The sequence below is a fragment of the Pollicipes pollicipes genome, unplaced genomic scaffold (assembly GCF_011947565.3).
Source record: "Pollicipes pollicipes isolate AB1234 unplaced genomic scaffold, Ppol_2.1 Scaffold_1600;HRSCAF=1878_pilon_pilon_pilon, whole genome shotgun sequence".
Lineage (NCBI taxonomy): Eukaryota > Metazoa > Arthropoda > Thecostraca > Pollicipedomorpha > Pollicipedidae > Pollicipes > Pollicipes pollicipes.
The window spans coordinates 3,468,956-3,539,080 of NW_023595962.1; the positions used below are offsets into that span (position 1 = coordinate 3,468,956).

Consider the following 70,125-nt stretch of genomic DNA (forward strand, 5'->3'; position numbering starts at 1 on the left):
CATATTGACTGGTGGTTTGTGAGGGCTCACCCCGGTCTGCGACAGGTAAACGAAGAAGAATAGATCCTCACAGCGTGTGCTCGGAAGGCACCGTTTCGGAGCGTACGGCAGTGTAACCCGACAAACGGCCGGGATGAACATAAGCTGGGACGCATTTTAGCATGGTGTGCTGGAGCCTGAAGCTGTGACAGGTCAATGACCTGTCGCAGAATTTCAGGGACAGGGTCGAGTGGATGACCTCGGCGGCGCATGAACAGTTAGGTTCACACCCACGTGACGATTTGCAATGATTGTCGGACTGTCCAGGTACGTACCTACGTATTACTGAACTGAGCGATATTGAACTACTTTACTTTCAGCTTGGACCTTCATGTTTAGGTCTGAATTGCTAGTCATGAATACCCAATTCCATGGGCGAATCCAGAGGGGAGAACCATGTGCGGCCGCCGTAAACAATTAAGTTAAATGAAAAATGATCGATAAAATGATAATTAAGCATAGGAAACTACATCCCTGGTTAAGAGGTACAGTCACCCTTTGCCAAGTGAGTAGGAAACTACACGCCGCCTAGGCTTATTGTTGTTAAAGGAAGTGTTCCACATCTATATGGGGTTTTAAATGAAATAGCCATTTTGAAGTCCTTTCGGTGCTTTTCAAAATCCCGCTCTTCTTAAGACCTAAGCACCTCCAGTTTCTGAGCTTGACGCCCGCGACAATGTGCAAAGGTACACCGGGGAGAGTATTTCAGTCACCTTGGTATTCACGACGTCATAATAACGTCATTAAAATCCTGATATTTCATAAGCCATGCAGTAATCAACGCTAAGGAAAACCATTGTCGAGGTGTTAATATCTGACGTTGGTGAGTGCTTTTTCAAGATGTAACGGCCATTCATTGGCCCTCATTCGTCCTGTTTCACAAGGTACCATGACGTAATCCAACCATGGCGCACTGAGAAGCCTATTCACTAAACAGAAAACTGTGTTGTCTAGAACAGTTTTTCACATAAAAATATTCCAATGCCTGCAAGTCATCTTGTCAAAAATTTGCACTTAGCTGATGTCAGACCAAGTCTAGAGCATTGTGTACAGGCGAGACCTCAATGCTTTCAAAAATATATACATCGAATGGAAAGAGTGCTGCGAAAGGCAACTGGGCTGAAAATGGGACTGGCCACTTAGAACATAAGAGTAGGCTTGGGACCTTGGAGTTGTATTCACTGAAATACCATAAACTTACAGGGGATCTGATAAAGGTATGCAGATAGACAAGATAGATTTACATTGGGCACTGGAAATTTAGCCAAGAAATGGAGGAATGAGTTTCACTTATAAAAAGGTGGGAGTAGAACTATGAAGACGGAGATGCCATTTAGTCAAAGAGTAGTGAAGCGACGGAATGGGTTGACAAACGAAGTTGTAGGAAGTCCCTCTCCAGCAACATTAAAAAACCGTTTAGTGAAGCTCTATCGGTCTAAAGATCTCATTTACATCTAAATTCATGCTGGTCAGGTGTTAGATCAGTTTTAAGAGTGCGTGCGGAACCTGAGGAAGGCCAACCTTGATGAGTCCTTGTGTCTATTGGCCAGATTTCGTTATGCCTTGATCTTTTGTTTCATCATATATGATGTTTGCTTGAATATCTTAAAATGTGAAACATTCCCTTTAATAGATTCTGGGAGTTGTATGGACCAATCTGGAACCATTCAAAAGCTATTTAAAAACTCGGGGTTTAACCTTTTATCTTCCCAACTCTTGCTCGACCCAGGCGGGAGTAGGTTCGTCCGTCTTTTCGGGCGTTCAAGACAAATGCAAAACTAGGAGGGCCAATGCAGACACAAAGGACCTTTTTATCGTCGGTACAACTTGGCATTTAGTTCCTCGGAACGCATAACTCCACGCAAACAGAGAGCTGTAACAAGCTATTTAGGTAGTCAGTGTGTTCATGGGGTCGCAGCTGCAGAAATATGCAATGTGAGGAAAATTCAAACGCAAGATGGTCATTGCCACCCTCTCCAGAACAGATGAAACGATACCTAACTCCCGTATCTCTCATATTTGAACGCAATTTGGTTGCCAAGTGGTGAGTAATGGCGGTGAACAGTGTCTGTGACATTATCATATCGGTAGCAACTTCATCTACTGTGACGAGCGCAATCCAGGCACAAATTTCATAAACACCTTTGCATACCTACTTATCTTAAAAATACCCGTTCCAATGCTTGCATTTTCACACACTGCCTGGTATCCGTTGGTCACATTAGGTAAATTTGCCGTCGGAAACACACCTATAGCGACGTGACACAGAACTGTCGGAGGCTAAATATCGGACACATTTGAACAAGGCGAAATTAGCACATTTTGGCTCGCCAAAGAACGGACTACTGCGCTGACAAAAGCCCTGGTTATTGCATACGCACGGCCCAGGTGCGATCGCTAAAAAAACACGGGCAAGGCATTCCCGGGAATTTTAAAGGATTAAAGTCAGATATTGGCAGACCATGGACATCACGCTATGAGACCAACTGCATGGTGCAGGCGCATGCACCGTGTACAAACCTCCCATGCTGCCCAACATTGTCCGATCCATAGAGACGTCAGCAATTGATCGTGCGGCGACCAACGTCGTGCTTTTTGAGACCTATCTCGAACTGACCACAAATCGCAAATTTGTAAATTTTGCCGGTGGAAAAGGCCGAGCCCGCTCACCGCACTGCCGCTGACGATGAATTGGCTGAATAATCGTGGGTTTCTGCTGAAGGTCCTCCGCGCAGGGGATCTACTCCGCAAGCGCGTGCCTGCTCGCTCGGTGCGTTTCCGCTGAAGGTCCTCCGCGCAGGAGATCTATTCCGCAAGCTCGTGGCTGCTCGCTCGGTGCGTTTCCACTGAAAGTCCTACGCGCGGGAGATCTACTCAGCAAGCGCACGCCTGCTCCCTCGGTGTGTTTCCGCTGAAGATCCTCCGAGCAGGAGATCTACTCCGCAAGTGTGCGCCTGCTCGCTCGGCGGCCGAAGGCCGTGATAGCACGGGTCAGAAGAAATTCGGCTGAGACGGCGGCATGCGGACGCACGGGCGTTCGGATGCGTCCTACTCACCTGAACACATATGGGTTCAGGCGTGCAGAGGCGTGCGCTGTGAAAAGAAATGGCTAAATTTTCCACTTGCTGCGCCTAATGCGTGACATGTCAGTAACGGTTTAATCCCTAAGCTTAAAACGTGCAGCGAATCAAGGCACGAAGCAACTCCTTGCTCCTTGAATTCAAGGAGGGCATATCCGGCGATGTTGTGGGCGACGAGAGAGAGGGAGGGGGGGGGGGGGGGCATTTAACCATCAGCGGGGCTTGACCAGCCGTGCCCCCCTCCCGTTCGTTATCAAGACCGGCTACGCCTGTGTTTGGGTAATTTGGAGACAATACATGCACCTGCTCGGTGCGGTTGGTTTCACGTCGTTATCTGCTCGGTGCGGTTGGTTTCACGTCGTTATCTGCTCGGTGCGGTTGGTTTCACGTCGTTATCTGCTCGGGTCGCCGAGAAACGACATCAGTCCTGAACAAGCTCCGGAGCTGTAGAATCTCCTGTCAGCGCATGAGTGCGCGCACACCCCGCGGCGCATTGATTGACACTTGCGTGTACAAGCGTCCGTTCTGATCTGCATCAAAATATTCCCTGCGACACACAGTTTCCCGCCACGCGTTTTCAAAGAGGTATATCTCTTAATACTTCATCGCACAACTTTTGTCTGCGTCAAATGTTATTGTTCAAACTTGCTACAGAAATAGATAATAATAGTGGCCACAGTTTGTATCTCTCAGACTTTTCGGAAACTGCAAGAGCGCTGAGCTGGTGTAAAACCAATTTTTGCTAGCTTTCATAAATAATGTAAATCCGTATGTATTGTACGTAGTTTTTGTGACAGTATATGAGAGAAAGGACTACTAACTCACATGCACGATCATGTGACCGCACATCACATGCCCTCGGCCCAGTTCATGACCTACCCCTATGGGTACCTTCTGCAAAAACATGAACTCAAAATAGGCAGTTATATTCGGTACTTGTGGACACAAGATTTGATTTCTCCGCTGGAAGCAGATATCATTTTAAGACACAATAAGGTCACAATAGGTCACGTTAGGACATGCAAGGTCATATAGCGTCGTGAAAGATCAATGACCCATGTTTTCAGTAGCGGAGAGGCTAGATGAACGAGTGCGACGCGTGTAACCACCTCCTTATTATGTTTCTGAAACGGATGACGTAGGTGTTAACATAGATTTTAACTGCATCTATCAAAACGACCGTTTTTTGCCTTTCGTAGTCTCCAGTAACCTCAAATTTAACCTAAAATCGAAGAGTTTGTGAGCATTTTTTCACGATTTGGCAAGATCTTCACAAAAGTGTCTTTAGTTTTTTAAACAGCGTCTGGAAGTTGGAGATCCTGGGGGAAGAAGTGAACTTGCCTCCCGGGTCGACCGCATGTTTTAATCAATGGGACGCCTTTGTATGCACTGACGCCGCTCCACCGGTCGGCTCCGTCATAAATGTATTGCCGTGATCCAAATTTGCTGTTCTAACCGCTAGCCGAATTTCACGTAACCAGGTGGCATCGTCTGTGAGCCGCATTCACATCTGTGCACGATAAACGGACGGATGGACGTGCACTTCGCAAGGTATTGATATCGCGATGCTCCACGGAAAAAGATGGAAATAACAGTTCCAATTGTAACGATTGCTTGCCGAAGCCGCTTCCAATACCCGCCTCCTATCAAAGTTACCGCTAAAGGTCATTTGGTGGAGGCTAAATAACAGTTCTAGTGGAAGAGCTTAATATGTTATTCAAAATAAATATGTTTCCGGCAGAACGAATCTTTTTGAATACGGGTGCTTCAACTTAAGTGAGCGATTATTCAAGTAACCCGCACTTATCGAGCCGAGCGACGCGACTGCGGCGCAGTTTGTCCGCCGCCACTGCCGCACCACGCGCTCGAGCCACCCGGCCGGGGGCACGCGGGTCAGACGCAAGGCGCGCGCTTAGTTCGCAGGTGGTACCTCCGCGACGGCAGATCCGAGCGTCAACAACACAGCAGATCACGAGCAAGGTAAGGACCCGCGCGTGTTCACAGTGAGCTGAGAGACACGGGCTCTTTGGTGAGTGTGGCAGACTTTGCGAGGGTTAAGTCTAACGCGCGTTACAAATGCAGTGTAACTTTTACTTGAGTTGGGTGATGCGCGGTCACAGTCAAGTGAGTGTTGCCGCGTCACATAGGATGTCTCTGATATGAACATATGATGTGTTAACCGAGTTTTGTGCGATTTTGAGATAATCAGATTCCTGTTGTCAGTTCTGGCATTCGCCTGATCTTCCAGCCAAACTCTTCGATACTCAGGCAATGTTGGTATTTAAATTTGGCAAGTGGCCAATACACCATTAAACTGACCTAGGACTGCGACCGCTAATTTTTTCTATGCCGTTTCCCAAGAACAGGCAACCAGGAGTGTCTCTCCCGCGATCCCAGCGACGCATAAAACCGTACGTTAACACCAGAAAACATAAAATCAAGTCGCGGCACTCCCAGCTAGGAAGATGAAACAAAACGTAAAAAAACAGGCGAAGAGGTGGTACAGACCCGGCAGGAATTGTGTTATGCCATAGGCAAGGAAAAATCATACATGAGGAGGCTTAAAGAAGTCATTAGCCAAAGTCAGCTAATGACAGCCCGCTATAACCGCCCAACAAGCTACAACCACGGTGTTAGTAAGGGTTGTACAGTCACAAGTCGGAGGGGGCAATTACCTGGTTATTTTCGTGCTGGGTTTTGAGCTGGATGTTCAGGGAGTCCACCGAGCCAAGTGGAGCTTGTTGCTGGGAGAATTGCAGGAGCCAGCGCCGTGAATTTGGGTGCATGTTCCTGACTTTAACTACATCAGAACTTGATTATGGAACATGAAGGAGGTCAAATATGAAGCGCGTTGGGTATGTGCAGCGCAAAGGATTGCAATATCTTAAAATATGTTGGTGACGTTAATATGTATTCGCGAAATGCTTACGGATGATGTTCTTGGCGATGGCTTTTGATGCAGATATATCAGTTATTCCTGGAAAAAATGAAACCATAATGTCCCTCCATAGCTTAGGGCCAAGGCAAGATGCTGTAAATAGTCTATAATTACGATTAGAGAAAGGCTGGTCCAAATGTTTTAATCGCCTCATATCCATGTCATTTGATTTGTAGAGCTTGTATATTAAATCGACTGATGCAGGGAGCTGTAAAGTTACAAATTTGTGCATCACAATTAACATTTTGGATTTAGCGATTTCCGATAGCTTCAAAATTTTGTATCATTTAAAGATTGGCTCTGAGCTTTGTGGAGGATACACATTTTCTATAAGACGTACGGCCTTTTTTGCAAAATTACTAGCCGATCTGGTTGAGAAGCATAATTTATACCCCAAATCAAGCAGCAGTGATTTAGATAAGGAAGAATCAAAGAGTTGTGCGTAGATGTGACGTTTTTTATCAATGAAGTACCTAACCATACTTATTATTCCAATATTTGTACTTACTATGCTTGCAACAACATTAATGTGGCTCGTAAATTTAAGAGATTTGTAAATGATTACACTAAGGTATTTGATTTTTTCTTCAGTAGGCGAATTATTCATTTGAACATTTAGTTCGAAATGCGAAAAAGAGTAGTGTAACGCTGTGTAAATGTTTTTGATACGTTCAGGGAAAGAAAATTAGCAGAAAACCAGGAAGTCATTAGAAGCAAAAGCGTATTGACATTGTATTGAAGTTCAACAATACTTATATTTTTTAAGTAATCGCAGTATCATCAGCGTAATACAGACTAATTATGTTACTGCTTGATTTAGGCAGGTCATTTATGTACATTAAGAAGATAATTTGACCGAGAATGGATCCTTGGGTACCCCCATTGTTACGTTTTTGATTCTTGATAGATAAGTCCTAATGTTTACACATTGAGTTCTGCCAGACAAATAAGAAGATATGATTTCATGAGATTTTCGTCCAGTACCATGTTTAGAAAGTTTATGTAGAAGAAGATTTATGTTTACGGTGTCAAAGGCTTTTTTCAAATCTAAATACAAACCTAACACTTATTCTTCGTTTTCAAAAGCCTTAGTGATAGTTTCCTGGAGAAGAAGAATTGACATGTAAGTTGTTTTGTTCTTCTGAAATCCGAACTGATTTTGATGAATTAGGTGGTTTTGGTTTAGATGAAGGACGAGTCTATTGTGTATAAGTTTCTTGAGAATTTCGGACACAAACGGCAATATACTGACAGGTCTGTAATTATTTACAAATTGCGAGTCCCCATTTTTATAGATGGGCTTAATCACGGATTTTTTAAAGATGCCTGGAAATATCCCCGAGAACAAACAGCTGTTGAAAAGGAGAATTGCCTTGGGTATTACCCCATAAGATAACTTGAATATATTTGAATTAATATTGTCCACTCCAGCTCCGATGTTGTTTAGCCATTGTTGACAAGAATTAGTTCCTGTTCATTCGTGGGGGGCAGATCCCTTCCATTTCCTACATTTGTGATGAGCTGAAGGGGTTCGAATGATGATTTAGGAATCTTGTCTTTTAACTGTTGTCCAATCTCAATGAAGGCGCGGTTAAATGATTCTGCGATATCCGGATCGTCTGTGATAATTTTATCATTAGCCTCAATAATCCCGGTTGGATCTGCATCCTTTTTTTGTTTTGAATTGTTAGGAGTGTGTAATGTTTTCCATGTTTTCTTGGAGTTGCCAGAATGTTTAATGAATTCATCACTGTAGTATTTCTTTTTGGCTAGTCTAAGAGATGTAGTTAGAATGTTTCGGTAAGAAGTGTATTTTGCATGTTTTTGGGGCTGGGGTGCTCCAATTTCTGTTCGAATAGCTTACTTTTATGTATAATTGATAGAAGAAGTGCAGGTGACACCCATGGTTTGAGTAAGCTGGTTTTTCGAGAAATGTGCCTTGTGTGAGAAAACCTGGTGATCCCCGCATTGCAAACATACACAATTTGATTTACAATAGCATCAGGTTCTGGCTCATTTTCAATACCAACAAGGTGATCAACAAGGAATTGTTTAAATTCTTCCAGCCCTAACAGCTCGGTTGTAATGAATATTGACTGACATGCCTTACCCAACTCAGCCTGACCCAGGTGAAAATACCCAACTCAGGCTGACCCAGGTGAAAATACCCAACTCAGGCTGACCCAGGGGAAAATACCCAACTCAGGCTGACCCAGGTGAAAATGTCACACAAATGGAAGCGTCCTAATCCTATATGGCAGGAACAGGTGATCGCGTTCGCAATGTGAACTGGAGCTAACCTGCCATGGACCGCTGGAGAGGCAGAGTCGCGCTGGTAATTGGTGCCGGCGCCGGCTTCGGTGCTGCCATCTGTCGAGAGCTTGTGAATCACGGAATGACGGTGGTCAGATGCACCAGGAATAAAAAAAACGGATCGAGATGGGTCATGCCTGGAAAAACTATGCATATACTTAGAACAGACCGTTAATGAGTGAAACCCACGTAATGGTTATAGGGATCAGAGTAACCAAATATTAGTTGAATTGATGTGCGTAAAAGGATAACGGCTTCTACGTTTCAATCACTTCATACTTTTTTCAGCGATTTGTGCTGAACAAAATTATCCGGGAATTGTCGCGGCGTAACATGTACTTCATTAAAGACTCACATCAGCAGCATGCAACCGCATTACGACATATCTTCAGTCACAGGGTTGATGTGTCGTGAGTAGACGAAAGGCCACGCCGATAGCTTTATTTCCGTTGTTCGGGAGCTCTGCGGGATCTAACGCTGATTGTCAAACGCATTTTTGAATATTAAACATGTTGAATGCAATGATGAAGCTTGAAAATTGCGCGTGATATTTAATGAAAGCCGGCCCACCCCGCTTTTAATGTCATTATCTTGTTTTTGGTGTCATTTTCTCGTTTTTGATGTCATTGCCTCGTTTTTGATGCCATTATCTCGCCTTTGATGTCATTTTTTTGACCGAACATTTTCAGGAGCTGGCTGCTGGGGTGAAAGATTGCTCCGGCTCCCTGACAGCGATGCACTGTGACCTGACCAAGTCGGAGGAGATTGAGGTCATGTTCCGTGCTATCGCCAAGCAGTTCGGCGGCGCCGACGTCTGCGTTAACAACGCTGACCTCAATTTTGCAGGCGGCCTCCTTGATGGCGCCATTGACAAGTAGCGCACTATACTGGACGTCAACGTCTTGGCGCTGGTACGCTGCACTCAGCTGGCTGTTAGCACGCCGCCGTTGACTTCGGGCTGCGATATGGTTCGATGCACTGCCGTTTTTTATGGAATAGTTCTGACTCAAAGCTTTATCCGACAATTTAGTAAAGCAACGACCCAGACCGCAGTCAACCTAAACGGACGCTGGGAAGATTTGGACACGACTTGACAGCGAGCGCTCCATCGCAGGTCACAGGTCATGCCACATGAAGCACGGCATTTCATGCAATAATATGGTGTGACATGTTTCTGGCAAACAGCAAATGGGGGTTGAATTTCGAACCGAACAAAACATTTCAACAGCCTGCAGCATATAAACGAAACTGGAATAATATCATAGTAAGAAAACCACCAAACGTGGTGGGCTCATGTGGTTTCCTAACAGCAGTATGAATGCCGCGTATGCACAACACACTGGCAACCAAACGAACGACACGCTTATAGCTTTCCGCAACTTCTACAGAAGCGCCATAGCCAAGCCAATAGGCAGAATGAATAGTTCAGATAGCCGAGGTAAAGGAAATGGAAAGGCTCGTTGCGACGTAAGGATCACAGAAAAAATAAAAATTGAGAATATTACACTATACAATGCACAGAAATTGAATATATGCACTGTGCCCTAGGCGCACAACAAAATTAGTCAGGACAAAACCAAAAATTCACTTAAAAAAACATTTAATAGCGCATCATACCGGACAACGATGTAACGGCAGCGATCGTGAAACGATGTGACACACAGCTCAACAGTAGCAATGTGGCAAGCGTAACCGCAATTAGTATGAAGGGTACAATATACAATCTCAACAATAGGCCTTCATTGTACGATACACTGGTGCAGTCTGAATAACGTGGCGCCTACTAGAACCCGTGATTCTTGTCCTTTTCAAGTCTGCACGTGTTCTGGCAACACAGATCGGGACCACCTGTAGCGGTGCTTCAGCCCGAATCCTCACTCGGCCAGAGGATGCTGGGAAACACCACCGCAGCCAGCTCAATTCCTGGCTTCACTGAAGCCACCAGTCCTATCGGATGCAGCGCAGCTACCGGTCCCAAAAGAGACGGTGCAACGATGCGTCATACATATTAGTCGACATTTACCAAAATACATTCATTGCAAAAGTGCACTCAACGCCTGTAATATTTGTTGGAAACGTCCTCTCGGAGGTCATGCTGATGGACAGGTCAGCTCGCACCACACGACGGTGTTCAAAATGGGCGCCGGCGTGCCACAGCAAGAACGCGAGGTGGGTATGAGTGATCGCAGCAGCGCAGATCCTATGCACCGTCACGTGCTTGGCCGTTTTTGTCTTCAACAACTCCTACGTTTTAACGGTATGCAAATGGGTAAAATCTCTTCGCTGATTATTGTCTTGGCCATGACAGCTTTAAACACGTTCAAATATTTCAGCAATTTTTAGCGTCACCTTTGGCTGGTGACGTCACCTCCACTTGACTTGACGGATGACGTCACCTTGGCTGGTGATCGTTACTTACTTACTGGTGGCGGTCCGACGTCTCATAAGTAATGAAGTGCGACGTGACATGTGCATAGCGCGTCAGTGCGGACACCGACCTCGACTATCCATGGCACTGCGAGTTTACTAGGGAGGAGCGCCTACGACTCCCATGCCGTCACGGCTAGGGATGGAATGACTTCAGGTGCTGCTGGGTTAATGACGTTATGCGCTGCACAATCAGATCCGTCAGACAGTAAGTGGATTTAGTCAAGATTACTGTCAGGACGTTTAAAGATATTTGACGAGTTAAGCAATCTGTCAAAAAATCTGACACAGCATTTGCCTAAAAGAGATGCTCATCACAGACCACCGCGTCTCAAACCTGGTGGTCCTGGCTAAACTGCTCTTGACATACCACGATATGTGAGATAATTGGCGAACTGCTGGCCACCATTTTTGCCGGCCAATTAGCCGCCGGTGATATAGCATACGACACGCGAGACAGCTAGCGCATTTATGTGCGCTCGACAGCCCATGGGCACCGGCGCACAGGAACGGATATGTATGCCGGTGCGATTGTATGCCGGTGTCTCAATCGAATCAAGCTGCTGAAAACGCAGTCACATGCTTGAAAACCTATGTACAGTGATAGACACAGTAATGACACCTACAATGGTACAGGAATCTATAATGATACAATAATACGACAAGTTTACAATAATGAATAACATCCGCTGCGGGAAGCACCGGTAGATACCCACGGCTACAAAGCTAATAGTTCTTTAGCATGATTTCCTGCACCGACGACATGGCCAAGCTGAGCAAACTTAGCAGCTCATGCTTGAATCTTTGTAACTAAAGAATTGCGAAGCACGCACATTTTCTACGTGCGTCCCGCGCACGGAGGACCGACGATGTTATCACATTACTATTGTTAAGCATTGTACGCAAAATTATTCAAACCATGGCGCAGGCCGTCTGATTAATGCAAAATTTCGGGACCCAAAGCAATAAAAGGGTGGACACCTCCCAGCCATTGTTGCACACAGTAAGACCAATCAAGGTTCTCCCTATTTTGGTGATTGTGTTGTGAATTTGCTCGGAGGGGTGTCACTAGATCTGGAGTCATTACCGGTCAGGTGGACGACGGCAGCATATTCTTCTTGTAAACGAGAATTTCAGTACATAGAATGGTTTGCACATCTCTAGCACACGTGTCACGTTTAGAACCACTTGAGTAGTATTACAGCTGCTCTGTACGGAGGTGCGTTACCAGACCTGAGGCGGCTCTCGACCGGATGGCCACCTGTCGCTCAGACCGCTTTGAGGATGGAAATTTCACAATTTCAGTCCCGAAAGCAATAACGCGGTCAATGCATGTACCTTATTTCCACATGCGTGCATACGCGTCACGGTTCACGAGTTTGGGCGATTTTGCCTGTAACCTGCGCGGATGTCCCTTATTATGCTTAGGGAAATTATGGACTGGGCGGCCACCAGCCGCCCAGACCGGTTGTAAAACGGTGCATACGAACCCCAGAGCGATAGAATAGCCGGCACATGTCTACAGCTTTCACAAACGTGCACGCTCGCCACGTTTGTGCCAATTTGTATGATCTTGCATCTGACCTGAAGAGAGGACCATTCTTGAACTTGGGGTAATTGTCGAACAGCCTGCCGCCAGCCGCCGATACTTCTTGTACATAGCTCAGAATATCGGTGTGCCGTGCAAAAGTTGCTCTTGCATCATGCATGTAAGCTTTGACCTACTTTAAAAGATCCAGTCACGTTCAATCCATTCAAGCCTCCAGCCATGCAAACAGCCTCTACAGGCTCCTAAATTGAATGGAGGCAGTTGGAGTCTGGAATGCTTGTGCATGGAAGACTGTCATACTAAAACAGCTATGAGTTGTGAGAATATTGATGGCGCCATTCAACAAAGAGATTAATAGTGACACTGTTATTTCCGTCTAGCATTGGGGAAAGTAGACAGCTGACGCTCGATTCCAATCGGCGTCTAGAAAAACCGTGACCAGACGCACGGCAGTGGGAAATACATCAAACGTACACTGGAATTTGTGTTGTCGAGTTTGACAGCGTTCGGTACGTGGGAACGAGATTTTGAGTGTTAATTATGATAACGTAATAATAGATATCTAGTTGACCACCAGGCCCTTGATGGAAAATGAGGCTTCCTAATGTTGAATCTGCGCTCTAAATGCTGGTGGTAAATGTCCCGTGATGTGCCACACTTATGGAGTGTTCCACATTTATATGCAATTTGGAACTGAATTAGCCATGTTGAAGATCATTTAGTGCAGCCCACAGGCCTACCTTTTCAAACACCTGGACTTAATTTCCAAGCTTCATGCCTGCGAACATGCACAGATAATTCTGACTATTTCAGGGTCACCCAGGTATTCATAACAACATTAGCAAATGACAACCATATTAACATCATTCAAATTTTGCTCTCACATTGACCATTTGGTGAGCAGGCCCAGAAAATATGATGTTTGGCTCACGCATATCCATCAACTTATTTGATCATATCTGATGCTTCAGCATTTGAAGATATGGAGTGCTCCCTTTAAGATAGTTAATTATGAGGGACCCCAGTCACCCATTGTTGGATTGTCAGAGATATGACATACATGTGTCTCTGCTGACTGTCTCACAGATTTCAATGAGGCTTGAAAATTTAGGAAGCAAGCAACAGTTCTTCAGCTAAAGGCGGAGCAACTCATTTTGGGACCGGCCCTAGAGGAGGGCTAAGGCAAGAATTTATGTATGAGGCAGGTTATAGACATTTTGAGGCAGGAATTCCCCTAAAAGCATGGGTCACCTTATTTTGGGGGCTGCTGAAGGTACCTTGATGCAGGTATTGCATTATTGAAAGATTAGGCAAGTCCTGGAAGCTCATTGTGGTGCATAAAAAAGGAATAACACTAATCAAGCAGTTCAAGAGCTGAATGTGCCACATCTGTCTTAGCTACATGTTAGTTGTTTTTGTTGCTATTGCCATCATATCCTGGCCAGCCATGGATATGAATGCTTATACAGTAATCCTGCAGCCAGAGATCCACCAATTAAATCGAAGCTCTCAAATCTTGCACAAGAATAAAACCTTTTGTTCACACCGGCTTCCTGTGCATTTACTAACCACTGAAAAGCACAGTTCACAGCAGCTGAAAAAGCGGCTCAGATCCTGACGGGCCAGCATTAGTGAGGGGCTCTGCAATTGGGGTATTTTATTGCTGCATTGTAAAATGCTCTATGCATTTTGGAATGCTCTTAACTTGGTAATGTAAAGGGGCAATCCTAAATGTTGCATATTTAACTTAATATGGTTCTGGCCATCTCAGGTAAAGCAGTGGGGGTGATAAGTAGTTGTTGGTGCAAGGTCATGAGGAAAATCCTGGAGACCCACTGGTCACCACAATTATCACCTCCTGCCGCAAGCAAAATAGTTGGCTGCCCCATCTAGGGCAGCATGTGACCTGTCCCAAATATCTTGTCAAATGGTCTGCCACCTTTTGCAGACTAGATGCTTCCCCTTGTAATCTAGTTGTGTGTTATTTTGCCTGTAAAAATTTACACAGGCAGTATGCACCAGCTACATTAAGTTTTTTTTGCTGGATAGTGTTAACTGCTTATGGTTTTCTCCTCTTTGTGGTAACTAGTCTAATAGGTGAAGGACCATGGCTTTCCAACACACTGGATGATCTATCACTATTGATGACAGCTGTCCAGAGAGCTTGGGTGCTGCAAATGTGTAACTATGCCTCCCCACCATCAAGTGGGCTTTCCAAGATCTTGATTATCACAACCTGACAGAATTTTCAGATATCAAATTGTTTGGTATGTTATCTTGTCAGTTATCCTGGCATATTTTATCCCAGGAACAGTGAACAAATTGAGACTAAGTGCCCAATAATTATTTGTGTTTTGTAGTTCTTGATCAGTCCTCTAGTTGTATTTTAGTTTTGCTTCTCCTGTTATGTCCCACTCCATATGAATATCTAAAATGAAGTGCTCATGACAACAATCTCAGCATATGTCAAGCCAAAGGAGTTTTCCCAATAATGCGGGGTATGAAAATAGGCTTCTTTGAAACCTGTGGAAGTTGGCAGTCAACAGACCGGTGGTCAGTTTGGCAGTGGTCAGACCAGAGGCAGTTTGGCCAAAAATATCACAAGATTGTGGCACAGGTTATGGTTTCGCGTCAGAGAGGTAGCAGGTCACCAACTTTTTCCCAGGCCAGTGTGTTGAAGCTCATGCAGTGTTGGCTAATTCCTGCCAACTTTTATGTGTTGGTTTCATGGATACCATTTCAAATGACAAAGGGTCTCAATGCCAAAGTTCTTTTTACAGTGGCATAGGGTCCAAGTGAAATCTACTGATGGTGAGACACTCAGCTGATTAGACCCCATGGCTCAACACTTAGAAACTGTGCAGGCTGTTGTGCATTCATGGAAAATGTGCAAACAGATGCTAATCAGCACAGGTAATACAGTAAAGTCCCTACTCCACTTAAGCATTCATAATTGAAAAAAAACAACAACAACAGACTGCAAAAGTACAGAGATCTTGCATATGCTGCCTACAATGTGCTGGATGCTGACTAGCATGAAGCCTATGAAGATAGGGGTCATATGTCACATGACATCCATCAGGCACTGGGAAAATCTGAAAATGTCTGAGTGAGGCCTAACACACAATGTGAGGCAGTTCCTGGCTGGTTGTTTTTGTCTGCCTGATGTTGCTCATAGGTGAAGTACCCAAGCTTGAATTTTCTGCCATAACACAATTGATAGCTGTGGTCATACTGGATATGATATACTTTCCTGGCAGACACCAGCATATAGTGATATTGAGTGGATAAGTTTGGGTTTTTCTGTGTACTGGCCTTCTGGCTGGGTGATGGTCATATGGTTGTGGCTGCGTTTTGTGCAGGCAATGATATTTAGCAGTTCGCACATAACTACAGCATGAAATGGCGGCGGCAGCTGAAGCGCTGGTCAATTCCAAATAATCACCGTCTGCTGTGCGATCGTCACAGTGTGCTCTCCCTCGGCAGGTGAGCGGCAGCCATGTCACAGTATGGAGGCAACAAGAGCGGACCGCCGCCCTGGGCTCAGACGCCCGGCATGCTGCAGAGGCCAGGTAGGCATGCTCACACTGGCACTGCTGGTCAGTGATCAGGTGGTTCCATCAGTAGTGAGTCATGCAGCTACCTCTGCAGCTGGTCAGTGATCAGGTGGTACCATCAGTAGTAAGTCAGGCAGCTACCTCTGCAGTTGATCAGTGATCAGGTGGTACCATCAGTAGTAAGTCAGGCAGCTACCTCTGCAGCTGATCAGTGATCAGGTGGTACCATCAGTAGTGAGTCAGGCAGCTACCTCTGCAGCTGATCAGTGATCAGGTGGTATCATCAGTAGTGAGTCAGGCAGCTACCTCTGCAGCTGGTCAGTGATCAGGTCGTATCATCAGTAGTGAGTCATGCAGCTACCTCTGCAGCTGGTCAGTGATCAGGTGGTACCATCAGTAGTAAGTCAGGCAGCTACCTCTGCAATTGATCAGTGATCAGGTGGTACCATCAGTAGTAAGTCAGGCAGCTACCTCTGCAGCTGATCAGTGATCAGGCAGTACCATCAGTAGTGAGTCAGGCAGCTACCTCTGCAGTTGATCAGTGATCAGGTGGTACCATCAACAGTGAGTCATGCAGCTACCTCTGCAGCTGATCAGTGATCAGGTGGTATCATCAGTAGTGAGTCAGGCAGCTACCTCTGCAGCTGATCAGTGATCAGGTGGTATCATCAGTAGTGAGTCAGGCAGCTACCTCTGCAGCTGATCAGTGATCAGGTGGTATCATCAGTAGTGAGTCAGGCAGCTACCTCTGCAGCTGGTCAGTGATCAGGTGGTATCATCAGTAGGGAGTCAGGCAGCTACCTCTGCAGTTGATCAGTAATCAGGCAGTACCATCAGTAGTGAGTCAGGCAGCTACCTCTGCAGTTGATCAGTGATCAGGTGGTACCATCAGTAGTGAGTCAGGCAACTTCCTGTGCAGCTGTGGGAGGTGTTGACAGGAGGGTGAGAACCTGTGATGGTTGTGGGAGCTGCGCTATCCATTTTGGGCTCTGTGGTGCATGGCCCACAATATTTTTAATAGCTGTTGGATGGCTGGTGCATAGACCTTAACCACATTGCTTGGTGGGTTGGGTGTGCATGCAGTCATTGCAAGTATATATATATATATATATATATATATATATATATATATATATATATATATATATATATATGTATGTATACGCACATGCGGCAACCCGACAGCGACTATTCCTGCCGTCGCCGTCCTCGAGTGTGTGTGCTGGCTGAGCTAACGGGGCGACGTGTGGCCGTGTTTCAGCAGGCTGGCAGGACCGCGTGTGGCCGTGTTTCAGCGGGCTAACAGGGCGGCATATGGCCATGTTTCAGCGGGCTGACAGGATGGGATGTGGCCGTGTTCCAACGGGCTAACAGAGCGGCGTGTGGCCGTGTTTCAGCGGGCTAACAGGGCGTCGTGTGGCCGTGTTTCAGCGGGCTGACAGGATGGGGTATGGCCGTGTTTCAGTGTACTCGGAGGCCGGTAATTCATCCATCCGGGCATCCCCCATCACCTACCAAAGTGAGTCTCGCGCTAGCTGAGCACTCTCCATGGCCCACCGGGCCTCCTCGGGCCTTTTCCCGAGCGGGGCCTTTCCCGGCCATCACCCTAAATGTCCCATGTTCGACTGGCCTCTCCAGATGATGCCCTGGATGTACCCCTGACCTTTCACAGGAGGGATTTCTGATCCATCTCGGGAACCCGTCGGCGGTACCCATCTCCGACGCCCATCCCGGACACCATCACTGACGCCCATCCCTGACGCCCATCCCTGACGCCCATCCCCGACGCCCATCCCTGACTCCCATCCCCGACGCCCATCCCCGTCGCCCATCCCTGACGCCCATCCCTGACGCCCATTACTGACGCCCATCCCTGACACTATCGTTGACGCACATCCCTGACCCCATCCCTGACGCCCATCCGTGACGTCCATCTCTGACACCCATCCCCGACGCCCATCCCTGACTCCCATCCCCGACGCCCATCCCCGACGCCCATCCCCGACGCCCATCCCCGACGCCCATCCCTGACGCCCATTACTGACGCCCACCCCTGACGCAATCGCTGACGCACATCCCTGACCCCATCCCTGACGCCCATCCGTGACGTCCATCTCTGACACCAATGCCTGACACCACTTTTCCGTGCACGTCCGCTGCTCGTCAATCGTCTTCCTCGGAGGCGGGACCGCCGCCCCTTCCCTCCCGCTCCCGCTCCCGCTCCCGCTCCCGCTCCCGCTCCCGCCCCCGCCCCCGCCCGGCCCTGCACACCCATGCCGTCGGTAGGGCGGCGCGCCTGGCGCCTGTGTCTCGACATCACTGACCGGGCGGCCGTTCTGACCTGGCGCTCTCCGGCCGCCCGCAGCGCCGCAGCAGCTGGGCCAGCAGACGCTGCTGCAGCAGCCCGGGCTGGCGCCAGCCATGCTGGTGCAGCAGCAGATCCAGCAGCCGGGAGCGGTGAGTCGGCGCCGGCCGGGCGGGGGTTCGAGTCGCGGCGCGGCCGGGAAACGGACGCCGCGCCCTGCGCCGCGCGGTCGCGACGCGTGCGGTCTTGTGCGCGCGTTGTTTTGCAGGCGACTGGATTGTGGAAGCTGTCGCGTTGTTGCGTTGGCAATGTAGCGTTCGGGGCGTGCGCGGGTTGTGTCGCGGCAGTGAGGCTGACAACGCTAGTCGTTGTCAGTTGTCAGTCAGCTGTTGATGCCGCTTTTATTCTTGGGTGAGCGTGCTCAGCTGAGCAATGGACGCAGCTCAAATCGTTCTTTTCAAACTTGCGGGCTGACTCATACTTTTCTCATACTCTTCGTGATACAGCGTTTGATCGTACTCTTCTCGATACAGCGCTTGACATTTTATCTGTGCTCACCCTGACGGGCTCTGCCCGTGTCCGCCGTCAGGTACGGTCCCTGACAGTGTGTCTGCGTCAGGATAGGTCAGCTCCCCCGCGTCGGAGCCACGCCTACAGTGTCTGACAGTGTGTCTGCGTCAGGATAGGTCAGCTCCCCCGCGTCGGAGCCACGCCTACAGTGTCTGACAGTGTGTCTGCGTCAGGATAGGTCAGCTCCCCCGCGTCGGAGCCACGCGCACAGTGTCTGACAGTGTGTCCGTGCCCGCTCTAACGGCCGGTGCCGGCGTACTGCGCTGCCAGGTGCCGTACGGGCTGCAGTTCCAGGCGGCGCAGCAGCAGGCGCTGCTCTCGCAGGCGGGCTCGGTGAGCCTCGGCGCCCCCGGCATCGCGCTGCCCACCACGCTGGCCACCACGCAGGTGAGGGGGTCGCCGCCGCCGCCGCCGCGCCGCGCCGCCGCGCCGCGCCGCGCCACAGGCCATGGGGTGATGAGGATGGGCACCGATGGGCCGGGTCCTCATCTGGTCTGGGAGCTGGGAGCATTCGTCGGCTGGGGCAGTACAGATGATGTGGTGGGGTGGTATGGATGATGCGGTGGGGTGGTGCAGATGATGGGGGAGATGACTCAGATGATGGAGTGGAGTAATGCAGATGATTTAAAGGGGATGAAGCAGACGATGCAGCGGGATGATGGGGAGGATGCCGGCTATGTCGGGGACCGCTCGACCACTCCGTGTGGCGTCCGTCCCCTGACGCGGGCGTCGGCGGCACACTCGCCCGCGTTGGCTGGCGGTGGCTGTGATGACGGCACGCGGCGCCCCCAGGGATATGCGGCGGTAACGCCACCCTTCCGTCACATCAGGTGATGACTGGTGATGTTCTCCGCCCTCTGCGCGCCAGCCGGTGACGACTGTGCCGCTCGGTGACAGCGGATAATGACTAGTGATGCTCTCCGCCCTCTGCGTGCCAGCCGGTGACGACTGCGCCGCTCGGTGACAGCGGGTGATGATGATGTGCGGTGGGACGTACGGTGATGACTGTGATCCTGTTTCAACCTCCCGTGATGATGTTGTCTGCGTGACTCTCGCCGATGTTGTTGTTCCTCGCTATGGTGGCCGGCGTAGTCGCAGTGCCACGGGAGTGCTGAAGGCTAATCGGACGTTTGTGTCTGTGCGACAGTCGGTGATGACGCCGCTGTCTGTGCGACAGTCGGTGATGACGCCGCTGTCTGTGCGACAGTCGGCGATGACGCCGCCCTCTGTGCGACAGCCGGTGATGACGCCGCTCTCTGTGCGATAGCCGGTGATGACGGTCGGCTCCGGAGTGGCGTACCCGACCGCCCGGAACCTGGGTCCGCCAGCCTCCGCCTACCCCGGCCAGCAGCTGATGCAGGCGCAGCAGGTGTGTGCCGACCTGGCGGCCGAGAGGCGGCGACGGCGTGGTAGCCCTGTGGTCATGGCGCCTGGATGGGGATCCGGAAGGCTGGGTTCGATTCTGTGCGTTGGCAGCTGTCATTGTCCGCGGTCGTTACCGGTGGCGGCGATGGCTGATGACGTCAGACCATGCGTGCATCGGTGCATGCCAAGCCATCGGCCAAATTCTTGTTTGTGCGAGGGTATCCCTACGAAAGTTATCGTCTTTTTGACAACTTGAATTTCGGTATATTCTGTTTTATATAGGTGCTGTGCAGGTCAGTGACAGCACGTACATTGCTACGGTGTCATCGACGACGGCGAATGCTGGGCCCCGGGCGCTTGATTCCGAGCGTGTGACGTATTATGCGCCTGCCGCCGACACTGTTGGTCATTGCGGCATCCGGCAGCAGCAGCAGCAACAACAACAGCAGCAACAGCAGCAACAGCAGCAGCAGCAGCAGCAGCAGCCGAAGCAGCGAGTGTTCACGGGTACCATCACCAAGCTGCACGACAACTTCGGCTTCGTGGACGAGGACGTCTTCTTCCAGACCAAGTGGGTTGCGGTGGCCTCCCTTTTGCCAGTAGCTTGAAAGCGGGTTGTGTTGGTCAGCAGGATGTGGGGGGGGGGGGGGGGGAGGAGGAGATAGGAAGCCTTAAATCGCCAAGGAAATTGCAGGATACGGCATCAGATGCATTACATGGTAAAGCATAGATACAAGACCAGCCGTCTATGGAGATGCTCTGTTCCCGCTCTCAACGAGCACTGGCGTCCCAAACAGGACGGGTCGCAGCAGGGATGACAGGGAAAAAAGGGGAGACTTCAGCCCTGCACAGGGCGGAGGGGACGGCCAGTAGGCGGAAGCCGTGTCTCGCGCAGCTGTGGTGATCTTCCCGTAACGCGCGTGATGTGATGACGTCCTTACTCTGTGTGTCGCGCCGTGACCTGACCCGACCTGCTCGGACCTGACCTGACCTGGCATTGCCTGAAATCTGCTGTGGATGCGTGGTGACTCGGTCTGTCCTTGAGTCTCATCATATGTGCAGTGACCTGACCTGATCTGACACCAAATCTGCTTGCCTGACCTGGCGCTGAATCATGTGTGATGGTTTGGTCTGACCCCTGCCCTGCCCTGCTCTGCCGTGCACTGCCTGCCCTGCCCTGCCCTGCCCTGCCCTGCCCTGTCCTGCCCTGCCCTGCCATGCCCTGCCCTGTCCTGCCCTGTCCTGTCCTGCCCTGCCGTGCTCTGCCGTGCCCTGCCCTGTCATCTGCCCTTCCCTTCCCTGCCCTGCCCTGCCCTGCCCTGCCCTGCCCTGCCCTGCCCTGACCTGGCCTGCGCCCGTCTTCCGGCAGCTGCATCCGCGGCACGCTGCCCAAGGTGGGCGAGCGCGTGCTGGTCGAGGCCCAGTACAACGCCAACATGCCGTTCAAGTGGAACGCTACCCGCATCCAGCTGCTGCCGAACCAGGGCGGCGCCGGCGGCGGCGGCGGCGGCGGCGCGATGGGCGCCGTGCGCAGCCAGGCGGTGCTGACCCGCGGCCCACCCCAGGTCATGGCCGCCAAGAGCGCCGGCCCGGCCTACAGCGCCGTGCCCCCGCCCAGTGAGTGGCTTGTCAGCCGGCGGCGCGCTCCGGGGTCTGGTGGGCTTCGTGCTTCGATGGGCTTCGTGCTCGGGTGGGTTCCATGCTCCGGTGGGTTCCGTGCTCTTGTGGATTCCGTGCTCCGGTGGGTTTCGTGCTCTTGTGGTTTCCGTGCTCTGGCGGGCTCCTTTCTCCGGTGGGCTCCGTGCTCCTGTGGACTTCGTGCTCCGGTTGGCCCGTGCTCGACTACCAGGTGTGAGATGGGTTCCGGTGTGGCTGAACACAAGGTGCGTCTTTTCTGAAGAAGCGCTGGCGTCTGATTTCAGTGGCGCTAAATGCCACGGTGTGGAGTGTGCAGTTACCCGTGAAACTTACTCGCCCTTTTGGCGTGGTGCGCTGCGCGCCCGTGGGATCCGGCGGCGCGGACCCGGGCCGCTCTGTTGACCTCCCTCTGTTGACCTCCCTCTGTTGACCTCCCTCTGTTGACCTCCCTCTGTTGGCCTCCCTCTGTTGACCTCCCTCTGTTGACCTCCCTGGGCATCCGCTGGTGTGGCCGCCGGCTGACTGGTGGCCGGCCAGCCGCTGACCCCGGCGCACGCGCGCGTGACCCGCGCCACGTGGCCCCGCAGGTGAGCAGATGCCGCAGCAGGCGGGCGGCCTGTACTCGGGCCGGCTGCCGCACAGCGGCCGGCCCCGCTCGCCGCTGCGCCGCGTGCGCGGCTCCAGCCGCGACAAGGACCGGCGCCGCAGCAGGTGGGCTCCGCTCGCCGGCGCCGCCGGAGCGTTGCGTGCTTGTGCCTCGCGGTCGCTGGCTCGCCACCGGTCACGGAGTGTGTGCTCATGCAGCAGGGTGGCACACAGGGTCTCTGGTGCTGCAGTGAGGCGTGCCGTTGGTTCACGTGCCACGGGAACGAGGCTCCGGACACGCGTTACATGTCACTGACGCATAGGCCACACGCCACTGACACACACAAGTCACGTGTCACCGACACACAGGTCACATGTCGCTGACATGCGGATCACACGTCACTGACACACATGCCACATACCACTGATACACACAATTCACATGTCACTGACGCAGAGGTCACATGCCAGCGGTATCACAGGACGACCACACGGGTGCACACGGCCCCCATAAGGAGGACGTGTTACCTTTGCACCCGCACCGCTGTGTGTAACTGGAGGTTCTGAGGCTGCTCACTGTGCGCTTCTGTGGTAAGCCGGCCGCGTTAGCCCTGCATTCGTCTCCGACCCGTCGCGTCTGTCCTCGACTCGCGGCATCTGTCCCCGATCCATCGCAGCATCCGCGCTTCTGCTCCTCCGCTTCGACCCCCGGCCGACCCTCTGACGTCCGGCCGTGACCTGACGTGACCCCGCCCCCGCTGACCTGACCCCGCCCCTGCTGACCTGACCCCGCCGGCGCCGGCGCCGGCAGGGAGCGGGACGACTCGAGCGGGCGGCGCCGCAGCCGCAGTCCGCGCCGCTCCAGGTCGCCGCGCCGCCGCGGCCGCGCCACGCCCAGATACTCGGTCCACGTGCCCAAGGTCACCATGGACATGTGAGTACGCGCCGCCGCCGCCGGGCGGGCAGCCGCGCCGGCGCGTCAGGGTGGCGGGCTGGGGACAGTGTTAGTGAGGTAGCTTTTGGTGTTAGGGTGTGGGAATTGCGCGGGTATCTGCGCGCTGGAGTGCAAACTTCGTGAAGTGTAACGGCCCTAGTAAAAGCGGGTGGACGTCTTTCAGTATCTTATAAATAAGTGTTCATGTATTCTCAACAACAATGGTTGATTCATGGCACTGCGTTTTCCATTCCTGAGATGTTTCCATCGATGCTGAGTTAACATGACGTTAGCCTAGCATGTCATGTCTGTCACGACATGATACAATATACGCCTACGATGTGTCAGTGCGTTTCGAACTGCAGTCGTGCCGTCTCACGCCATATGAAGTGTTGATGCGGCTCTGCTGGTGCGGCCGCGTCTCGTGCGTCGCCGCCCGGTGCCCGCCCGTCTGACCTCCCGCCCCCTCCCCTCCCCCCCCCCCTCTCCCCTCAGGTCGGAGGCGGCTGTGCTCACCCTGAGGAAGCGCTACACTAACCTGTACGTGCCATCCGACTTCTTCCTGTCGCGCTTCCTCTGCGCAGAGACGTTTCCGCTGCACCGTCCATTCCAGGTGAGCGATCGTCGATTGGACTGGTGTTGGGCGCCTGATCGACAGGTGAGGGGTTCGATTCCCGCCGAGGGACAACGTTTTTAATCCGTTTTTCATGAGTGGTGGTTAGGGCTGTGACCATTAGCGTTGCTTGCGACAGAAGACGAGTGCTGCGGTCGGGGTGCCTGCCTTGCCTTTAAAAGGCGCGATGTGTTCATGAACGCAAACCACGCGATGCCCAAGTATCGTCCTTGGCAACGTGACTCGTCGGAGCGGGTCTGTGATAGTTTGGCAGAGATTGACGCGGTAGGGAGAAGGATCACAACATACGGACAAGTCTCCATGCCAGTCGTGGTATTGCACACACGCCGCGCGCCGGTCGGTACACCGTATGCCGCGGTGCGGGACCGCGACCGCCTGTCCGCCGCCGCTCACGCCGTCGCTGACGTCACGCCCGCGTCCTCCCGTCGCCATGGCGACGTCAGCTGGCCTCGCCGGTGTCGTACCACGTGATGAGCAAGGACGTGGACCCGGTGGCCGAGAACACCGCCGTGTACGAGCCGCCCGACGTGGACTACCGCTTCTGCGCCAAGGTAGGCGGCGGCGGCGGCGGGCGCGGGCTGTGGCTCGCGCCGCGCCGGCCGGCGCCGGCTGGGCGATACGTGAGGGGGCTGCAGGGGTGATGCTGTTTTGTGTCCGGAGGCGGGTTGGTGCTCTCTGATCACGTCTTTAAAAGTGAAGTGGATTATGAATGGTTGGCAAGAAGGAGCCTCCACTTGGGTGGCTGGATGCGTGTACACTACTCAGCTCTGTCCTAGAGGGCACAGTGTAGCCGTTTGATCGTCCGAGGCTGGCTCTTGTCCCAGCCTCTAGCCGCCCATTTTCTCTGACGGTCCCTGCTTGTTTCTAAATGGTCCCTCTTCCATCCTCTGTAATGGCCCTTACACGCCATAATTCGACCCTCTTGCCCCCCCCCCCCCCTCCGTCGCGCCCTCTGCCGCCTCTCACCCGTGCCCGGTCCCGCCCCGCCCGCTGCCCCCCCCCCCCCCGTCGCACTCCTCTGCCGCCTCTGGCCCGTGCCCGGCCCCGCCCCGCCCGCTGCCCCCCCCCCCCGTCGCGTTCCCCTGCCGTCCCTGACCCGTGCCCGGTCCCGTCCACTGACCCCCGCCACCCCGTGCGTCAGGTGATGCTGCTGACCACGCCCACGTGGGAGGATATCTGCCGCAAGACCTGCAACCTGGCCGAGGAGGACGTGGACGAGGACAGCCTGGTGCACCCCTCGCGCGTTATCAGCTTCCTTGTCGGACTGCGCGGTCAGTGTCGCGTGGCATCAGTGGGCGTCATTTTACACCCACGGGCGTCACAGTGCATCGCGAAGCGTCATGGTACACCGAAAGGTGTCAAAGCGGGCGGGCGAGTGTCGTGCGGGCGTCGCAGTACACTGACGGGTGTCGAAGTGCACTTACGGGTGCACCACTACTCCAGGGACCTGCTTCAATGATCGCTGGCTTGGTACGTTGACAGGCGCCGCACTACACTGGGTAGGCGCGTCATCATACCAACCTGTGTCAAAGTGCACCAAACTTGTGTTTCATTGTCCGTTAAGTCATGCCTGACGATCTCCATACCAAGTCATCACAGCCTTGCGTGACCAGTGCCGCGCCTACCTTTGTGCCTTTGCCGTCCAAAAACCTGGTTGTCAAGGCAAAAGGCTTCAGTGCTATGCTAACTAACGGCTCTCAGGCCTTTTTGCCTTTGGCCGTGTCTTTCAGACCATCTCTGCCCAATCATCTCTCGCCCTCAGTGTGTTCACTGTGTGACCACCTCCACGCCTTTTGACATCCGCCGGACGTTCTCTGCGCCTTGTCATTGGGCTGACCTTGTCGTGGCATGATAACCTTTGGGCTGACCTTGTCGTGACCGGCCCTCGGCAGGCAAGAACGAGACGATGGCCATCGGTGGCCCGTGGTCGCCGAGCCGCGACGGCGCCGACCCGGAGGGCGACCCGCAGGTGCTGATCCGCACGGCCGTGCGCACGTGCCGCGCGCTCACCGGCGTCGATCTGTCGCAGTGCACCAAGTGGTACGTGACGCCGCCCGGCCGGCCGCCGGCACGCGCTGGCGCGCTGGGGCGTCGCCGTGTGTGGACGCTGGCTGGTCGGTGTACGGTGGTGGTGGATGTGACGGGCGGAGGAGGGAAGGCGGTGTGCAGCGGTGGAGGGGGAGAGGGGAGGATGGGGGTCCGGCGAGGGGCGCAGGCCCCGGGTGGAGGAAGAGGCAGGCTGACTTCTGCTCGGGTGTCCTCGTCTTCAGCGACCCCGAGGACCGGCTGTGGATTTTGTAGTGGCTGTCGCGTAGGTGCAGCAGCGGACACCGTGATTCGCTTCTCCAGAGGGTGGCTCCGCCCCCGGGAGAGCCCCACCTCCGCGACCTCGCCTCCTGATTGGCGCAGCCGTGTCCGATGGGCGGGCCGTCCCGGCGCCCGCTGCTGATTGGCCGACCGTCGTCGTCGCTGGCTGCCGATTGGTTCGCGCACGCGTCGTGATTGGCTGGCCGTCGCTGTCACTGGCGGCTGATTGGTTCGCGCTCGCGTCACTGACTGCTGATTGGCTGACGGGCTGTGTGAGTGGCCGGGCGCCCCAATCGCGTGTCGACAGTGTCGGTGATGTCCACAGGTACCGGTTGGCCGAGATATTCTATCGCCGGGGGGACAAGTCCACAGAAACGGTGGTTCTGTTCCTGCCGGACACCGCGGCGCTGGTGCCCTCTCGCGTCGACTGGGAGAAGCAGCAGGCCACCTATCAGCGTCATTTGGAAGCCAAACTTAACCCGTCGGCCGCCGCACAGGATGAGAAGGCACTGCCCCGTCTCCGCTCTCTCGTGTCTGTGGCCGATGGCGCTGCGTGCCGCTCGATGACTGTCCTGTATTGCAGCGGGATGAGGCACCGCCGGCCGCGGCCGCCGCGCCGGAACTGGGCACTTCCGGTCCGGTCGGCCGGGGCCGCGCCCCCGCTAACAGGCCAGCCTCGCGTCTGTTTACAGAGCGGCCACGTGGCGGCCACCTCACGACGGGGGTGACGTCATGGCCCGACGACATCATGTGCCGGTGACGTCACGGTTCCGGGGCGCGGTGCTGGCGCCGGAAGTGCGCCAGTTCCGGTCGCGGGCGGGCCGCGGTGGCCGCCGCGCGACTTCGCTTCGAGGGCGATACAGAGGGCCCGACTGCAGCGGCCGCTCCCGCTGGCGCGTCCGGCGCGTCTGGTGTTGGCGTTCGGCGTCTGTATGCGTCTGTGTGTCCGTATGTGTCCGGTGCGTGTGCATGCGCGGGATTGCGTGAGTGCCCAGCAGTGGACCGCTAGCTCGGCGGGGAGAGGGAGGGGACTGTACCTCCGGGCGGTGGTCGCACGTGGCAACGTCGGGGATCAGGCCGGGGGCGGCGGGGCGGGGTGACCCTCGCCCCCGCCGCTGCAGCACGCTCGCTCGCTCGGTCCGGCGGCGTCCAGCCGCCGCGCTGAGCCGAGGCTTCCCGGACCCCCCCCCCCCCCCCCCTGTTTGTGTCGCCCCCCGTCACCGGCCGTGACGCCGCGATCTCTCACGCCCCGCGACGCCCCGCTTCGGCTGATCCGCTGACCGCGCTGGTTCGGCTGATCGCGCTGGACCGGCCACTAGGCAGCCGCGGTACCCTCGGGAGCCGGCCTGCCCGGCTGGCCGGCGCCGACCGCATCAAACGCTGTCGGCGTCCGTCCCCGTCCGTTGGCCCCGTCGCCAGATGACGTCAGCCCTGTGACGAGATGACGTCAGTCCAGTGACCTAATGGCGTCAGTCCCATGACCAGATGACGCCGGCCTCGTAGCCATTTGACGTCAGTCCCATGACCAGATGACGCCGGCCTCGTAGCCATTTGACGTCGGTCCCATGACCAGATGACGCCGGCCTCGTAGCCATTTGACGTCAGTCCCATGACCAGATGACGCCGGCCTCGTAGCCATTTGACGTCAGTTCCATGACCAGATGACGCCGGCCTCGTAGCCACTTGACGTCAGTCCCATGACCAGATGACCCCGGCCTCGTAGCCATTTGACGTCAGTCCCATGACCAGATGACGCCGGCCTCGTAGCCATTTGACGTCAGTCCCATGACCAGATGACGCCGGCCTCGTAGCCATTTGACGTCAGTCCCATGACAAGATGACGCCGGCCTCGTAACCATTTGACGTCAGTCCCATGACAAGATGACGCCGGCCTCGTAACCATTTGACGTCAGTCCCATGACAAGATGACGCCGGCCTCGTAACCATTTGACGTCAGTCCCGGGGCCAGATGATGTCAGTCCCGTGATGGGGTGACGCCAGCCCCATGCCGGGATGACGCCAGCCCTACCTCCTGGTGCGTGCACGCCGTTGGCCGTGGCGGGAGGGAGCGGTGTGCTGCCGCCGCCACTGCCACTGCCACCGCCCGCTCTGACCCGGCACGTGCGTGCGTGGCGTGGCCGTGCAGGACGAGGAGGGCGACGGCGAGGTGGCGACCAAACAGGAGCCCACGCGCTGGACGGAGCTCGACCCGAAGAGCATGAAGGTGGCCGAGCTGAAGCAGGAGCTGGAGCTGCGCTCGCTCAGTCCGAAAGGTGCGGCCGGGGGGCGGCGGCGGGCTGCGCGTCGTCCGCGCTGCCGGGGCCTCCACCTCGGACCGCCGGGGACTGTGACTTGGGCTCTGCGGGAGATCCCCGGTTGCGGGAGTGGGGAGCCCACCCTCCCGAAGCTTTCGCCGCTTCTCTTGATGTTGCTTCGTGCGCGGGTCGAGCGGCCGCTCTCCGAGGGCGGGCGCTCTGGCGCGGCGCGCCCGCGCCAGACGTCGAGTCGCAGGTCCCGCGGGGCTCGGTCACACTCCACGAGGGGAGCATGGGTGGGCTGGCACTGGCGGGGAGGAGATCTCGCCGCACCTCGGGAGGGATTCCAGACTGTTCGCCACACACACCGTGGCTTAAGCCGCAGGCGAGCTGGCCGCGTGCTTGGCTCTGGCCCCAAGGGCAGGGCGGTCCTGTGATTAGTGACAGGCAGTGTCGGCGCGGTCCCATTTCACTGCCGAAGAACTGCACGAAACAATGAAATACACCTTACCGATAGCGTACAAACATTCACAACAGGGACAGTGTACCACTGAGTCTCACCGACGCGCCGGCGCGGTGGGACCGTTTGCAGTTGATGCGCCCAAAAGCCGTCATCATCGTCAGCATCATCATCATCTTCTTCATCATCATGATCATCATATTCACCATTATCACCAGCACCACCACGACCACCATCACTACCATCATCATCGTCGCCGTCGTCATCATCATCATCATTACTACCATCATTACCATCACCACCACCACCGTCACATCGCCGCCATATCCTTACAGGCAGACGGCAGATGCGTCTGCCACCCCGCCGTCCCGCGCCGTCCGCCGCCTCGCCCGCCTCCCTGACACCCTACCCCGCCGACAGGCCTCAAGTCTCAGCTGATCGCGCGGCTCACCAAGGTGCTGAAGACGGAGGAAGAGCGCGAGGAGGAGGAGCGGGTGTCGGGCGCGGCGGCCGCCGCCCAGCCGGCGCCGGCACCGCCGCCGGCGCCGCCAGCGCCGGCACCGGCCACCGAGCCCGAGCCGCCCGAGGACGAGGAGGCGCGGCGGCGGGAGGAGGCCGAGCGGCGGGCGCTCGAGAAAAAGTGAGCCGATGTGGAGTGGGTGTGGCGGTGCCGCGGTGCTGCGCTCGGTTGGACTTTGTTCACTGGTCGCTGTTATTTACTGGGCGGGAAGGATGGTTTTTGGCCGGGCCGTCTGCCTTTTGCGTGCGTTTCATCATCATGCATCATGTCTGCCTCGACGGCGTTTGCGCCCGCCGGTTCCCAGCGGTCAGCAGTACCCAGCTGTACACGTGTGCCATGTGCCAGGCCCTAAACTGCAAAGAATGAAGATGACTCAAGTATGATATCTCGTGATGAAAATAGCTGACCTTCATCACATCATCATACATCCACAAAGCACATGATCACAGTCATCAGCGTCATCCTCTTTATCACCATGTTGGTCATAACGATCAGCAGCAGCAGCAGCGGCTCCAGCAGCGTCACCCTCACCGTCGTCTGCTTCAGGTACCAGCTGCCGGACACGCCGCAGGTGGTGGTGCACCCGCACAGGACGGCCAAGTCGGGCAAGTTCGACTGCACGGTCATGTCGCTCTCCGTCCTGCTCGACTACCGTCCCGAGGACAACAAGGTGAGAACGATGCGGGACTGCTCGTCCGCATGGAGGCGAGAACCCTCACGCCTCTCAAACCGGTCACTGCTCGGGGCTCGGGGGACGTTTTCCGTCGCCATGTCACGGTCACGACATTACCGTTGTCTGGCTACCAATGGCAAGCACTCGTGCCTCGAGGTGGCAGGTTCTCAGGTGAGAATCCCTCATGGCGAGAACATCCTGAGCGGCCAAGAGCTCTGAATCGGCGGCGAGACTACAGCGCTTTAATAGATAAGTGCGTCTGTCGAAATCTCTTGCTGGCATGCTGTGAAGCCCAAATGCGCTCTCAGCATGCCGTAAAGGTCATATGCGTTCCCAGAGCATGCTGGAAAGGTCATGCGCGTTCTCAGAGCATGCTGTAAAGCTCATATGCGCTCCCAGATCATGCTGTAAAGCTCATGTGCGTCCTCAGAGCGGAGGAGTGCCGAGCAGTTTCGGTGTGGCGCCATATTGCGGTGCGTAGCCATGGCAGCACACGGCTGTGAGGTGGACTGGCATCATCAGTGGAGAGCCTCGGACGGTTCCGGTCCGTTCCGGTCCGTTCTGGCCCGTTCTGGTCCGTTCGTGATCGGGTATGGGAGGCGCGTGATGCAGGAGCTCAGTGGGGTGGTCCACCGCACTTTGGATCGAGAGGTCGTGAGTTCGAGACGCGCTGCAGGCTGACGTGTTTCCCCGGTCGACAACGATCTGAGTGGTCGCGGCGGTGACAGCGAGAGTCGGTGCGCATGCCGACTTGTCTGATCCGCCACGGAAGAACACTCGTTTAATGCGTCACTTTTCACTGATGTCTGATGGAAAGCCCGCGCCGTCCCCACGCGAGCACCTGTTTGGGGTGTCGGTGTTCGTCGAGGTGTAACAAAATACCTCTGCCGGCCCTGCTTGACGCCTGTTTGGGATGTCGGTGCTCGTCGAGGTGTAACATAACACCTCTGCCGGCCCCGCTTGACACCTGTTTGGGGTGTCGGTGTTGGCCGGCGTAAGACATGGCGCCCCTGCCGTCTCCGCAGGAACACTCGTTCGAGGTGTCGCTGTTCGCCGAGGTGTTCAACGAGATGCTGATGCGAGACGCCGGCTTCACCATCTACCGGGCGCTGGTGGAGGCACCCGACAAACCGCGCGAGGAGGTACGGCGTGGTGCGGCGCGCTGCCAACGGGCGGGGCGGGGCGGGGCCGGGCTAGGACGCTGAGCAGGAGTTGGAGCCGGGCTGGGACGGAGTAGCGTCCTGTGCTGCAGCGCAGGTGCTCCACAGCCACATCTCACCCGTGCTTCCTCCTGTTAAGCTGTTCACTTCGTTATGAAACTTTCGTGTTGATTCATTGTGAGCCGTCAACGTCTCGCAGAGTCTTAGACCATGGTCCCCGTTCACGAATGGCGTAGCGTCGGCAGCGCTGGCCTGGCGCGCGTTGTCCAGTTGCGTTGACGTTTCCTTTTCTCCTCGGCGCTGCTTGCAGAAGAAGAGCAAGGACCAGGACAAGGAGAAGAAGGAGGCGGCCGGGGACGAGGACAAGAAGAAGGAGGACAAGGAGGAATCGGAGGAGCGTGACGACGACGATCACACCTCCAGCGACGCCAACGTACGTCCCCGTGCCCAGTCACCTCGCTGTCACCTCATACCCGGATAATTTACAATTAATAATAATTTTTATTTAATACTCCTGCTCGGCTTCCTAGCCGGCTCCGGTCCCGGTTCCGGCCCCAGCTGCGGCTCCGGTTCCGGTTCCGGTTCCGGCTCCAGCTGCGGCTCCGGTCCCGGTTCCAATTCCAGCTCCAGCTCCAGCTCCAGCTCCGGCTCCAGCTCCAGCTCCAGCTCCGGCTCCGGCTCCGATAATTTTAATTTACATACCCGTTGGGGCAGACGGCCGCCGTGACGAGGCGGGTCTTGATCAGCGCTCAGTCCGGGCTGGTCGCTGATTGGTGGGTCCGTGCCCGTCGCTCCTCACCGGCTGCGGCGTACCTCAGTTCGCGCGCTGGTGCTGTCGTGGTCCGCCCGGACGGCGCGACGCGCCCCGGTGCCCCGGTCCCGGTCCGAAGTGGCGCGTCCCAGACTGCCCGATGTGGGAGTCGACCGCCGCCGCCGGGCGAGCTCTGCGCCGTCGCTGACCGCCACCCGTCCGCTCGGCAGATGTACACGGCCAACAAGGCCCTGCTGAACGCCTTCGCCTACTTCGACACGTCCCACTGCGGCTACGTCGTCGATAAGGACCTGGAGGAGATCCTGTACACCATCGGCATCGGCCTCAGCCGCGCGCAGGTGCGGTGCGTGGCGCGCGTGGCGCGCGCTGAGTTCGGTCCGCCAGCGCAGCTGAAGTGTTCAGAAGTTAGTAGCGCGCGGGGGCCGGAGCAGCGTCATATGGCCTCAGCAGCTGAGTGCGTCGTAATGCCCGAGCAGCGACATGGAGCGGGTTGTGAGCGGGTCGGAAGAGATTATTGGTTGACTGGTGGGTGGGTTAGAGCAGGCCGCCGTCTCCCGTTCAGCGGCCGTAGGTCATCCTGTTAACCGGCCGTAGGTCATCCCGTTCAGCGACCGTAGGTCATCCCACTCAGCGGCCGTAGGTCATCCCGGTCAGCGGCCTATCGCCCGTAGGGCCACATAGGGCCACGCACTGACGCAAACCGATTCGACTGACGGCGGCAGCCCCTGTCCAATCAGACGGCTCCTGCACATCTCGTGGTGCAGGTGTCAGACCGGCGGAACGGGCAACCGATGACGTCACGGGAGCACGTGACGGCGATCGCCGAATGACCGTGCCTGGTTTATAGGGCCTTGGGCCAGAAGGCCAAAGTGGTGTCTTGGCGAGGTATTCGCCGGATGTTGGGGCGCTGCGGGATGTTGCCTGTGGTGCCTGTTCGCTCCCCAGCGGGCAGCAGCGTCTTACGCCGATTTTCCCAGCACTCGCCCAAGACTGGGTAGTTTTTGCGCACTCAGCCATTCGATGAGGGCTTCGGCATCTTTTGGCGCGGAGCAGTTGTGAATGTGTGATTTGATCTATGGAATGTGCCATTTGCATACCAGTGCACTCTGACGTCATCGCTATCTCGGTTGGGGGGGGGGGGGGCTCTGTGGATCCGACGACTGGTCTCCCTTGAGTAATATTGCTAATCGTTTCGCGGGTTAAAATCGACCCGTCGAAAACTCCCCGCGGCGGGAATCGAACCCGGTCCCTCGCCCGCGAGCTCGGTTGGCTGACCACTCGGTCGGCGCGGCGGCAGAGTCGCAAGCTGGTGCAGAAGGTGGCGGAGAAGGACGCCGTGCCGTACCGGCGCCTGACTGACCGGCCGGTGCCGGAGGACGGCGAGGAGGAGAAGCCCGATCCCAGCCGGCAGGCTGACGTCACCACTCTGGCCAAGGGTGAGACGGAGAGGGGGGAGGAGGTGGGAGGGGGGAGGGGAGACGGTTCGGTGTTGGGTGCCGGTAAAGCCGTGGTGTGCCGGTTTCGGTCGATTTGGTGTCCCTGTTCTATAATTTTTCTCTTTACGATTTCCGGGATTGTTTCTTTACACTGGTTATTCGAAAGTTTTTGTCATTGGGTTTACGCAAATGTGGGGTGGTGGCGCTGTGACGGCCCTCAATTACGGCAGTGTTTTGGCCCATGCTGTGCCGCCCAAACGCCAACGTGAGAAGCGGCGGCGTTACAACTCTAGAATTCGTGGAATCGAAACGCTACTTTACGGAATGAGGAGCGTCCGTTCGCGTTAAGAAAGCTGAAATTCACGGCTTGATAAGACCATCCAGTCCCCATCTGACATGGTGTCCAGCAATACGCTACTATTGCTGTGGTTCTTTTGTTGTTTTTTGTTGTTTGTTGTTCTTGTTGCTGTTGCTCTTGCTATTGCGGTGAATGTTGTTCTATTCACTACCCCCCCTCCGCATGAGCGCCCCCGTACCGGCACATCGTCGCGTAGCCCCCCCTGGTGTCGTGAGTGGTGGGCGAGCCCGCCGCCGTCGCTCGCGGACTGCCGTCTCACCCGCGGCGCCGTCCTCCAGGCAACTGGCAGCACCTGCCGGCGTTCGCGCGCCGCGGCGCCGCCAGCGGTGGCGCGTCCTCCGCCGCCGCCGCTGCTGCTGCCACCGCCACCGCCGCCGCCGCCTCGGCCGCCGCCGACTCCGAGGAGCAGCCAGGTGCGGCGCTGGTGGCGCGCCGGTGGCGTTTGTGGCGCGCCAGCCGCGGGCGAAGCGTCGGAGGAGGTCGCTTGCTGGGGTGGGGGGGGGGGGGGGGGCGACGACACGCAGCGGTGGGGTCGTGTGGAGCCGGACCGGAAGGACGGCGGGTTGTGATGTGTGTGGGATGCCGCGTGAGCCCCCCCCCCCCCGTTGAGCCCCCCCCCCCCGTAACCCACCGCAGTTGCGTCGCCACTGCTGATGGCGGCGTAACTGACGCAGCCAGCGATGGGAGGGGGGGGGGGGGGGGGGGCGCAGCGCCGACAGTTTTGACAAACCATTCTTTTCTGTCGACGCTAAGTTAGCTTTGTCAGGGGTGCGTCTTCGCGTCCGTGTAATGCACCTATCATCACGCCATGTGAGTGATGTGGTGCACTGCTGCTCGTGCGCCTCCGAACTACGGCGCCGCCTACGCGGCTCTGGTAGCATGTAGGCCGTGTCGCGCCCGGCGCTGCCCTGTGCCGCACTGTGCTGTGCTGTGCTGCCACAGCATAGCACAGCACAGGGCGACACAGTGAGACGGCCGCGCTGTCCCGCTCGCCGGCGCCGGCGGTGACAGCGCGCCTCTGACGTCACGCCTCTTACGTCACGCCGCTGACGTCATGCCTCGCTCCGGCGGCAGTGATGGTGATGTTCGAGGGCAGCCTGGTGGACCTCTCGTCGCTGATGGCGCGCGTCCGGCGGGCCGACACCACCCTGCAGCGGACGGAGAGTCGCATGTCGGAGCTGCAGGTCAGACCTTCCCCGCCCCGTCCACGCCACCCCCCGGGGCGTGGCGGGCACGACACCGCACGCGGACGCGCCCAGGAGCGCGTCTGCGTTGAAAGCGCGGTGGTCGAGATGACGATGACGGTGGTGACGATGCTGTAAGTGATGGTGACAGCTGATGGTGTAAGGTAGGTTGAAGTGTTGAGCCCGTCAGTGAAATGTACGCGGTAACGTGATAAACGGATTTTCCGGTGAAAAAGGGCCTGTGCCGGCCGCGGCGCTCCGTGCGGTTACGTGGCGAACGACCCCGCCTCCCCCTCAGTGTTCGAATTTTCGGCTACTTCTGGTGGCAGGGATGTCGATATTTTGCATGCTTTAACACCCCGACTTCGGGATCACTGCCTGTGGCCCCTTCCTTGCTTAATATCGGCCAATTAGCATCAAACCGTGCGAATGTCAACCCAGCATCTAAGCGCCTCAGGCTTGACAAGTGGACTGAGAGGGCCAGATGGCTGGGTCGGGGTCAAAGGACGACGGAGTGGCGCCGACGAACTGCTTACGGGAACCGCCGAAGAGCCAGGGTTCCTAAAGCATGCGTTTATAGTTAAATCCTGCACGCCCTTCTGGACGAATTTTGGACGCTGCCCCCGTCTCCCGTCCCGGGGTCTGACGTCTCGCCGCTCTCGGCGCGCAGGAGGAGGTGCGCACCGTCCGGGAGGAGGCGGCCGGACTGCGCTCACAGGCGCAGACGCTGGACCGCGAGCTGGAGGCGGCCCGCAGCCAGGCCACCGGCCTGGAGCGCGAGCTGACCGGCAGCAGGGTACGTGGGCCGTGCGTTGTGCGTTGCGCTGTGCGTCGTGGTGTATGTTGTGCGGTTTGTTGTGCGTTGTGTTGTGTCGTATACCCTGTGCTGTGTTTTGTCGTGTCGTGTCATGTCGTGTCATGTTGTGTCATGTTGTGTGTTGCGAGGTGTCGGTACTTGTGCGGGCTTGTCAAACATCGGACGGCGTGCGCAGGCGCGCGGCCAGTCTCGGGCCCGCGTCACACGCACATGTGACGGGAGGCGATGCGATGCGATGCATGATGCGATGCGGTACGATGCGTGATGCATGAGATGCGATACGTGCTGGGTCTCGTGCGTGCTGTGGGGCGCCGCGTGTGCGAACAGGCGCGCGTTCGCCGGTCCGGCGCTGGCGGCGGCTGACAGCGGCCGGGGCGCATCGGCCGCCGCCGAGATGCGCCGCCGCGCGGCGCTGGGAGCGGCCCCGCCGGGCTCGGCGCGCCGCCTGGGCGCCGTTGTGACCGCGCGCCCCGCGCCCCGCCGGCAGGAGACGGTCGGCAAGTACGGCACGGCGCTGGACGCCGTGTACGCGGCCGTGGCGCCTCTGGTGGCCGAGGCCGAGAGCAGGAATGCCGAGCAGACCAAGGCGGAGGCGGAGAGCGACGGCGAGGTGAGCGGGCTCCGCCAGGGCGCCGAGACCGTCGGCGTCCGGGGGTGGGACGGAGGGTGGCGGCCGCGGCGCCATCGGCCGGCGGGGGGGGGGGGGTCGATGGCGTGGTCGAGCGGAGCGCGCCCGAGGGCGTCGGTGTCTGCGCGTACCGGTGTGGGTGGCCTGCCGTGTTGGCGGGCGCGGGACGTGATGCGAATAAGTGCGCCCACCGCAGGCTTTAGATGGGGTAACCTCGGGTGGCGTGCCAAGAGCAAGTGGCGAGAGCAGGATTTCTCTCGGTAAATGGCGACGTAAGTTTTGCCTGCGTGTGAGTGACCGATCCACGGGCCGATGCGGAACTGGTTCGCGTTGGTGTCAGGCGTCTGTCGGCCAGGACTGGCTGTGGATCGTCGGGCTGTATTTGAGGGGTTGGCGAGAAAGAGGGCAGCAGCGTCACCAAGTGCGTGCGTGCGTGCGTGCGTGCGTGCGTGCGTGCGTGCGTGCGTGCGTGCGTGCGTGCGTGCGTGCGTGCGTGCGTGCGTGCGTGCGTGCGTGCGTGCGTGCGTGCGTGCGTGCGTGCGTGCGTGCGTGCGTGCGTGCGTGCGTGAGAGAGAGAGAGAGAGAGAGAGAGAGAGAGAGAGAGAGAGAGAGAGAGAGAGAGAGAGAGAGAGAGAGAGAGAGAGAGAGAGAGAGAGAGAGAGAGAGAGAGAGAGAGAGAGAGCGCGAGAGCTCGACAGTCCGTCACCCGGCGCCGCCTCCCGGCAGGAGATGCCGGACGCCTCTCCGGCCAGCGAGGCGGCCGCCGACGCCAAGCCGGAGCCCAAGCCGGACGACAGGTCGGACGCCAAGGAGGCGACGCCGGAGCCGGCGGCGGGCGACGCCAAGCGACGCGTCAAGCCGGAGACGCCGGACGCCAAGCGACGTGGCAAGGCGGCCAGTCCCGAGCCGGCCGCCAAGAAGGCCAAGGTCGAAAACGGCCAGCCGGTCTGAGCGCCGCGCGGTGGGCGCCGACTGCGCGGAGTGGGAAGAGGCGGCCGCAGGAGTGGGGAGTGCGCGGTCGCTGTCAACTTTGGTGCGTGACGGCCGCCGGAGTGTGGAGTGTGGCGGCTGCCGGCGTGGAGAGTGCGCGGCCACCAGAGTGGAGTGTGGCGGCCGCCTGAGTGGAGTGTGAAGGCCGCTGGAGTGTGGAGTCGTCGGGGGGCCGTCCGGCCGGCCGGCTGCAGTGCTGGTGGCTCTCGGAGCGGCATTGGCCACAGTCGGAGGGCGCTGTGCGTCGCGCGCCCCTGCTCTGTTCGCGCCGGCGCCCCGTCCGGCGCCGCGTGCGCCGACATCTGACCTCGTCCGGCGCCGAGAGCGCCAGACGCCCGGCCTGTCGGCACCGCGGCGGTGACCTGTGACCGAAGTCGGGATCCTGCCCCGTGTGAGGAGTGCGAGCCTCGCTGGGTCAGGGGTGCGTGCGTGCGTGTGTGTTTGTGCGTGCGTTGTCTCACCAATGAAATCCCGCCCGGCGGTGCGCGTGCGTCCGTGGTTCCAGATTGTCTGCTCTTTGGCCACCAATATACGGAGACTGCGTTTGCGGCTTGGTTGACGTGCCGAGTCGGTTGGTCATGAGCGCCAGCTGATGGCGGCCCCTGGAAGCGAATCGTTAGCGCTCGCTGAGACTTGGACCGATGAAATGGCGTGGTTCGCTTCACTCTGTCCCTCCTTTCTCACTGTCCCTCTTTCCTCAGGCCGCACATTGTGCCGGAAGCGCAATGTATGGCCTGAGGCAGGGGCCTGAGATTACTGCATCCGCCAGAGCCGCGCTTCTGCTGAGCCGTGACGTCAGAGGAGCGACTGTTCGCCTGCGCCGGGATTTCGCCGCCGACGTCACACGCGGCGTCTGTCTGTTCGTGCAGTGGGTTTCGATGCGGGCATCGCTTTGGCTTGCTCGATCGGACTCACTTCCAGCCCCGCTGGTGCCGGGGCGTCGTAAGAGCTGGCCAGCCCGTGTCTGGAACTTCTGCATTGTGCATGATTGCGTTGAAAGCAAATATCCATATCGGAAATATTGTCATCTGCCCAAGATTGCGGACCCTAAGCCGGTACCCATTCGCCTCCATCCTGTTGCTGATGAACGGTGTGGGACCGGCGCGCGCGCCATTTGCAGTGAATGGATCGGATGTAGGTTGGAATGCGCGCCGCCCTGAAAATGAGTGCCGGCAATTGATAGTGTCTCACGGAGGCAGGCGAGTCCGTCTTGGTCGGCGACGGGCACATGCACAGCACATCTGAGCGATAGGCATGCCGTCTTTTAAATTTGAAAACCGCTGCCGGTGCTGGTTCCAGGTGATAATGTTTCAAAGCCCACCATGCGTGGCGCAGACCAGGGCTGGATCTTGCTGCAGAGTAAGAGCTACATCTTCCCCTTCCCCGCCCACCGACGTATTCGACTTTATCCCCTTAAAAGCTGGGGAAAGTGAACTAAATTTGCGGAAAGTTCTTTGGGCTTTGCGGGAGGGAAAGGTTAGTTTCGGTTGCTTACGGCGCAGATCCATAAAATCGCATCAAACGGTAGTCACGATTACCTGCATCTGGTACACATGTCTGTTGATTTGGAACTGCGCAGGGTTTAACTGGGATTAATTAGAAGCACAAGGGACACGCGAAGAGTTTGAGTTTGAGGGCAAAAAGCTAAAACTCTGCGCTTAAAGAGTTTGTCGTTCTGGAATTGTTGATTCATTCCGATTATCTAACTGACAATTTTACAGCTGAATCATCCGAGCAGAACTGCTTTTGTCCCGCCCGAACATAATGAACCGATTTTACAAAATTCCGGATCGATTTCACGAACGCCTGTCGGCAGCCGCCTGGTGCGAGCCGTCGAGCCCACGCCAGGCGCGCAGCGTCAGGCGCCGATGCTCTAAGGTTTCGAGACAGGGAGCGCGCATGCTTACCACTGTGATTAGATAAGATAAAGTGACGATTAACTTAAGACGACGTGAGCGCCTGCCCAAGCCAGAATGTACGCATGAATCCGAAAAAATTCCATCCGGCTCCGGGATTTGAAGCCGCAGCCTTTGGACATGGTCCTGTCCTGTAGTTCTGTATCATTGCGCTGCATACGCCGTCCGCGCCGCCTCCGCCGAAATAGAGAAATCGGCGTTGGGCTGTCAAGTAAACTTTGACGCTTGAAAAGTATAAGAATTGACTATAAAACAAAACATGGCATGAATGTTGGAGACAGAAAGTGAGCGATCTTTTGCATGGTGTGATAATAATAAGATCAGCTCGGTAAAATCCAACGCAGGACCTTCCGAGTCTCTTGGCAAACGTTTACGCGGCATAGACATAATGGGCGCTAACGATCCTATGACGTCATGAGCTGTGGTCCAAATCAGCCAATTACCTCCACGTTGGCTAAAGGCTTCAGGCGGCGTCATCATAATCACCATCAGCATTTATTTAACATCCTGTCGGACAGCATACAATGGAGGAACATCCAACTATGCACATACGCATTACATGCTTGCAATATGCGTAACCGCCTACCAATCTACACACGCGAGGTGCACTAGCCTTCTGACGTTCGAGTCGATTCTAGTACACAGTCATCTGAGAGACTCAGTCACATCCACAGTCATCTGAGAGACTCAGTCTGGTGGCATCCACATCCACAGTCATCTGAGAGACTGGGTCACACCACACTGGGGTCGCACTGGAGAAACCAGGCAGCTCTCCATCCTCCCGCATGCCGAGTTGGCTAGCCGCTTCCAATCTTGTACGCAGAGCAACAACGCGGATCCGGCAAAACTATCGGCAAGCTCAGCCGGGCGGAAGACAAGCACGGCTAGAGCCCTCAGAAGAGCTTGGCGCAAGCGATATGGCGAGTGAAACAGGCCGCTGAACTTTTTGGGGACAGCAGACCGCACCTCGTCCTGTATTGGCGGTGCACGCAGGACCTTGAGAGGGGCCGTGTTGTGCGCTCGCCGCGGAGGTCCTACAGCTGCTCTTAAGGCAGACGCCCACCAGGCCTCCACGCGCTCAATATCCGCTGCAGCCAAAGCTGCTCGTGCGCTCCCAAGAAGAAGAGCTGGAACCACAATGGCGGCTTACAGAAATGCTTTCTCCTTTGCCGGAAGGCGGAGACCACTGACTGGTGCTTGAGCGCAAGATGACTTACGCGCGGGGTGCAGACGGGCGTCCACGTGGCGCCCGCTGCGCGGCTCCGGGCCGAGTACGGCACCCGGTCACCCGGTCTGCGCGCACACGGCCAATCGCTGCCCACGCAGGTACCATTTGGACTCGTCTTATGTAAGCCTGCCCCCCCCCCCCCCCACCGCCAAAAGAAAACAACGAAGTGCTTAGTGTATGTGCAGTACCGGGGTGCACAAACTCCAAGCAAGCACACCGGGTGGTGAACTCTTCAACAATCCTTGGCATGCGACTCACGTGATGTTCGTTGCTGAAGAGGATGAGATCGTCAGTATAAGTCACCACTGGGACATGAGAGCCATGAAGACGCGCTCCAAGACCGATGAGGTTCAGCTGCCTGATAAGTAGAAACAAAAAGCATTCGCAAGTTACGGCGACAAAATCGCTTCCTGACGAACGCCCGTGAAACAGTAAACCCAGCGACCGCTGACTGTCCAGCACTATGCGGGCTGACAGAGACGAATACCAGGCTGCCAGGAGTGCCCAGCTCCGCAGAGGCAGGTGCTCAGCAGCACGCAACAGGAGGAGAACGTGCCGTGCTGTCGGAGCACTTCCGAGCATCTAGATTAGCGGCGAAGACCGGCCCCGACTAATGCGCCACCGCGTAAACTCCTCCAGAAGGAGGACTGCTTCAGAAGCCCCTCGTGTCTCCATGAAGCCGAACTGCAACTCGCTCGATGCAAATGACGATTTAAGCTTACCAAGGGGCGGCATTTAAGCTTATCAAGGGGCGGAAATCACTGAACCGTGCGAGATCGACCGATGATTATGGAAGACGTCCAGACTGGACCCACGTTTTTTTTTGCGGAGGCGCACAATCGTGTTGCAGACGAGGCTGAAACCGCACCTGCAGGTTGTAAAAACAGTCGGTCAAGAGCCGTGCCAAGGCCTGTAAAAAGGCTGGAGAAGCTCGACACAGAAGGTGCTCGGCCCGCGCTACACCGCACCTCAGACCACAGCACGACGTGCAGCCTCCTCAGCCTGAGTATGCGAAAAACACCAGGGTCAGCCCCAGCAGTGGCTCCGAACATGATGTTTCGCCACAACCTGTTTATTCGTAAACCCCCCCCCCCCCCCCCCGGCTGCAATGAATAGAGCTCAAGTGAGACGTGAAATCCTCGGCCCACGAGCGGTACAGGCCGCTTTACAACCGCGTCCGCGCGCTCAAAAGGCGCGCAGTTGCCCGGGATGACGTCATGCGGCTAGAATCCGCGGCTCTCGGTCCGGCCGGGCACCAGCAGCCTTCTCACGTGCCCGCCGACAGACTCTCAGCGCATCTCTGAAAAAGTTGTGCAGCACTGGTCCGTGGGGCCTGCCACTTAGCGTCCAGAGATGAAACCAGAGCCGCGCTCTGCCGCGAGTGGCTGGGCAAGACGGTGTTCACCGAGGTGTCGGCAACCGCCAGGGTCTAGAACAACCGGCCTCGGAGGCTGCAGCATGGATCGCCGATGTCAGCGCTCAAGCAAACCAGTCAGCGCTGAAACAACAGGGCAGGGGTCGCCCAAGCAGCCCGGCCAGGCTCCGCTTATATACATAGATACAAGGGATATCTATTTACCGATTTGCACGGGCTCGCCACCAGACTGCTGCTGGACCCCGATTTATTTTCGCGCAGCTGAGGCAAGAGAAACGGCAAATTTTTCACCATGCCTCGTGCGTTGCTACTGCTGTCTCCTGCTCAATAAATGTCAAATATTGACAAATGTAGCTCGAAATGCTGAAACGAATCAAGTACGAACCAAACGTCAGGATGCGCTACTTTGCCACATATTGCATGTCAGCCTGTTTGCATCCGTAAATTTGCAATGTTTGATGTGAATTTAACTGCGCAGAGTAACTATGCAAGCTGCGGTGAATGGGAACGGTCTCGAATTGAAACAGGAGTGGACTGCTTTTGCCACGATTCATTGTCTATGCCTGCTAATTGTTCCGAATTACGTGACGCACTCATTGTTTGGCATTGCTAGACTGCTCAAAATGATAAAGTTAAGTGGTACGCGGGACTCCCACAAAGGCGGGCCATGCGCTGACCAAAAGTCGTAGTTCTATGAGGAACAGGGGCGGAGTCTTTAAGAAGGTCCAAATATCCAACAACATGGATCTCTCAATTGCATAGTACGGATGTAGAGTGCGTGAGAGCTTGGACCGATCCGATGGGAAAAGTAAGCAACAGGATAACAGGGCGACGCCCGTTGTAACAGAGTGACACCCAAGGTAACAGGGTGACGTGTGGAATAACAGGGTGACGCCCAGGGTAACAGGGGGACGCCCAGGGTAACAGGGGGACGCCCAGGGTAACAGGGGGACGCCCAGGGTAACATGGGGACGCCCAGGGTAACATGGGGACGCCCAGGGTAACAGGGGGACGCCCAGGGTAACAGGGGGACGCCCAGGGTAACAGGGAGACGCCCAGGGTAACAGGGGGACGCCCAGGGTAACATGGGGACGCCCAGGGTAACAGGGGGACGCCCAGGGTAACAGGGGATCGCTCAGGGTGGCACATTCAACCAGGGGCGGCGAGTTTAACGTAATGGAGTCAATCGATGCGTCCCTGCGCGCAGGCCAGGCCAACCGGTAGATGCACCACCCGATAGCTCAAACACCAATCCCAGTGCTGCATGCTGCGCATGTGAGTCATGTGCGTGGTTCCACTGCATCCGGTCAGTTGAAAACGCGAGTGATTTGCTCGTTGATGGAGAAGCGACATGCGAGGAAACGCAGCGGCACATTGCCACGGTCATCAATTATTTTCTGCTGACGGGCCGAGGTTGGAGTACAGCAGACTACAACAAACAGTATGCCAAGGGAACGGGGACCAATTTACACCGGCTCTATGGTAGCAAATGTGTCATGATGGTTGCTGAAAGATTGACGAGCGAAGCGACCGGGCGGAACTTCGGCCGCCCGACATTTTCGATCAGACAGCGGACACGTCAATATGCGCTGCTTCTGGCTGGCGGTGCTCGTCCTGACCCTGGTGACCCCGGGCCAAGGCCACTGGGCCTCGTCCCGCCGCGGTCAGAACCGCCGCCTGGCGGGCGTCTCCGTCGCCGAGACGGTCCCGGACATCTCGGCCGCCCAGTGTCAGCTGGTCTGCCTGCAGCGTGGTGACTGCCGCAGCTTCAACCACCACCGGGTGGACGCCGTCTGCGAGATCTTCACCGCCACCGTCTGCGACCACTACAGCTACTACATCACCGGCGCCGACGGCTGGACCTGGTACGACGCCGTCTCCGATCCGTCCCAGGAGTCCAAAAGCCAGCTGTGGACTGACAGCATCTGCACGGACGGCGGCCGCTGCCGGGACGACATCTGCCTGCGCAGGCTGGATGAGCCGTGTCGGGAGCACAACCAGTGTCGGTACCACGTCACTGGCGGCACACAGTGTTCGTCCAGCAAGTGTGTCTGCGACTCGGCAGGCTGGAAGTACAACACCACACTCTGCGAGAAGGCCAACATCGAGCTCACCACCGACGGCGAACACTGGGTGTTCAAGAAACTGGTCAATGGGATCTGTTCCATGGAATTCGACGCGCAGGCCACTGACGACCTACGGTTTGTGCTCACCGAGTCCAACACACATTACTCCAACCGCTACCACTTTCGGATCGGCTACAATGGCAACAGCGCCACCTACGTCGAGAGGATTCAGGAGGGTGTCGGGAGTAACACTTTCGCCTCCCACTCAGGCGCTTTGCTGGACGGCAACAACTACCGCAGGTACGGATTGCACTGGTGCAGCGGCCAGATACGCTTCTACAGGCCAGGAATCGAGACCTACATCAGCTGGGACGACCCGGAGCCCTTCTCGCCCGGCTACATCGGTATCTTCACCGTGCTGCAGGGACGGTGGCGCTTTCCAAAGGACATGGTGGACCTCTGGATGGGAGACTGGTCCGATGACCGCGTCTACACCATACCCAGGTGAGGCTACTCAAGAGCGCCACCCACTCACTGCCGGGGCGTGTAACGCGCGCAGGACTGCGCCAACCATGTGGGAGGCGCGACGGTTGTTTGTCGCTGCAGCAGCCGCGATTGTTTGTCGCTGTCGCTGCGCGGCAATGCCAGATGTTGTAACGTGCTGCATTCAGCAGGCGAATTGGCGCAAAGCACTGCAGCGCACCTTGGAAAGCGAGATGAGCGTTAGTCTTCGCCGTTGTCGGGAGGGGCGGTCGTCTACGATCCCCTCCCGTGGCTGTGGTTTGTTCGTTTTCGAGATCTCAGGCGGGACTTCCCACGGATTGTTTTGCGGGGCCACTGAGCGTGACTGTAAAGGGGTCTCGGAAAGAGAAAAGGCGCCGTAGGGCAGGGATTGGTACCCTATCACAGTAAAGCACTAAATTATAATTATATAACGCGACTCACATTCTCTCGGAAAGTGAAAAGACGCCCGTAGGGCGGGGATTGATATCCTATCACAGTAAAGCACTAAATCATCATTATATAACGCGGCTCACATTCCAGTAACGCCACCTGCAAGCAAACATTCGCGAGGGACTTGCCGGAAGTTAATACGTCCCTACCCAGGCCTGCAAGGGCCACTTGTGACCAGAAGTGTTCGCGAACCCGCACCTTGATCCGTCCGGGATCGCTTCGATGCCTGCGGCGAGTGCGCCTGCTGCCTACTGCTACCGCGAGGTAGCAGTAGGCAGCGGGAGGTAGCAGTAGGCAGCCATGCAAGGCAGAGGTGAAGCAGTTCATAACCACGCCTCCTTCGCCGTCAGGCACTCAACGGTGCTCCGCCGCGCGACGGAGCAGACCTTCACGGTGAAGTTCGACTGCAGCGTCTCCTACGACTGCAGCTGGCTCGCCAGCGACACCGTGCTCTGGGACAACTCCCACATGTACCTCATCGTGATCGGAGGCTGGGGCAACGAGCAGAGCAGGGTCAGGCGCCACACCCCCGGACGCGGATGGTGGTCCCTGGCGTCCAAAAACACGCCCAGTATCGTCAGCCGGAGTGAGATGCGCACGTTCCGCATTCGTTTCGAGCCCGGTCGGATCCGCGTGTATAAAAACAATGCGAAAACCGCGTTCCTGGACGCGACCGACCCGTCCCCGATCACCATCAACTTCCACGGTCCGCGCAGCTGCTGCGACAGCGCCGGCATGGACGTGCGACTGGTCAAGTACGACCGCAGCTGGAGCTACGAGGACGGCTTCCGCTGGAACGAGGGCCTGCTGTAGGTGCTGCATCCCATGCAGCTACGACATCTACCACCTGTTCTCATAATCTACCGCTACTAGAGTTAAACGATTAGCCAGAGCAGCGTGGTAGGGAAAGGCAGCAGCAGACGACACGAGAGCCAAACTGCTGTTTCATAACTGGCTTTGGCGGTGGTTTGATGCACCTAACGACAGAAGGACTGCAAGTCCTTCAGTGCTGACGTCACACCAGTGCTGACGTCGTTATGACGCTGAGACAAAACATGACCACGTTCGACACAAACTTTGAGGGGGTATTGGTCAGGGAACGATTGACCATTGCCACCAGCGCCTTAGGTCAGGTCCTCCTTTGGCTGGTCGTGCGGTGTGTAGGGGACCACGTCTCCTGCATGGGTCGTCGCCCGTAGGAACAACTAGTGGACACGAGTATTAGGGGCAGTGGTTGGTCGTGCCAGCCGAAGTCGAAAAGTTTGGTTGATTAAAAACTGGTGAAATCTGGTGTAAACTGGTGCAAACTGGTGCAAACCGCTTTGGTCTTTGGTCGGTAACAGAAGCAGCTGTGGTATTTTTGAACGGACCATTATAAAGCTATTTTAGTCATTTTGACGCACCACACAGCTTTCAAAAACTTTGGATAAATTGGAAACAATGGACAGTAGAAAACGTTAGGCCTGCTCACGCTAGCATTATTGAACAGAGACCTATTTTTTGCCAAGTGGTGCCGCTCACAATTAACAAGCAACCACAATTTGGTGCCAACGCACGGACATTTGGATACACAGGAGCGAAACCTGCGGTTTGATGCAGGCCAACCGCAGCTAGCCAGGCACTGTCAAAAGGTCATTTGAACAAATAAGGTCACGTCAGTCGGTGAAATATTTACTTTGCCGGCCGACGGTGCCCCCAAGACGACATCGTGCGCGCAAAGCTGCACCTTTCGCGCGCAAGTATTGCAAATCGCATGCCGCATCTGTGCGATGCGCCGCTTTCGCCCGCCCGAATATACGATAATATACGATGCATAATATACGTATATAATAATATACGTTAATATACGTTAAATAATATACGCTATGGGAAGGCTGAGGGACGTGCACGAAAAAACGAAACAAAGCCTGACAAACTTGTTGCATGGGGAGCTGACAGCCCGCTGCCATCGCTATCAAACGTGTTGTACGGAAAGTTGACAGTCCGCTGCCATTGCTATCAAACGGACACAGCCGCTATTTTCGGGCTTGATTTGAAGTATTTTTCCCGGGCTGCCACACTATGGCCTAAACTATAGGCCAGGCCAGAAGTAGTTAGCTGTGCGCAAACGAGAGCGACTCGAAAAAGGTCATGTCAGCCAATGAGAAATTAGAATTGCCGGTCGTCAGTGCTTCCAAGCTGACACCGTGTGCACAAGGCTCCTCTTCTGCAGACATGTAAACGTGTTTCAAGTCTTTCGCCGTGTCTGTGCAAACCACCGCTCCAACCAGCCCACAAGCATTGAGTGATACGCTGACGTGGGATCGACCGAATAAACTCGAAACCAAAGTCCGACAAGTGTGCTCTCCTGTCAGCTGATCGCCCTATACCACCGCTATGGCATGCACATAGTCACAATCTTCGGGTTTGGTATTTTTATCAGGCCGCCGTATTATGGCCACCCTGCGGACGCGTAGACGGAAGTCAGCGGGGGAATTTCACAAAGAACATGTCGGCCGATGAAGTATTTCTTTTTTGGCCGATAGTGTGCTCACAATGACACTGCCTGCGCAACGTTGCACCTTCCGGCCAGAAACAAAGGTATTTCGATTTGGACGCCGTGTTTGTACAAATCACAGCCCAACTGACCTGCAAGTGTCAAGTAATACGTTTTTGGGGATCTCCGAAAAACAAACTCCAAAGCAAAGCCCGAGCTGTGTATGTGCTGAGTGATGATAGCCCTATACCAGCGCCGTTGAATGCACACAGTTGCAATATTCGGGATCGATTATGAGCATTTGCAAAGGGGCGCCGCATGATGACCATCATTAAACGGGAGTGTCGGCTATGCGTTGTCAAGGGGATATTTGAAAAAAGGTCCTGTCGGCCAGTGGGACCGTTACATTACCCGCCGATCATGCCCCTTACGATTACAACCTGAGCGCGCGGTTTCATCTTTCGCACACAAGTAAAAGTAGTTCAATTGGACGCCGGATCTGTGCAAATCACCGCCACGCCCAGCCCGCAATCAGTGAATGGTACGCTGATGGGGGATGGGGGGGGGAGCGGAGGGGGGGGGGGGGAAGGGGTCGGTGGAATAAAACTGAAACCAACATCCGAGGAGTGTGCTCCACTGGAAGCTGATAGCCCTATACCACCGCTATCGAATGCACACGGTAACAACCTTCGGGTTTGGTTACAAACGCTGTCTCCTCGTTGCCGAGTTATGGCTATCTCTCCACGGGCAAGGCTGCTGTAGTTAGCCATGCGCCGTTAAGGGGTGATTTTGCAAAGAATGCCATGCCGGCAGAGGAGATGTCTACATTGCCGGCCGACAGCGATTCCAATATGACGTCGCGTGCGCAAGGCTGCACCATCCCCGCACACGCAAAAACATTACAAATTGTCCGCCGCAGGAGTGCAAGTCACCGCGCCAACAAGTCCGCAAGCATGAAATCGGGATTACGCGAGAACAAATGTAGTTTACTAGTCGACCGTTGTGTTGCACTGGAAGCTGATAACCTTATGATATCGCTATCGCATATACACAGTCGCAAGGCTCGGGGTAGATTAGAAGTATTTTTGTCCGGGCCGTTATTATAACCCACCGTGTACGGCCAGGCTGGCAATGGTTATCCACGCACTTTCAGAGGGGATTTCAAAACATGTCGTGTCGGCTTATGATAGTTTTACGTAACCAGCCGGTAGTGCTCTCAGGCTAACATCATGTGCACAGGGTTGCACCTTCCACACGCATGTGAATGTATTTCAGATTATTCACTGCATCTGCAGAATTTGCTTCTCCAACCAGCCCACATGCATTGAGCGATACGCTGACATGGAATCGAACGAATAAAGTCGAAACCAACATCCGACCGGTGTGTTCTATTACCAGCTGATCGCCCTATATGGTGTACTATATGGTATATCACCGATATGGTATGCATACAGTCATGATCTTCGGGTTTGGTCGTAAGCATTTCTTCTCAGACCGCCGTATTATGGCCATGGCTTTGCGGACACGAAGGCTAAAGCTGGCCCTGCACAGTCAACTGGGGATTTGGAAAAAAAGGTTATGACGGTGATGAGAGATTTACCTAGTCGGCCGATTGCCTTCTCAACATAAACTTATTATTCTAGGTTACATCTTAGGTGCAAAAGTGAAAGTATTTCTAGTTGTAGCCGTATCTGTGCAAATCACCGATCGAAAAGGCCCGCTGGCAATGAGTGGTACGTTGTTGGGGATCGACCGAAAAAAACAAACCAAAGTTCGTTGAGCGCACTCGACATAATCAAGTCGCAGCACTCCCAGCTAGGAAAAGGAGATAAGTATAAAGGAACAGGCGAAGAGGTGGTACAGGCCCGACAGGAATAGTGTTATGCCATGGGCAAGGACAAAAAATACATAAGAGGCGTAAAGTAGTCATTAGCTAGTCTGCTAATAACAGCCCTCTATAACCACCCAGTAAGCTACAACCACTCATTCACAGTATTGGTAAGGGCTGTATAGTCACACAAGTCGGAGGGGCAATTGACTGGTCATTTTCGTGCTGGGCTTTGAGCTGGATGTCCAGGGAGTCTACCCAACTAAGCGGAGCTTCTTGCTGGAAGAACTCCCGGAGCCAGCGCCGTGAATTTGGGTACAAATGCATGACTTTAACTATATCAGAACGTGATTATGGAACATGAAAGAAGTTAAATATGAAGCGAGTTACGCACGTGCAGGGCAAAAATAGCAATATCTTCAAAATATGTTGGCTACGTTAATATGTATTCACAAAATGCTTGCGGATGATGTTCCTGACGATGGTTTTTGATGCAGAGATATCAGTTATTCTTGGAAAATATGAAATAATGGCACCGTTCCACAGTTTTAGGCTAAGGCAAGATGTTGTGAACGGCTAATATTCTGCCGTTTAATCTCCAAACATGACCACTAACTGTATTTGTTAATATAATTAAATAATTAGATACGTTTATTATTATAATAACAACTGTATAGCTATTAATACATTGTGTCATCAATATATAGTAACACATCAATAAATCATATTATTATATAAATACAAAATACACTTTTAGGTTAATTTAGATGCACGCTTAACGCTCACCCGATTCAGCGTTTTTCATGACGCAGACTGATGAGGGGTCGATACCACCATGCCACTGGCCTTTACAGTAAGTAAAGATAGAACTAGCGGAAAGCATCAATGGATTGGCCTCAAAGAGATCTCGCGATTCGGAGTAGTTCTTATGTTGTAAGGTCGAGTTTTGACCACACTATGCCAAGCCACATGCTTCACTTTCCCAAGCATCGCATTTTTCAGGTTTACATGATACAAGCAAGAACATACCTCGTGGCGACACGAAAGTTCAACAGTCGTGCTGCTGGTTCAGCTCTGAGAGCAATGGTATGCATTGTTTTGCATCTACTGTATTAATGTTTTGACCGTGCATTTGTGATATATGGCGCCATTAGTGTAACAACATCGGCACGCCACGTGTGTTCCACGGCATCGTTGGTTGCCGCCGCCTCCCGCGCCGACCGTCGATCGTTGTTGCCGAGGCAACGAAAACAACAATCATCATCGCAGTCCGTTCAGCTATGGCCGCACTCCGCACTGCTCGGGTGTGGAGCACGTTTGCATTTTGCTGTCGATTTTTTTCCAATGTAGAATTGAGCAAAGAGTCCAAATACCGATGTTCCGGACGAAATGATGGTGCCATCATTTGGAAAATTGATTTTTATGATGAAAAACATTGAAATCAAAGCATGGTGTCAATAAGTAAAATTGGCTCACTTGACCACTTAGGACATTACATTGGCTACTTATCACTGTTTGCCAATGAAGGACGTATGCTATAACTGCGGAATTATCAACGTTTTAGGAGCATCCCTGTCGATGCGTCATTTCACGTCATCACCAACGGAAAATGTCCGGGCAAAAAGGTCTTAAAAGGTCAATATTGCGATTGAAGCGTAAGATAACCGCCAGACCACGTTCTGTGCACATCCCGAAAGGTAGCAATTATTTGGCAATTAATAAAAGGTGGCATTTAATTGGTGGCAATTAATTGGTGGCAATTAATTGCTTCTCCGATAATCATCCACGGAGATCCTCCATTTGCGTTCGACAGGCCCGAGGATGATTCGTCATTTTCTTTCGACATGAGTCGTGCACAGTTGGCGGTAATTTCCATAGCCGTGGCGAACAACTCTCCATCTTGACCATGCTCTAAAAATTAGCCGGCATCCTCCAGAGGAACGGAAAATTATCTGCGATAATTGTCCATGTTGGTAGTGCTGAATACCATTCCGGATATTTTCCAACATTGAGCAGAATTCCGGAGAATTCTCCGAGATTAGCTACCGGCCGAACACGCCCTGAGTTGGCGTGGAATGACCCTGTTGTTGAGAACAGGGACGGTGTAATGAATTTATCGCTCTCCCCACCCAGACATTTCTGCCAAGAAGAATTCCTGTTATCTTTCTTGACATCACTGCCGTCATTGTTGTTAATGCCATCATTGCTCTCCGCTACTGTTTGGTTGTACACTTGAATAACGGACGTGCGAAATTCTCAAAAACGTGCGTAGATCATAACGAACAGGTGGGAACAAATATGGAACGAATTCCTTAGATCCACATTAGATTCGCTGAGATCACTGATATTCACTTTGGGTGAAAAATGGCTCCGGCCACAGCGCCGAGTATTACAGTTTTCACTGAAAACATAACGCAATATCTTTAACATATAAATGGCCGCAGACATTCTCATCGTGACGCCACCGTAGGAAAGTCCTACCATTTACGATGAGGTCCCGTTCCGCCCCCGGCTTCATCGCATCTAAAGCTGAACGCAGAAATGCTGGGGGACAGAAACTAAGCGCAGAAAGGCACGCTCTTCGCAGCCAGAACTGCGCTCCAAAAGGCCATCTGACCAGCACAGAAGCTGCGCGCGGAACGGTCCTATCACCGCGGTCGGAAGTGCGCTTGGAACGGTCCGCAGCGCCGTGTCAACACGACGGCCACCTCCTCGGGTGGCGGCGGCGCTCCGTCGGGCGGTGTTAGCTCAAACTGACGCACGAGCCGGGTCACGACCCCGAGCGCGAGCGCGTCGGCGAGCCGCCGGCCGGGGCAGCGGCGCGGGCCGACCCCGTACGGCACGAACTTGTCACCGGCCGCGAACGCGCCGTCCTCGCGCAGGAAGCGCTCCGGTCTGAACTGCTCCGGCTGCGACCAGAGCGTGCCGTCCCAGTGGCCGGCCAGGATGCCGTAGATGATGACCGTGTCACGCGGCACGCGGTAGCCGTGCACAGTGTGCGGCGTCTCGGTGCGGTGCGGGATGCCAAAGGCGACCGGGCACGCGTGCCGAAGCACCTCGGCGACGAAGGCGCATGCGTGCGGCAGGCGCTGGCGGTCGGCGGCGCCGGCCGGCCGGCGGAGCGCTTCCACCTCGCGCCGCACAAGCGCCTGCTGCTCCGGAACGCGCACGAGGTAGAGCAGTACCCACTCCAGCAGGGACTGCGCAGGCTCGGTGCCGCCGTTGAGGAAGTCGAACAGGATCATGACGAGGTCCTCGTCGTTGGCCGGGCTCCAGCCGGCGCCCCGCAGCTCTCGCAGCCGGCCAATCAGCGTGCTTTCCGCCTCGCCGCCTTCGCCGCCAGCCACGTCGGGCGCCACGGCCGCTGCGAAGAGCCGTCGCACTTCGTCGCGGAAGCGTAGCGTCGCCGCCCAGCCGCTGCGCTCCGGGAAGAGTCTACGCAGCACCCGGTTTTCGACCCACGGGTTACCGAGCGCGGCGAGCTCGTCGCGCAGGAGACCCGCCAGGCGCTCGGCTTGCGCGGCTGGCAGCCGACGGCCGGTGACGAGCCGCCAGAAGAGGCTCACCAGCGGCCGCTGGAAGAGGTCGCGCACCTGCACCGAGCCGCCAGCCGCCGCCAGCGGCTCGGTCAGCTCGTCCAGCTCGTCCGCCAGCAGGGCGTCGACCTCGCCCGTGTCCAGCATCTGCTGCAGCGTGTCGGTGACCAGCTGGGAGTTTCGGCGCCAGCGCTCGGCCTCGGCCACAATGAGGCCGCGCTTCAGGCCGAACGAGAGCGCCATCTGTGCCGAGCTGGGCGCGCGCCCGTGCGCGCAGGCCGACGCCGCCGGCTCCACCGCCTGGCGCGCCACGGCCGCGTCCGAGACATACACGCCGAAGCGGGGGCCGTCGAAGAAGCTGGCCACGCAGCCGAAGCGATCGGAGAGGCCGCGCAGCACCGTCAGCAAGTCGTCCGTGTCGAGCGCCGCGGCGAGAGAGACGGTGCCGAGTAGCGGCAGCGCCAGGGGCCCCGGCGGTGCGCCGGACGGCCGCCGCGGCCACAGCAGCGCCAGCACCAGCACCAGCGCCGCCACCAGCACCAGCACCAGCATCGCAGGGTCGCGCGCACGGGCTGCAGCGCGGGTGGGCCGCGACTGGCCGCCGCCGCCGCCGCTGCAAGACCTGCCGCCGCCGTTGGGGGGAGGGGAAGGGGTTGCACAGTCCTGTTTGCTGACTCAGGAAGGGGGGGGGGGGAGGGGAGGGGGAGCGTGATAGTGGGTCGATGTCACGACAGGGCGGCTGGTGATAGCATCGGACGCCTTTCACAGAAATTATGAATTTAAAGTTATTGTGTTGGGGTAACACCTTTAGGGTACCAGGAGGTGCTGGTTGAGCGACGTGGAATGCTAAAAACCACTATATTGGTGGTACGTGGTATTTGGAGCCTTCCTATTCTCAGGAGCGATATGAGCTCAGAAAGTTTCAACAAAACACTACATCTAGGAAATGAGGCATGTGAATCCAGAACACACGCCCAAAAGCGTGCGAGAGTTTCGGAGCAAAACACCAGCGAAGGTGGCTTTTGTGCGGGCAACCCTGGATAACAGGGTGGGTAAAAGAAGTGGTCCCTTCTCTATCTTAAGAACACAGGTACCCTCAGTTTCGCGAGGATAACATTACACAGCTGCATGTCACGCTTCATAGTATGTAACAAAATTCGCTTTCTCTGGAAATAGTGCTGAGTCACACCACACCTAGCCTGGAAGGACCTGGCGCTGGGGTGGCGTGGCTGGCACAGCGCTAGCCCCCAAAGCCATGGATACCTATTCAAGTTGTTCACGTCATTCTTTGGCATAGTTGGAAAACTGTGTACCTATCCTCCGTATGCGCAGGCCAGCCTCGCTGGAGCTCCATATCTGATCTGCACTCTGACTTAATAATAATGGGGTTGAGACATTTGAAAACAGAGCCGGTGTCTAACAACCATGAATGAACTTAGTCGGTACATATCGCAGAGGCCATGAAGACACATAGGTGCTGGACAGAAAGGTAGCAGCATTTGCCAATCACAAACAAGTTTTACTCCACTATTTTACCTAAACCCGAACAAAACCTAACCTTCCCTGACTCATCGCACCAGCGGCGACGATATTCCCTTTACGAGCCATTTCGTGACGATCCGTTTCTGCAAAATGTTTCTGCACAGGCAGTGTCACAGAAAAAGTCAACACCAGCTAGCGCCCTCTTCTGGCTGGCAAACACGCGGCTGCGAGTGCGACGATGGCGGCTAGCATGGCATGCTTTCCTGCGGACAGAGTCGAGAGTGATTTCTGCTTTATTTGAGGTCATTCCACTCCCTGTCAGCCATGGTTCCTACCGTAGATTGGGACGGATGTCCGACTCCGCTATCATATGCCCGACTTGGCGCAGCCCCGATGCCCCATGCGGTGCGCTGTGCCGATGTCCTACGCAGTGCGCTGTGCCGATGTCCTACGCAGTGCGCTGTGCCGCTGTCCCAAGCAGTGCGCTGTGCCGATGTCCCAAGCAGTGTCCTGTGTCGATGTCCCAAGCAGTGCGCTGTGCCGATGCCCCACGCGGTGCGCTGTGCCGATGTCCCAAGCAGTGCGCTGTGCCGATGTCCCAAGCAGTGCGCTGTGCCGATGCCCCACGCAGTGCGCTGTGCCGATGTCCCAAGCAGTGCGCCGTGCCGATGCCCCACGCAGTGAGCTGTGCCGATGTCCCACGCAATGCGCTGTGCCGACGTCCCACGCAGTACGCTGTGCCGACGTCCGTTCCGATAGCTCAGTTGGTTAGAGCGCCTGCCCTTCGACTCCCCCACACGTAGAAAGGTGGGTTCGGGTCGCGTTAGAAGCCCGCTGTTTGCCGTTGATTCGCGTGGTTTGCAATCGGTGGTAGAGGCTGCGCTAAATGTCAAATGACGCGAGAGGACGGGACCCACTGAGCTACATGGCGGCACATTAAAGGGAGTGTTTCACATTTAAGTGGTGTTTTGAACTGAAATAGCCATCTTGAATTACGATCAGTGCTGTTCACAACCCTGTTCTTCTTAAGGGCAAAGCCCCTCTAGTTTGTAAGGCACACGCCCGCGGAAATGGAGATAAGTAATACCGGGGAGAGTATTTCGAAGTCACCTTGGCATTCCTGGCGTCATCAAAACGTCATTCAAGTCCTGCCATTCCATATGCCACGCGGCGATCAAAGCCAAGAAAAATATCACTGCCGAGGCGTTCATATCCGGCGTTCGCGAGCGCGATTTCCAAATATAACGGCCCTCCATTGGCTCTCAATCAATGTTGTGCGTACGATGACGTAATCACACCATCACACATTGAGGAGCACGTTTATTAAACAGAGAATTGTGCTGCCTAGAACAGCCTTTTCCACTCCAAAGGTATACTTCCAGGTATAAGTGAGCCTGTTTCTACATAGCTGATGCTTTCTTCAATATCTTTAAATGAGTAAAAATCCCTTGTATTGTACGCAGGTAGAGCTACGCCATCCCCCTCCCCCATCAATTTTTTCACAAACAAAGCAAGATTCGATGTGCGCAAGCAAAACTAAGCAAATTAAGAATATGAGACGTATTACGCCGTCGCCACGCAGCTCCATCGTCAACTTCTGTCGCCATCTTGTTTTCTTCGTGCGCCCGCAGTCCCTGATCTGGATTTTTATGATTTTTTTAAAGCACAACGCTCCCCTGTTCAGAATACGAATTCTGGCATAGGCCAGTGGTGGTGCTGGTGGCTCGTCCACATTACTGTGGAAATCAACGCTTTCCTATCCACGCCATACGAGTTCATCTACACCGCTGCTGGATGAATGTCCCTGGCGCCGACCACGTATCTCAAGAAGTTCAGTCACTTCCGCATCAGCCCAACGGCTTCTGGATGGTGTTGTGCGCGGTCTTGATGTTGCATTCGACGGATCTCTCGACTACCTCAGCAACTATGTACCAGTCATTTCTGCGCACAACACACCACCAGGTAGTCCTCCGCCCTTGCAAAGCCTATCGATTATCCGCCTGCGTTGAATTGAGCTCGGCCGGTGGCAGGGGCGCAGCCAGGGGGCGGGGGGGGGGGGTGATCGGATCACCCTACGCTCGGATTGTCGTTTTTCATCATAGATGGCTCGCGAAGGAAAGTCGAAATCGCCCAGATGCCTACACATCACGTTCCGCCCCCTTAACAAATCCTGGCTGCGCCCCTGGCCGGTAGTAGCACCGTGCATGTCTCGCTGGCCGATGCGGACTTTGGTGCGCCCTTATCAAGCGGGATCTCTCTGGAGGCCTCATCAACTCTCCGCTGCATGCGAGCTCCACGTAATTCCAGCTTATCCAGCTTACTAAACCATCGATCGGGAGTGAACTGCGCAAACGGCTCGTCTGCTGTTGGGGGGCGTGAGCCGAGGGTTGGAGGAACCGGTCGGTGGAAACGTGCAGCCGCGGGCGAGCTTAACTCGGCTATTTTTGAACGGCTGCTACCGGACTGCTCCTGTTGCTACCGGACTGCTTCTGTTGCCACCGGACTGCTCCTGTTGCTACCGGACAGCTCCTGTTGCTACCGGACAGCTCCTGTTGCTACCGGACTGCTCCTGTTCCAGCTCCTGCTCCAGTTGCTACCGAACTGGTTCGGCAGCAACTGGTTGGAACTGGTTGGAACCGGTTCAGTTTCTACGATTGTCGTCCTTTGCCTGGATCTGTGGAGGGGTGCCCCCAGATCCAGGACGTACTAAGTGCGGTTTTTTATCTGGGGCTGGTCCATGGGGGAGGGGTATGGGGTTCATGCAATATGGGAACACAGTGAGTCCATCCAAGTTCTCTGCAACACAGACGTTGCAAGGTACGGGCCCCTAGATGGGGGCTTGGACCACCTAGTCCGCTCAATATTATTTTGCCTTTTAGCGAGTTATCTGTGGGACGATCGTCTTTACGTCGTCATTTGAAGAGATTGATTTGTTTCAACCATCTTTCTGCCACCTTTTTCTGATCAGGACTGACAAGGCCGGCCAAGTGCAGCTCGGTGAATACTGCAGGACCGGTTATCCTTGTCCGCCTGCCACTCGCACAAATGGGAGTCTCAAAGTCGGGGAAACGTTGTGTCTGTGCATTTGAGGACAGATTTGGCCGTTTTCTCCGGCTAGCTCCAAATTTTTTCAACATTGCGACAGCCGGAACATAGTTTTTCAGTATGATAAATGTTTTTAGTAGAAGAGATGTCGCATAGAATTATGCCCATCGTGGGTTTGTCGGTTGCCATATTTGGAGCAGCAAAAGTATACCGACACCATGAAGTGAGCACTTCCAGTCTCAGTTCGCCGGTCCAAGTGCTCCCGTGCGTAAGCTCCCCCAGGACTTTGCTGAGGCTTAACCTATGAATAGAGGAAATAAGCAAATAATTTGTGAAGCATGGCCTGTACCGTACAGCAGAAATTTATCGCGTGAGTGAGAGAGCATGAAGCCTTATACACTTAATAGAAGCAATATTGTTTACAAATAAAGTCTGAAAGGGTTTTTGCAGTAGGCCTACTTAAAAGAGTGTAGGTGTAATTTTTCATTATTTTAAGTTTTGTCATATACCGCTAACGTCCCACACAGCACTTTTGTCGCAAGTAGCTTTACCACACAGCACTTCTGTCGCAAGGAGCTTTACCACACAGCACTTCTGTCGCAAGGAGCTTTACCGTGGCACTGGTGTTGTGACACTCCTAGTTAATATCAAGAACCGCCGCGAACACCGCAGCGTGCCTGACGCCAGATCTAGTTCCTACTAACTCTACCAGACGGTCCCGTGATCCCGCGCGGCGTTAATTGTTGGGCGGCAGGATGAGTTAGCTCGACCAGGCACTCATGTGTGGCCACCGTAGCAGGTGCCAGACTGGGTATGAAATTTACCAGACACCAGACATCCGTCTCGGGTGATTCGGGCTTAGTTTACCTGTCGACCGTGGATGCAGCATGAACGATGTACATAATTGCCTTCAATGAGATCATGTTCCCGTACAGGTCAGCTAGAGCATGCGCTCCAAGACACCACACAGGTGTAGGTAAGTGAACCACCACTGTCGTGTTCCTACGCTGGGAAACATCAGACCATCAGTAAAGCGAGAGGCCGTGGTGAAAAGATGACAAGCAATCGCTGATGTCTATCATGGAAAAACCCGACGCTTCCAGCAGCGTTCCTGGTCACGATTGGTCATATATATATATATATATACATATCGCATGATTGTACGGTAACTGGAGACCTTCTCTTCACCTGGGATTCTCGGCATACTAAATGTCCATCATTCGCACCTTAAAAGATGGCAATGCAGAAAAATGGGAAACTCTTCATACCCACATCGAGATCACGGGTCATGGACCTGTTACACTCAAAGCGGATCATATACCGGTAAATGACGCTGGGCTGGAGAATAGCATCACCACTTTAGCGCCATCTACTCCGTTAAAAACTTGCCAGAACGGCTAGAGGGCGTCCAAAGCGGCACCAGCTTCCCGAGAGCCCGATGGTAGCGACATCTTTAGTGAGTTCGAGGGATCCTGGAGTTGTTTTTCACTTGGGTTGAGGAGTGACGTCATTATTTAGAAGGATGAGGAAAAATTATGTCATTGCCGGCACGTTAAACACCACAAAAAATGGGATGAAACAAACAGCATTTGACTGTCTACTAACTGTTCTAATTTGTAACTGTAACTGTAATCTGTAACTGTAATCTGTAACTGTAATCTGTAACTGTAATCTGTAACTGTAGTCTGTAGCTGTAATCTGTAACTGTAATCTGTAACTGTAATCTGTAACTGTAACTGTAAACTGTAACTTTTTCATCTGTAACTGTAACTAATTGTGCTTTATTCCTTCAACTCTTACAGGCCCCAATCACCGTCCTCCGGGTCTCGTATTCTGCCCAAGCACTAGTATTCCCTCGTTCCGGACTTCCTCGTCATGCACTATCCACTTAAGGTCATGTGCTCATAATGTGGGAGTTACCCGTGATTATCAGCAACGTTTGTTTTTTTAATTAGTAGACAATGCATTTCAGGTGCCAACTACTTTAAAAACTTCTCCCAGTTTAACTGCACATTGAGCTCCTCCCAGCTTAGTTGCTTTAATCTTTCACAGCGTGGTAGGTACTAAATTCAAGCGAGCTGGGCCGGACAACAATGTAAAAAAACTGAGATACGTAGAACGAGCAAGATGTATCCAATGGATGCTTCTCACCCCACCCCCCTCCCCCTCCAACAAATCCTGAACTCATGACATATGCTGACTTGCTCATCATTCTCGCGAAAACCACTTCCACAGCGGATGTACAGCAATGCGGCACTTATCCCTCGTTGGACGCGCGTTGGGACCAAAGCTGCCGGATTACTGCCTCTCAGCCAACTCAGCAAAAAAGGGATTACCGAACGAACCAGAAACGTGCCACAACCTCCCGTGCAACCATGCTGCTCATGATATTTGGAAAACCCATCCCTACCAGCGATTAAGCAGTGACGTAGAAGCACTGCGCGAGCCATCAGTGTCAAAGGTCACCGTCGGGGGTCAGCGGTCTACAGCAATATGAGGTCCGGTTCGGCGCGTTGGTGGGACTGCGATACCGTCTTCGGGTATCTCCGTCGTTACTCAGCATTGGGCGATGCACTATAGCAGGACACTATAGCAGAACACTATAGCAGGACATTATAGCAGGACACTATAGCAGGACACCATAGCAGGACACTATAGCAGGACTGCAAACCAGATAATGACCCTCGCTCTGATTTGCCGTTTTTTAACACAGACTGATTGGGGAGGGGGAGAGGTGATGCGAACCCTTGCCGTTATCAGACTAAATCACGGATGGAGCCTAGCGGAAAAAATTGCTGTGGATTGTTCTATACGAGATCCCGCGATTGGTATTAAACTGTGGGTCGCTGGCTTAAATACTGGGCCAGTCAGGTCAAGTCAAAGTCAAAATTGTCCTGAATCTAGAACTTTCCGGCTTTATATGCTCATATGTACAGGACCGTGCATTGCGGCGACACAAAATTCTACATGCGTATTCATTGTCTTATTCTGAGCACGATGTATGCAATCGTCTGTATTTTCAGCATATGTTTATGGCATAGGGTCCCGTCGATGTGGCTGTGCCGGCGCGCCCCGCAGGTCTGCGGAGTCGTCAGTTGCCGCCAGCCCCGGCAGTGGATCGCCGGACAGCGTCCATAAAAACCGTCGCTTCTCAGAGGCCAAAAATGTTAAGTTCGCGGTTTTGGTGTCAAAACCTATGCAATAGATGCCTCAGAGGCCAACGAGAGCTTCGGCACGATTGCACAGAATACCGGAAAGGTACCTCCAAAAACCTTAGCGGCGCATATGCCGCTATAAGGGGAGCGATTTAGGTATGAAACCATTAAAATATGCATTGAAAGCTCTACGCGACAGCTAAGTATTTCCAACAAGCATAGACGTGAATTATTGACGTGCTGCTCCATATGCTACAATGAAGCTTATGTCACTCCAAAATAGTTTGCTATGCTAACATACAGCCTGTACAATGAGAAGAAAAAATAGCTCGGTAATTCTTCGGCCAAAAACAATGAAATGATCATTGGGTTTGCGCGTACATTTTAAATTGTAGGTATTATCGTGTGAAGTGTTTTGAGTTGGCCTCCGCACATCTATACATGCAAACATAATTTGTCCCACCCCATATTTGCCCACATTGCCCCACAGGGGGCAAGCAAAGATGAAGACTGATAAATACGCCCAGGATTATGGGTACAACCACCTGGGGACATGTCTCCAATTTCACGAGATGGATGTTTGTCTGTCTGGGAAAGGCAAATAGTAGGCAGTTTTCCCGCTGAAATTGCCACGTTCTATCATGGTGTACCCACTTACAGTCAAGTTGATATCTCTACCCTGATTCTTCGCCCCCTCCCCTCCCCAGGGCCATGCGTGAAACCACAGCCCCTTATGCTTCCACGCTGTCTACCCAGGGTGGGTACCAGTTCCTTTTCTCGATTTCCCATGACTCTCTCCGTATTGTCGTTTCTTTCTATGAAAAAAGCTCAGGAGCTTGTGTGACTGACGGTATTTGCATTAAAGTCATGAACGTTTGTTTCGAAATTATCGCCCACGTCAACCGCCATCCGTACCATACATTCTCGACACCTGTCTGACATCCTGAAAATATCCCGAATGATGGAAACATTCAGTGGAACATCCTATCCACACGTCCGGAAGCCCTTCAGATGCTCCAAGCTTTGTACCTATTTCCATCGTTCCCGCCTTTCCGAAGTTTCGCGAAAGGGTGATGCAGAGGCAACTTTTCTCCTGCCTGGCCGAAAACAACCTCTTTTCATCCACTCAGGTCGGGCCGTGTCGGGCCGTGCCGTGCCGTGCCGTGCCGTGCCGTGCCGTGCCGTGCCGTGCCGTGCCGTGCCGTGCCGTGCCGTGCCGCACCGTACTGTGCCGTACCGTATCGCATCGTATCGTATCGTATCGTACCGTATCGCATCGTATCGCATCGTATCGTATCGTATCGTACCGTGCCGTACCGTGCCATGCCGTGCCGTGCCGTGCCGTGCCGTGCCATGCCGTGCCATGCCGTGCCGTGCCGTGCCGTACCGTGCCATGCCGTGCCGTGCCGTGCCGTGCCGTGCCGTGCCGTGCCGTGCCGTGCCGTGCCGTACAGTGCCGTGCCGTGCCGTGCCGTGCCGTGCCGTGCCGTGCCGTGCCGTGCCATGCCGTGCCGTGCCGTGCCGTGCCGTGCCGTGCCGTGCCGTACCGTACCCTGCTGTTACCATACCAGACCATGTCTTTGCCGCCACTGACCGCTAGGAACTTACTCGTCTCTGCCTCCTGGATCTCTCCAAACGTTTTGGTATGATCGACGACACCAAGCTTCTCGTCGAACTTCAAGCTTATTCTGTCGATCTTATGTGTTGTTTTCTTAACTCCGCGGTCATACTCAATCTGCTTGTACTGATGACTGACGTGGAAACTGACACGTTTCAAAGCCCCTGTCCAGTCATATCGGTGTTTCCATCGGTTATCTTTATTTTTTCATTTTATTTTATCGTTTTCAGGCTCACTCCTCTTCCAGGAATTTGCCTACAACACGCCCCAGTCCGCCTCCGACGCGTATGCGGTCCAGTTCGCCGGTGATGCCCCAGTTTTTATATCTGAAAAAGACTCACTCCCACAGAGCTCATTGCTACAATGGAACCGACACCAGAAGTCTTTGGACGTCTGGCTCCAGGTCACGGTCTGAAAGGAAAATCTGAAGTAAAATATTAAAGTAAAAAGTAAAATCTCAAAGTAAAAAGCAAAACCTTAAAGTAAAACGCAAAATCTGGAGGTAAAATCTAAAACCTAAAATTGGAAAAAGGCGAAGCGGAACTTGCAGGTTGTGGTTCCCGTCAAAATTGTCAGGGCATGGCTCCCATTGCTGTTTGGTTCCGAGAGGACACAGGGCGTGAGGTCCCCACAGTGAGAAATCTTGGCGAAGTGTGTAAGAAAACGTAGCGTGTACCCTCCTGGACTCGTCCGAAAACCGACTGGCGCACGCGAGCGCCGGGTCCCTGCCGCCACCTCAGCGACCGACCCTTGACCCCTGGCGAATCGGGAGACCCGCGGTCACGTGACGCCTCCCGGCGCCCAGTCAGATGTGGAGCTCGGAGGACGGCGAGAGTGAGGGCGCACAACCCGCAAGATCACAACACAGTGTTCGACAAGCGCCTCACTTGGGGCTCTCGCTTATCTGTCCTCGTCAAAAGTGGAACGGCATCCTCATCGGGCTATTCCACATGCGTCATCAGATTCGGCCTGACCTTTTGCTTACCTTCAATGTCTTGGTCCTACCGCACGTTCGTTATTGCCTTGGCGTCTATGGCGACCGGTCGAAAAACACTCAACGCCTCTAAAAGATCTTGACTTTGCGCTGCGCGTTGTCCTCGGCGCTCGGAAATGCGATCATATTCAGGACGTTCGTGTGAGAAACTGGTCGGCTCTACCTCTACCAACAACAGCACTCCATAAACTGGTCAGCTCTACCAACAGCACTTCATAAACTGGTCAGCTCTACCAACAGCACTTCATAAACTGGCCAGTTCTACCAAAAGCACTCCATAAACTGGTCAGCTCTACCAACAGCACTCCATAAACTGGTCGGCTCTACCAACAGCACTCCATAAACTGGTCAGCTCTACCAACAGCACTTCATAAACTGGCCAGCTCTACCAACAGCACCCATACACTGGTCGGCTCTACCAACAGCACTCCATAAACTGGCCAGCTCTACCAACAGCACTCATAACTGGTCGGCTCTACCAACAGCACTCCATAAACTTGCTTCACAAAATACTTACCACCGGCGAAACGCGAGCCTTGTCTCCCAAGCACAGGGCAGATCTGCCCTTCACTCAGGCTTTACCCGCCAGAACACTAATCTGGCTCCTCCGCACGTGAAAACGGAGGCGGGTAGGCGGCGCCTTCTGTGCATTGTCGTATAAGGCTACAATGCTTTAACTCGCCTTGTTACTCGACGTTGACGCCCGAGCCAGCAGGCTGTGTTTTGGCAGCGAGACGTCCAAGAAAAATCATTGGTGCCCCCGATGGGTGTCCAACACATGTATAAAAAGCCGCAGAAACGATCTATATGTGACGCCAAAAATAACGCAAAAAATATCGCAATTGAGGCAGGTCACCCGTCATTTATGTTATGGGATGTCGCACAAAAAAGATTCAACTACATTTCTGACTTGATTAGGGCCAGGGTAATTGTTATGACTCAGATCTTGCGGTCTGTTAAAACGGGCTTTTATGTACACGCATCAGGCGATCTTATCTAGCCCTAGGTTAGCAAACGGGCATTTGCCTACGTCATACTCTTGTTGAATGCGCGGATAATAAATAATTTGCCAAATTTGCGGATAGTCTTTGAGGCTACCGCCGCCGCACAATGATCTGCGTCTGCACTCGCTGCTTTCTTCTTCCACCTCCCGCATGGTTATGCTGAGCAGTCTTTACAGAAGAGGGATGCAGCGTATTTTTGCTGCAGGACATTATTTATATTTTGGTTGATGTTATGTACCACGGAACGTACCGCTGTCATATACAAAGAATATGAGCAGCAGTTTGTCTACAGTAGCTTTTTGTTAACGCGCGTCCGACGCCATGTGGACAGACTATTAGAATATGAGGCCATCAGCTATTCAAACGCCTTCCTTCTGTGCGTCGCGAAGTCTTAAGCCAGCAAAATTCATTGGATGGATTCGAGTCAGACCAGTTCACCCCTTTAAACACAAAGTCCGCCACATTTTTGAGGAGATATGCGATCCGCTTCACGGCTTTCTCGCAAAAACGCGAAGTGATGGAAGCGATGAATTTAAAACAAGCCCACGCGGAACCCACGAAGCACACTTTTCTCTAAAAAGGCAAGACATTTACGTGCGAGTCGCTCACACGGTTAAGGCGGCCAATCTCGGCGAATACTCTTTGGGGGAGTGGAACCATCTTTATTTAGCGACTGAATTGCATTGACTCGTACGTTTTCTACTGCTTCCACCTTTGGCTCTGACACCCTCAAAAGCATCGTCAGCGATAGGCACAAAGCGTCAGGCCGAGGTGCGGTCGACCTGCGAAAACGCCAGTGAAAACATGTTTTACAGCCGTTGGGCGTGTTGCTGCTGAACGTCATCAACGTCGATTTCAGCAAAAACGATTTTCTAGATGTTTAGGAGCAATTCGTCACCCACTCTATCCACAAGTCAGGTCCCATTCGGAACGTTACCAATTTCACACCCATCTCCGTAATCTTGTTGAAGCCAAATTAATCTGGCGTATCGTTCAGTGCCAATTGTGTGCTTTAGTGCTAATTGCTGCGAACTGTGTGCTTTGTGCGTACATTTCGTGCGGCAATCTATCTCCTGTCATCTTCTTGCGAAGGAGATTGGTCTTGACCCATGTTTCGATGCGAGTAACAGCATTTTGTATCATTGGGCGTATGCCTCAGTTAAATCTAGTTCCTCCTTGCAAGGTAATATCCAAATTGACTAAAGATGATTTTCATGACATGCAAATGACATCGTATAAAGCAGGCGTATAAGCATAGACATGTCGCATAAATGGCTCTCACCGTCTCCGGCGCCAGCACATCCTATCGATCCTATCGATAAATAATCTGCTGTCAAATGGGAGCTGAAATACAAGTAGCGTATTTCCGATCATTTAGTTCACCACTCGACCAAAACTGCCTCCATCAACATAACTGATCACACCACCTCCGCGGCTGGCAGGCAACGAGGCGAATTACTGTTTTCTGTCTCATCGATTTACACGAGTATTTCGACGCCGATGACAGTTTCGAAGTTTTGAATAAATCACCGTTGCACGAGGCTGAAGCAGAATGGTTCCCTCTGACGTCACTGAGCACACTCAGTGTGCGATCACCTCGGACCCTTACCCCGGGCGCAGAGATCTGTCCCGACCGCTGCAGAACAGCCTTAGTGTGTTCCAGGGATGTCTCCCGTCTCCTAGGGCCTTTGCCGGTCAGCGTTGTGCTGGTGGCCAAGGTTCAAGGCCCGGTTACCAGTGTGCCAAAGGCACGTGGCCCCGAAGAAAATGGATATAATACGCCAACATGGCTAGCAAAATGGCCGGTGACTACGCGGTTGATATATATATATATATATATATATATATATATATATATATATATATATATACAACTAGTACCCAGTAGCAGAACCGACGCTGCTCTCCTGATTCCCCACATAGAGTAGCGATCTTTTTTTCCAAACCTTTGGCACAGTGCCAAATAACTGAACGTGAACACGGCCAAGACTTCATTGGCGGGCTGCTTGTCGTCGCCAGTGGCCAAAATGTTTGCAACATTACTGAGATTATAATTTTTCGAGCAGACAGTTCCGTTTGATTTTCCACGGCGCGGAACCCGTCGATTATTGGCCACTGTATCATTGGACCCTCACATGACCCACGGCACACGCAAATGCCGCGAGCTTCCGATTGGCCACTGTCGAGCTTCCGATCGGAGCAGCCAATTTTCCCGGCCAGCATTCGCCACGCCACGTCATGCTGAGAGTAAACACAGGAGATTAACCTGTCGTACGTGACACAGGGTCACGGTGTTTGGCGTATCTGCTGATATGGTTGACGTGTTTTGTACAAATATATTTAGATAGAAAGTAAGAGAGAGGGAGGGAGAAGAGAGAGAGAGAGAGAGAGAGAGAGAGAGAGAGAGAGAGAGAGAGAGAGAGAGAGTAGAGAGAGAGAGAGAGGAGAGAGAGAGAGAGAGAGAGAGAGAGAGAGAGAGAGAGAGAGAGAGAGAGAGAGAGAGAGAGAGAGAGAGAGAGAGAGAGAGAGAGAGAGAGAGAGAGAGAGAGAGAGAGAGAGAGGAGAGAGAGGAGAGGAGATATATATATATATATATATATATATACACGCAAGGCATTGGTGTAAGTGCATTCAATAAGCTTTTCTGCACTTGGTCTAATTTCTGATTAAGGTTGGCTGTTCGTCATTGAGACTAAAAGGTAACTCGCCACTTCTGGCGTCTGTTGATTGTCCTGACGTTTTGGAATTACATATTCCATTCTCAAAGGTGCACACATGCAAGATACAAGCGACGAATATATGAACACGTGTTACAGATAAATATTACCGGTGCGGTTTTACAATTGGTTCCATTCAAGTTCATTTCGATTGAATTGTATAGTCTAGATTTTGGCACATTACTTCAGGTTGGCATTTTTAGGAGAATATAAATTTAGTCGGCAAAACACGTGCTGAATGGTAGGATAAACCATTCACTGATAGTGTCAGTCGTCCCTAACTAAGGTGAAAGATGACTTTGGGGTTGGTTTGTTTCTTCAGTTCCGGTGATGATGTTTTGATCGTGGCTGCCTCAGAGCTTTTAAACTCTGCTCTGATTGGACGCAATTACGCAGTTACACAGTTAACTGCAGCACATCAGACACGTCTTAGTAAATATTGGCTACTCCAACAGTGTCATCGACCATGACAAATCCAGTCAGACTGTTCTATCAGGAGCAAATGTCCGCCACTTATAAGATAGAGAGCGTAGTCAAGACAATAATATCTGACGAAGTGAAGCCAGTTACCCAGGAGGACAACATAACGCGCACCATCTACTATAAAAACAAAAAGGTCACCGAGGTCATCAACAATAGCCTCGCGGCCAAATCCGCCCCTTTGAAAGGAACCAACGTAGTCTGCCAATTTAATCGTGGCATAGGAGATTTCAGGCTCTCAAAGCAATTAAACCACGCTGATGCCGCTACCACCACACTTTCGAGGTGGTTGGTGATGCCCTTGGCTGGCGGTGCTGCAAAAGAGCACATGAGAAAAGAACACGGCAGGAACATCACCCGAGACAACCTCACCAGAAACACCAGCGTCATCACATCATCAAACACGAGTAAGCGTTATGCTCTGGAAGTTGCCACGATCAAAACAACGTCACCGGAATTGAACAAACAAACCAATCCTCTCAGGCCGTCCACACGAACTCCGGCGGGCGCGACCGGCCCGCGCGCCACTGAAGTGCACAGTCAGCCGCTGCCAGACGTAACTAACCAGAGACTTGGAAGAACTTGTCACAACACAATGACGGTGTTGTGTTGTGTTGTTACCCGACAGCAGCTGTGTTGTGAGCCGATACCCTTGACCAACTGCATACGCCACGCCTCCGCTGAGTTCTACCACGGGGACCTCCCTTCTACCACAGTGACCTCTGAATTGACAGGCGGCACCAGTTCAGTCCATACTCTTGCCAGTATAACCCACACTTTGGCCGGCGTGGCTCCACTTTTACCATTATAACCCAGACTTCACCCAGTGCGACCCACGGCTTAGCCAGAATAACCCACAACTGTTCCAGTGCGACCCGTGCTTTTGTCAGTACAACCCACACTTTTGCCAGTAAGACTCGTACTTTCGCAGGCACAGCCCGCACTTTTGGCAATACGACCCACCCGTTTACCGCTGCAGCCCACACTTTTATTTTCGGGACCCACACCTGTTCCGGTGCAATTGTCCGCTTTGTCCCCAGTCGGTCTTAGCTTGTTTCTTGTCACGTCAGTGTTCAGCTTGATTCGCGATCGGAAAATTTTATGTTCACGCAACTCAGCAGCAATAGCAGGAAGTACATGCGCTTTTATTGACTCATGCAGAGAGCATTCGGGTGGAGGAACATACTGTAATCCCCGTCAATGATGGACGCGAGGCGCGAGCTATCTCCAGGCCACCTGCCCGAAACGCTGCTTTCGTGGAATAAATCGTACCAAAACGGTATGTCTATCCAAAGCGTGCCCTTTTTTAATCGTCGGGTTATACCGTGTGTCCCAGGACAGGCAGGCAAGCTGACAAACCAGCGTTTTCGATTTCGTTGCTCAGTCAGTTCAGATGAGACATGGACCCAGAGTAAATTCAATGCCATTCCGTTGTTGAATCAATTCAGATGAGGGATGAACCTAGGGTGCATTCAATACCATTTCGGTGCTCAATCAGTTCAGATGAGGCACGGGCCCAGAGTAAATTCAATGCTATTTGGCATGACTACCGATACGTCTACGTCACATTTATAATTACGGCTGCCGATCAGCTGTTCCTTGTTGTCGCCCCTGGCGATACAGACATGCAGACACAGAGAAGCGTGACGCGCCGCATCTATCTGAGCTGCCTCGAAAGCGGTACGGCATTTCCCTGGCCGCACCCTGCGCACTGCGGAATCCGCGACCAGCGGGCTGGTTTGGCACGGAACCCGCTTCTCTTCACTTCCGATCGTGTGGACTGTGGTTTCGTCTCGCTGCAGCCGCTGCTGGTCCAGCTGCTGCACAGGGCCCGCTTCACGTCGTCCTGACTGTATGGGCTGGAGTCCCGTCTTGTTGGAGCTGCTGCTGGCCCAGCTTCTGGTCCAGCTGCTCCAGCTACCGCCAAACTTGCGCTTCATCGTCTCCCACATGTCAGCCAACACCTGCAGATACTGCTTGGTGTTGACTGCACAGCCTCGCTATTACGTTCCTCGAGCCAGAGAGGCCCTACGATGGCGCCCACATGCACGTGGCGCACCTGGCGCACGCGGCGCACGTGGCGCACCACGCAGTGCATTCGCACCGTGTGAAATAATGGTGTTTTAAACGTCATCGATCATGTCAGGCTAATCGGTGGACTATAATTGGCATTTTTGGCTGCTAATTTGCTCGTTAAGATGCAAATTACCCTCATTTCTTAATCAAACTTGATGTAAAAATGCTGTCGCAGGCTCGTAATTCCTCAAAAACAATCGCTATAGCACATGTGTGACTGTTTATCAGCTCGGCCAGCATCTTTTTTTATCATTCTGAGGGAGGTCTTGCTCCGAACTTCTTGATGGGATGCTTTTTGTCAGCACCAACACAAAACCATGAATACTGCCTAAGCCCTGACGTAACACCCGACCCTGAAATTTCGGGCGCCCTCTGACGTCACCTGAGCGACAGCGCTGGGCGGTCTCCGTCTTGTGGAGGAATACTTCACGAGGGTGAAGTTTTCTATTAGTTCTTGCCAGTTTCTGGACCGCGCCCTTGCTGCAGCCGAGCTCCTGACCAAACCGCTGCAGGGGCTTGTTCGGGCTTCACACGCCAAAGAAGCCCTGTGTTTTTTGTCCGTTTTTGGGGTCCGCTTTGAATGTTTTCCGCGAGTCTTTCCGGTAGTAGATTTCGATGACTGCCGGGTTGATACACCTAATAGATTACTATATTAAATTACGCTTCTCGACGGTGCTTCTC

The 70,125-nt window shown here is 54.3% G+C and overlaps 3 protein-coding genes and 1 long non-coding RNA gene across 4 annotated transcripts; 3 read left to right on the forward strand and 1 right to left on the reverse strand.

Moving 5' to 3' along the window:
- The first annotated feature begins 12,770 nt into the window (after window positions 1–12,770).
- Window positions 12,771–18,297, forward strand: LOC119091051 (uncharacterized). The gene is made up of 4 exons (XR_005093350.1): window positions 12,771–12,855; window positions 15,833–15,918; window positions 17,369–17,422; window positions 18,269–18,297. It is a non-coding gene; the product is annotated as an uncharacterized LOC119091051 (long non-coding RNA).
- A 343-nt stretch (window positions 18,298–18,640) lies between these two features.
- Window positions 18,641–38,018, forward strand: LOC119092866 (cell division cycle and apoptosis regulator protein 1). The gene is made up of 24 exons (XM_037215777.1): window positions 18,641–18,646; window positions 19,049–19,165; window positions 19,571–19,582; window positions 20,046–20,138; window positions 20,611–20,714; window positions 21,513–21,760; window positions 22,369–22,388; window positions 23,191–23,300; window positions 23,796–23,913; window positions 24,378–24,485; window positions 25,076–25,205; window positions 25,827–25,974; window positions 26,567–26,747; window positions 28,388–28,514; window positions 29,377–29,596; window positions 30,023–30,146; window positions 31,175–31,291; window positions 31,620–31,742; window positions 32,291–32,419; window positions 33,379–33,517; window positions 34,950–35,059; window positions 35,730–35,855; window positions 36,364–36,486; window positions 37,231–38,018. Exons 1-24 carry the CDS (start codon window positions 18,641–18,643, stop codon window positions 37,453–37,455), a joined length of 2,958 nt encoding a protein of 985 aa, XP_037071672.1. The 3' UTR covers window positions 37,456–38,018.
- Window positions 38,019–43,596: 5,578 nt separating this feature from the next.
- Window positions 43,597–45,846, forward strand: LOC119092878 (uncharacterized). Its single transcript, XM_037215786.1, has 2 exons — window positions 43,597–44,583; window positions 45,384–45,846. The coding sequence occupies exons 1-2, from the start codon at window positions 43,598–43,600 to the stop codon at window positions 45,844–45,846; spliced, it is 1,449 nt and encodes a 482-aa protein (XP_037071681.1). The 5' UTR covers window position 43,597.
- A 6,139-nt stretch (window positions 45,847–51,985) lies between these two features.
- On the reverse strand, window positions 51,986–53,116 carry LOC119092890 (steroid 21-hydroxylase-like). The gene is made up of 4 exons (XM_037215793.1): window positions 53,003–53,116; window positions 52,721–52,930; window positions 52,481–52,627; window positions 51,986–52,426 (listed from the first exon to the last, which is right to left on the reverse strand). The coding sequence occupies exons 1-4, from the start codon at window positions 53,114–53,116 to the stop codon at window positions 51,986–51,988; spliced, it is 912 nt and encodes a 303-aa protein (XP_037071688.1).
- Between the last annotated feature and the right edge of the window lie 17,009 nt (window positions 53,117–70,125).

What these genes read in the sequence shown, in the direction of transcription:
- LOC119092866 (XM_037215777.1), top strand. An exon ending in GCGCTCGCTCAGTCCGAAAG is followed by an intron (nt 28,515 to 29,376) that starts GTGCGGCCGGGG and finishes CCCCGCCGACAG; the next exon opens with GCCTCAAGTCTCAGCTGATC. An exon ending in CCGACAAACCGCGCGAGGAG is followed by an intron (nt 31,292 to 31,619) that starts GTACGGCGTGGT and finishes CGCTGCTTGCAG; the next exon opens with AAGAAGAGCAAGGACCAGGA.
- LOC119092878 (XM_037215786.1), top strand. Translation starts at nt 43,598, where the DNA reads ATGCGCTGCTTCTGGCTGGCGGTGCTCGTCCTGACCCTGGTGACCCCG. An exon ending in CGCGTCTACACCATACCCAG is followed by an intron (nt 44,584 to 45,383) that starts GTGAGGCTACTC and finishes CTTCGCCGTCAG; the next exon opens with GCACTCAACGGTGCTCCGCC.
- LOC119092890 (XM_037215793.1), bottom strand. Translation starts at nt 53,116, where the DNA reads ATGGCGCTCTCGTTCGGCCTGAAGCGCGGCCTCATTGTGGCCGAGGCC. An exon ending in AGATGCTGGACACGGGCGAG is followed by an intron (nt 52,931 to 53,002) that starts GTCGACGCCCTG and finishes GGCTCGGTGCAG; the next exon opens with GTGCGCGACCTCTTCCAGCG. An exon ending in CGCTACGCTTCCGCGACGAA is followed by an intron (nt 52,628 to 52,720) that starts GTGCGACGGCTC and finishes CGGCTGCGAGAG; the next exon opens with CTGCGGGGCGCCGGCTGGAG.